The sequence below is a fragment of the Schistocerca cancellata genome, chromosome 3 (assembly GCF_023864275.1).
Source record: "Schistocerca cancellata isolate TAMUIC-IGC-003103 chromosome 3, iqSchCanc2.1, whole genome shotgun sequence".
Classification (NCBI taxonomy): domain Eukaryota; kingdom Metazoa; phylum Arthropoda; class Insecta; order Orthoptera; family Acrididae; genus Schistocerca; species Schistocerca cancellata.
In genome coordinates, this window is record NC_064628.1 from 353824295 (window position 1) to 353896383 (window position 72089).

The window sequence follows — 72089 nt, forward strand, 5'->3', positions numbered from 1 at the left end:
GGCAGACTCCAATATTCCGACCAAATCGGAACGTCGCCTTCAGAGGTGGGCATCGTCTTTGTCTAGACATCACTCGATTGCTCAACATGCCAGTGCCGACATTCTCGCCACGTTACCATTGGGACAGGACACGCATTTCGATTTGGAACCAGATGTCTGTTACCACATGGACGCAGAAGCAGAACAATCCGTTACCACCCTTCCCTCATCTACAAAGGTCATCGCCCGTCACTCCTCAGACTATACAGTTATCGAGAAAATACGTCGTCTAGTGCACCGAGGATGGCCGACGGATTGGAAACAGTTGGATCGACTGGGAAGTCCAAATGTTGTAGCACAGAAGCCGTGAATTCTCCATTCTCAGTGGAATTCTGTTCTTGCAAGGTGAAAATGGTCACATTAATGTGGTGATCTCATTCGCCTTGCAAACCAGATCCTGCCCTTCCTTCCCCAGAGGCACTAAGGAGATATGCTCACAAAGAGACTGATACATTAACATGTGTACTGATGAGAGATCAATGCTGATATTGCACACTTGGTGGCGACATGCAAGACTTTCCAAAAGAAACTGACAACACCCACTCGCAGTTACTGCACTTGGCTGGATGCTTCATCGCCGTAGTCGCAACTCCATTGAAACTTTGATGAGGCTTTCCATACTGTTCTATCCTGTGGAAGCCTGTTCGTCTCCGCTGCAACCCACGTTGATTTCAGCCTGCTTACTATATCCAAGCCTTTGGCTCCCTACACAATTTTTTTCTCCCACATTTCCTTCCTTTAACAAATCCTCAGAGTGCGTCTATCAACCCACTCTTCTTTTAGTCATGTTTTGCCATTAATTTCCTTTTTCCCCAATTCGATTCAGTACTTCGTCATTTTTTATTCAATCTACCCATCTAATCTGCAGCATTTTCGTGTACCCCCACATTTAAGAGGTTTCCTTCTTCTTATCTGAACTACCTAATACTGATGCTACTCATTTCCAACATTTTTACATTTTCATCTGTTCTTTATCAATTTAACTATCTTATCTGTTATACAGGGCTCTCTCTTTTCTGCCTTCATCAGAGCTAGTTCTTTCCAGCTGTATTCGCAACACATGTTTTTTCAAGGTGATTCAAAAACTCCAGCTTGTTTAGATTCCAACATTTCAGCTGCTTTCTATTTACCTTCTTGCATTTCAGCTGGCATTTCATCAATACGAGGTTATGGTTGCTAACAATGTCAGCACGTGGCTAACTGTTGCATCCGTAACTTGATTTCTGAATCTCTGTATTATCAAAATATAGTCAAACTGTTATCGTATTTTACCCCTGGCATCTTACACGTACTAGGGGCGTTCAGTAAGTAATGCAACACTTTTTTTCTGAAAGCAGGTTGGTTTTATTCAGGTTTCGTATACGCTAAATAATTCCGCACTCTTTTGGCTACAAAATCCTATTTTTTAACAGCATCTCCTGTTTCATGCCAACCTTGTATATAACGGGTAAAATTTTCAAAGTGTCAGAGCGAAGATATCTCGCTACATTAGGGCAATGTCGACACGAGGCTGCCACAATAAAAACATTTCACCACCAAGACTGAGTCAGGGCAAAACACAACATCGGCGTTTCTGGTAAGCCAAGCAGCAGACTTCAGCAGGGGTAGTGCGTCAGAGCAGCCAAACAGGGTCATGTCACCTTCATTATGCGATGAAAGAAAGACTAAGGCGAATGCAGCAAACGGTACCAAGAGCTTTTACGAATCAGTTCTATGCTATAACAAACTTGTTAACCAATAATGTCGGAAAGAAAACCGCTGATACTTTCTTAAGGGGGGTAGGACGTCAAATGGGCCGACTTGGAGTAGGACAGGCACCACACGACATTTTAATTTCCACTGTCTATACTTTTACAAATAAATTCACAAAACTTTGTCAACACGACCAGGAAGGATTCAGGATTCAAACTCATAGCTATGTAAGTTCAAAAGTATAATAGAATACATTTTTTTTACGTCTGAAATTTCATCATTTTTTCACTTACTATTGGCTGCATTTGTTGGTATAGGTACACTTTTCTTCACAAGTAAGAGAGATTCTTCGATGAATTTTGCACAGCATGCTTACAGGTGTATGAAACTCTAGAATTTATTTAGTTAATGAGAGCTGTTACATTTTAAACTTCATGTTTAGAAGAGACTCAAATTTTATGGTTAATTATCTCAGTTTTAGCACAGTTTTTAAGTATGGTTTGTATGCTGTGCAAAATTCATCGAAGAATCTCCCTTACTTATGAAGAAAAGTACACCTATAGCAACAAATGCAGCGAATAGTAAGTGAAAAAATGATGACATTTCACATGTAAAAAAAATATTTAGTTATATTTTTGAACTTCCACTGCTATGAGCGTGAATCCTGAACCATTTCTGGTCATGCTGACAAAGTTTTATGAATTTATTTGTAAAAGTATAGACAGTGGAAATTAAAATGTCCTGTGGTGCCTCTCCTGCTCCTAGTCGGCCAGTTTGACGTTCTACCCCCCTTAACAGCAAGCCCTATGCGGTTATGACGAATGACGTTAGTTAAACATTAGCCAGTACTTCGCTCCATAAATACCCCAGCAGTTTAGCTCGTAATGCAGTCGATCAGACGGACTGGTGGAGTATATGACGTCTGCACTCCATTCCCTGATTGCAGTGAAGTGACCTCCGGCACAAGTCTGTCTTATATTTCCTGCACGCTACAGACAAGAACAGGCGCTCGCAGAGTTCAACACCAGTCCGTGTCTGTCACAGATGGGAGGACCTGGAAGTCTTTTCTTCCCATCAGGATCAGAACACCAGCGTTCCTGACATTCTGACGGACTGAATAGGGCCTAGCTGGACGGCGGGCCAATATTGTCGAACCTGACTGCTACATAGCAACTGTCATCGTGGTACGACGGATGGCGAAGAAAGGGAGGTGAGTGGGAGGTGACAGAGCACCTCCCAAGTCGGGGTGTGTAAGTTCAATACACGCGCTGCCGTCGGTCACTGCCGCGGCGTCGCGGTACAGCCGATACTGGGGGCACCGCAAGCGGCGAACTGCCAGTGCAGCAGCCTGCTGTAACGAAGTGTTTGGCGTCAGCTGCTTTCGGCTCGCTGAAGGTCGCTTACGACATGATTCCTCAGTGGGCATTGACAGATGATGCCAGCTACGAGCCAAGCCGCTACCTCTATTTTTATGGAAATAACATTTTCTGAGTCTTCTTTAACTGCGCCTACCTGCGACCACAGATCGCTACCACCCTTCTGAGGAAAATTGGCAAGGAGAGAACTGGGAAAGTGCCTCTTGACACAGAACTAACTCTACTTACGCCCTCCAAATAGTCACCTCTTGCACTCCTTTCAATGCGACGGCCTTAAACCACTTTACTAGGAGGGTCTGTATACGCGTATTGTACCACTCTATTGGTCGACATCGGAGCCAACGCCTTGCTGCATAAATTTCCTCCCCATCACCCATGTACTGCTTCCCATGGCATGCATCCTTCATTGGGTCAAACAGATGCAAGTTGGAAGGTGCGAGATCCGGGCAGTATGGTGGATGAGGAAGAACAATAAGTTTTCTGAGCTCCTCTCTTCTGCGTCAGCACTACCAACAGAGACGTCTAATTGGGCCAGTGAGATGTTTGATTGTGATCCACAGGTCACCTCAAATGAGTGTGTCTGCACTTTCCAATATTGGAGGAGTCACAGCTTCGTGCTTTTGTTCACTGCCAAGTCTCCGTAGATATTCTGCAAGTGCCTATGAATATTTGCGATACTCTGGTTTTTCCCCAAAAGAAACTCGATGGCAGCTCTCTGATTGAAAAGCACATCTGTTACAGGCTCCATTTTGAAAGCTACGTATAGTGCCACCACCTACCGATGAAAGTATAGGAGCTTAAGTGAGAATATTCCAAGGTGTCCCACGACAAATGCTGCATTTTTTTCAAAGTGTGTCAAGTACAGGTAGTGTTGAGGATCAGTGGACAAAGTTCAAAACCGTCGTACATTATGCGTTAGATGAGTATGTGCCAAGCAAGATCGTAAGAGATGGAAAAGAGCCACCGTGGTACAACAACCGAGTTAGAAAACTGCTGCGGAAGCAAAGGGAACTTCACAGCAAACATAAACATAGCCAAAGCCTTGCAGACAAACAAAAATTACGCGAAGCGAAATGTAGTGTGAGGAGGGCTATGCGAGAGGCGTTCAATGAATTCGAAAGTAAAGTTCTATGTACTGACTTGGCAGAAAATCCTAAGAAATTTTGGTCTTATGTCAAAGCGGTAGGTGGAGCAAAACAAAATGTCCAGACACTCTGTGACCAAAATGGTACTGAAACAGAGGATGACAGACTAAAGGCCGAAATACTAAATGTCTTTTTCCAAAGTTGTTTCACAGAGGAAGATTGCACTCTAGTTCCGTCTCTAGATTGTCGCACAAATGACAAAATGGTAGATATCGAAATAGACGACAGAGGAATAGAGAAACAATTAAAATCGCTCAAAAGAGGAAAGGCCTCTGGACCTGATGGGATACCAGTTCAATTTTACACAGAGTACGCGAAGGAACTTGCCCCCCTTCTTGCAGCGGTGTACCGTAGGTCTCTAGAAGAGCGTAGCGTTCCAAAAGATTGGAAAAGGGCACAGGTCATCCGCGTTTTCAAGAAGGGACGTCGAACAGATGTGCAGAACTATAGACCTATATCTCTAACGTCTATCAGTTGTAGAATTTTGGAACACGTATTGTGTTCAAGTATAATGACTTTTCTGGAGACGAGAAATCTACTCTGTAGGAATCAGCATGGGTTTCGAAAAAGACGGTCATGTGAAACCCAGCTCGCGCTATTCGTCCACGAGACTCAGAGGGCCATAGACACGGGTTCACAGGTAGATGCCGTGTTTCTTGACTTCCGCAAGGCGTTCGATACAGTTCCCCACAGTCGTTTAATGAACAAAGTAAGAGCATATGGACTATCAGACCAATTGTGTGATTTGATTGAAGAGTTCCTAGATAACAGGACGCAGCATGTTATTCTCAATGGAGAGAAGTCTTCCGAAGTAAGAGTGATTTCAGGTGTGCCGCAGGGGAGTGTCATAGGACCGTTGCTATTCACATTATACATAAATGACCTGGTGGATGACATCGGAAGTTCACTGAGGCTTTTTGCAGATGATGCTGTGGTGTATCGAGAGGTTGTAACAATGGAAAACTGTACTGAAATGCAGGAGGATCTGCAGCGAATTGACGCATGGTGCAGGGAATGGCAATTGAATCTCAATGTAGACAAGTGTAATGTGCTGCGAATACACAGAAAGAAAGATCCTTTATCATATAGCTACAAAATAGCAGGTCAGCAACTGGAAGCAGTTAATACCATAAATTATCTGGGAGTACGCATTAGGAGTGATTTAAAATGGAATGATCATATAATGTTGATTGTCGGTAAAGCAGATGCCAGACTGAGATTCATTGGAAGAATCCTAAGGAAATGCAATCCGAAAACAAAGGAAGTAGGTTACAGTACGCTTGTTCGCCCACTGCTTGAATACTGCTCAGCAGTGTGGGATCCGTACCAGATAGGGTTGATACAAGACATAGAGAAGATCCAACGGAGAGCAGCGCGCTTCGTTACAGGATCATTTAGTAATCGCGAAAGCGTTACGGAGATGATAGATAAACTCCAGTGGAAGACTCTGCAGGAGAGACGCTCAGTAGCTCGGTACGGGCTTTTGTCAAAGTTTCGAGAACATACCTTCACCGAAGAGTCAAGCAGTATATTGCTCCCTCCTACGTATATCTCGCGAAGAGACCATGAGTATAAAATCAGAGAGATTAGAGCCCACACAGAGGCATACCGACAATCCTTCTTTCCACGAACAATACGAGACTGGAATAGAAGGGAGAACCGATAGAGGTACTGAAGGTACCCTCCGCCACACACCGTCAGGTGGCTTGCGGAGTATGGATGTAGATGTAGATGTAGATGTAGAAACTAAATTGGTTGAGAAAAGAATGTATTGCTTTAGTTATTGAGTGCCCTCGTATATTTTCCTTTCAAAAACGTAAAAATATTGCAGTTTGCATTTAACGGGAGAAGTGGCGGCGCTCAGTCTGTATGACCGAGACGACAGCGAACACGTGGCGGAGCGATATGTCTGGAGAGACTCCAGAGAGCGCGCAGCTGGAGTGCAGAGGCACCCCTGTGGCCAACAGCGGTGCTGGCGCTTATTTCCCTGGAGAGGATCGAGCCAACAGGGGCAGGCAGGCTGACCCGCAGTACATAACCACTGTTCACCTCTGCCGCAGCACAACCGGCCGGTCACTGGAGCTCCAGAAACCTACCTGTTCTTCAACGGCGACAGTTGCACAGAATTACTTGGAGATCAGACCCAACACTGCGCGTAACACGCTGTCGTAGCGGTTGTCAGAGAAAATATTTTACTTTTTAGAAGACATCGGGGCTCAATTTAGGATCAGCTTTAGACGCGAGCACATAAGGCAAGTCGTCGAAGATGAAGGATGCAGCAGTTACGCTAAAACGATGTGGATACCTGATCACGTCGTAGATGCAGAACTGTATTAATTGAACCATATGCGCAATAACGGTTGGCGTATTTCATTGTTGTTGTGGTCTTCAGTCCTGAGACTGGTTTGATGCAGCTCTCCATGCTGCTCTATCCTGTACAAGCTTCTTCATCTCCCAGTACCTACTGCAGCCTACATCCTTCTGAATCTGCTTAGTGTATTCATTTCTTGGTCTCCCTCTATGATTTTTACCCCCCACGCTGCCCTCCAATACTAAATTGATGATCCCTTGATGTCTCAGAATGTATCCTACCAACTGATCACTTCTTCTAATCAAGTTGTGCCACAAATTCCTCTTCTCCCCAATTCTATTCAATACCTCCTCATTAGTTATGTGATCTACCCATCTAATCTTCAGCATTCTTCTGTAGCATCACATTTCGAAAGTTTCTATTCTCTTCTTGTCCAAACTATTTATCGTCCATGTTTCACTTCCATACATGGCTACACTCCATACAAATACTTTCAGAAACGACTTCCTGACATTTAAATCAATACTCGATGTTAACAAATTTCTCTTCTTCAGGAACGCTTTCCTTGCCATTGAAAGTCTACATTTTAAGTCCTCTCTACTTTGACCATCATTAGTTATTTTGCTCCCCAAATAGCAAACCTCCTTTACTACTTTAAGTGTCTCATTTCCTAATCTAGTTCCCTCAGCATCACTCGACTTAATTCGACTACATTCCGTTATCCTCGTTTTGCTTTTGTTGATGCTCATCTTATATCTTCCTTTCAAGACACTGTCCATTCCGTTCAACTGCTCTTCCAAGTCGTTTGCTGTCTCTGACAGAACTACAACGTCATTGGCGAACCTCAAAGTTTTTATTTCTTCTCCATGGATTTTAATACCTACTCCGAATTTTTCTTTTGTTTCCTTTACTGCTTGCTCAATATACAGATTGAATAGCATCGGGGAGAGGCTACAACCCTGTCTCACTCCCTTCCCAACCACTGCTTCCCTTTCATGTCCCTCGACTCTTATAACTGCCATCTGGTTTCTGTACAAATTGTAAATAGCCTTTCGCTCCCTGTATTTTACTCCTGCCACCTTGAGAATTTGGAAGAGAGTATTCCAGTCAACATTGTCAAAAGCTTTCTCTAAGTCTACAAATGCTAGAAACGTAAGTTTGCCTTTCCTTAATCTATTTTCTAAGATAAGTCGTAAGGTCAGTATTGCCTCACGTGTTCCAACATTTCTACAGAATCCAAACTGATCTTCCCCGAGGTCGGCTTCTACTAGTTTTTCCATTCTTCTGTAAAGAATTTGCGTTAGTATTTTGCAGCTGTGACTTTTTAAACTGATAGTTCGGTAATTTTCACATCTATCAACACCTGCTTTCTTTGGGATAGGAATTATTATATTCTTCTTGAAGTCTGAGGGTATTTCACCTGTCTCATACATCTTGCTCACCAGATGGTAGAGTTTTGTCAGGACTGGTTCTCCCAAGGAACGACAGTTAATTGTTAACGTAACGACCGCACATTTACTTTCTTTATTAACTTTACCCCTTTTCAAAATTAATTTCCTCTAGTTTCATTTGCATTTTTCCTTTCATTTAGATGTAACCCTTTCCTCCCTCTTTACCGACAGATTAACTTCGGTGACGATTGCTTTTCCTAAATTTCCATTAGGTACACGCGGTTTAATTTTTGCTGTCATTAAGGTCGGTAAGTGAGGGGGAAGTTACAAGCTGACGTCCCATATGTGGTCGATTGGACACAGATCTGGTGATCTAGCATGCCAAGGCAACATGCTGACATTCTGTAGAGCTTTTTTGGTTAAAACAGCGGTATGTTGGTGAGCGTTACCCATTGGAAAACACCCCTGGAACGCTGTTTATGAATAGCAGCACAACGGGTCGAACCACCAGACTGACGTACAAATTTGCAGTCAGGGTGTGTGGATAACCACGAGAGTACTCTTGCTGTCATATAAAGAGCACCCGGGTGTAGGTCCAGTGTGCCTACTTCGCAGAAGGTTGGTTGCAGGCTATCAACTGGCCTCCTAATCAAAACACGGCCATCACTAGCACCAAGGCAGAATCAGCTCTCATTATAAAACACAATAGACCTCTTCCCTGCCAGCTGATAAGCTCTCGCTTGACAAGACTGAAGTCGCAAATGTCGGTGGTTCGGGGTCAGTGTAATGCACGCTACAGGGCGTCTGGCTCGGAGCTGTCCTTGAAGTAACCGATTTGTAACAGTTCGATGTGTCACTGTGGTGCCAACTGCTGCTCAAATTGCTGCTGCACACGCAGTACGACGTGCCAAAGCCACATGTCGAACACGATGGTCTTGCCTCTCGATAGTGGCACGCAGCCCCGTCATCTTGCGACCACCGCTAGCTTCTAGTAGCCCTACTGCACGACCTCGTTCGAACTCCGTGAAATGTAATAATGGCGTCTTTGATGCCTTAAAGGCATTCTTGAGAACATCAGCTCACCTCCTCCAATCTCAAAGGTAACTAACGCTCACGACCGATCCAGCGTGTGTTTAAAACAAACCTGGTTTGCATCATAATAGCGGCGCTACTAGCGCCAGTCTTATGCGACTGCCACTAAATCTGAACAGACATCATCTTTCAGATGTAGAAAACCGCCTACCAACTTTCCTTTATGCCGCACAACTTCTTAGTATAGAGATTTATTTTCCGTCAGTGTAGTAATTTTCGTGGACGCATGCCTAAGTGGATGAGTGTTACAGTACAAAGCCAAAGGTTGGGGCAGTGTATCCCAAGATTTCAGATAACTCATATTTACCTTCTGTCAATGATTTATATTTTATGTGAAAAGTATTGAGTGCTCCGCGATTCGGAGCACACGGTAAACTTGAAACAAAAAAGTCGTTTTGGGAAAGGGCGCCTTTCACGTATCTCAGAAATGCTCCGCGTTCGCCATAGTTATTCGTTCGATCACAGACATTCAGTTATGCGTCGTTCTTTCTGCTAGAACGAGGTATCGTCGCCAAAGAGAGAAAGTGCATTTCTATCTTACCGCGAGCTAGGGGCTTCGGACTGCTTCCTTGTATGTCGTCCGCGGCATATGATGTAGCAAGCAGCTGCGCACACATTTTGTCTAGTGTGAACACGTAGATTAGATTAGATTAATACTTGTTCCATAGATCATGAATACGACACTTTGTAATGATGTGGAACGTGTCAGGTTAATAAAAGATGTCTGTACAAGATATTACATTACACAAAATATTGCATGACACTAATGTTTAAGTTGTTGTTTTCTTTTTTCTTTTTTTCCCCCTTAATTTATATCTAAAAATTCAGCAAATAAGTAGAAGGAGTTGTCTACTAGTAATTCTTTTAATTTATTTTTAAATGTTAGTTGGCTATCTGTCAGGCTTTTGATGCTGTTTGGTAGGTGACCAAAGACTTTTGTGGCAGCATAATTTACCCCCTTCTGTGCCAAAGTCAGATTTAACCCTGCATAGTGAAGATCATCCTTTCTCCTGGTGTTATAGCTATGCACACTGCTGTTACTTTTGAACTGGGTTGGATTATTAACCACAAATTTCATAAGTGAATATATATACTGTGAGGTTACTGTGAGGATCCCTAGATCCTTAAATAGATGTCTGCAGGATGACCGTGGGTGGGCTCCAGCAATTATTCTGATACCACGTTTTTGAGCAATGAATACTTTTCTACTCAACGATGAATTACCCCAGAATATGATGCCATACGAAAGCAGTGAATGAAAGTAGGCATAGTAAGCTAATTTACTGAGATTCTTATCACAAAAATTTGCAATAATCCTAATAGCATACGTAGCTGAACGCAGACGTTTCATCAGACCATCAATGTGTTGCTTCCAGTTTAACCTCTCATCAATGGCATTCGAGAACCAAACATTGGTATTATGATTAGTTCGCAGTCAGTCGCAAGTATTGCAATCGTTTTCATGTAATTGGGAACTATGATGGAAATCAGGTTATGTAAAGTCTGAAGTATTACTTGAAGAATGTCATCTCATGTTATGTATAAATTATTTCAAAATAATTTTCTTGCGCAAATGCGCACTCTTTTGTTAAAGAAATATTTCAAGTCGTCTATAAAAAATGTAATAAATCGTGCATGAACGGTAAATTCAGATCAACGGTATCACAGGAATCGGGCTGTACCAAAAACGAACCGCAGGAATTGTATTTTCGTTTGTCTCACCTTGAAACGAGAAGATACTCTGAGCAAACTGAATTTTCCCCACTTCCTTGTGTCCAACGAACTGAGCAGACATATTTTGTGTAACTGCCTGTGCATGTTTTTAGATATAAATTTGTTTTATAATTAAGTATGTTAAAAAAACGCTTCCCCCCATGAACCATGGACCTTGCCGTTGGTGGGGAGGCTTGCGTGCCTCAACGATACAGATAGCCGTACCGTATGTGCAACCACAACGGAGGGGTATCTGTTGAGAGGCCAGACAAACGTGTGGTTCCTGAAGAGGGGCAGCAGCCTTTTCAGTAGTTGCAGGGGCAACAGTCTGGATGATTGGCTGATCTGGCCTTGTAACAATAACCAAAACGGCCTTGCTGTTGTGGTACAGCGAACGGCTGAAAGCAAGGGGAAACTACAGCCGTAATTTTTTCCGAGGGCAAGCTGCTTTACTGTATAGTTAAATGATGATGGCGTCCTCTTGGGTAAAATATTCCGGAGGTAAAATAGTCCCCCATTCGGATCTCCGGGCGGGGGCTATTCAAGAGGACGTCGTTATCAGGAGAGAGAAAACTGGCGTTCTACGGATCGGAGCGTGGAATGTCAGATCCCTTAATCGGGCAGGTAGGTTAGAAAATTTAAAAAGGGAAATGGATAGGTTAAAGTTAGATATAGTGGGAATTAGTGAAGTTCGGTGGCAGGAGCAACAAGACTTCTGGTCAGGTGAATACAGGGTTATAAATACAAAATCAAATAGGGGTAATGCAGGAGTAGGTTTAATAATGAATAAAAAAATAGGAGTGCGGGTAAGCTACTACAAACAGTATAGTGAACGTGTTATAGTGGACAAGATAGACACGAAGCCCATGCCTACTACAGTAGTACAAGTTTATATGCCAACTAGCTCTGCAGATGGCGAAGAAATTGAAGAAATGTACGATGAGGTAAAAGGTAGTGAAGGGAGACGAAAATTTAATAGTCATGGGTGACTGGAATTCGACAGTAGGAAAAGGGAGAGAAGGAAACATAGTAGGTGAATATGGATTGGGGCTAAGAAATGAAAGAGGAAGCCGTCTGGTAGAATTTTGCACAGAGCATAACTTAATCATAGCTAACACTTGGTTCAAGAATCATAAAAGAAGGTTGTATACATGGAAGAATCCTGGAGATACTAAAAGGTATCAGATAGATTATATAATGGTAAGACAGAGATTTAGGAACCAGGTTTTAAATTGTAGGACATTTCCAGGGGCAGATGTGGACTCTGACCACAATCTATTGGTTATGAACTGTAGATTAAAACTGAAGAAATTGCAAAAAGGTGGGAATTTAAGGAGATGGGACCTGGATAAACTGACTAAACCAGAGGTTGTACAGAGTTTCAGGGACAGTATAAGGGAACAAGTGACAGGAATGGGGGAAAGAAATACAGTAGAAGACGAATGGGTAGCTCTGAGGGATGAAGTAGTGAAGGCAGTAGAGGATCAAGTAGGTAAAAAGACGAGGGCTAGTAGAAATCCTTGGGTAACAGAAGAAATATTGAACTTAATTGATGAAAGGAGAAAATATAAAAATGCAGTAAATGAAGCAGGTAAAAAGGAATACAAACGTCTCAAAAATGAGATCGACAGGAAGAGCAAAATGGTTAAGCAGGCATGGCTAGAGGACAAATGTAAGGATGTAGAGGCTTATCTCACTAGGGGTAAGATAGATACAGCCTACAGGAAAATTAAAGAGACCTTTGGAGAAAAGAGAGCCACTTGTATGAATATCAAGAGCTCAGATGGAAACCCAGTTCTAAGCAAAGAAGGGAAAGCAGAAAGGTGGAAGAAGTATATAGAGGGTCTATACAAGGGTGATGTACTTGAGGACAATATTATGGAAATGGAAGAGGATGTAGATGAAGATGAAATGGGAGATACGATACTGCGTGAAGAGTTTAACAGAGCACTGAAAGACCTGAGTCGTAACAAGGCCCTGGGAGTAGACAACGTTCCATTAGAACTACTGACTGGCTTGGGTGAGCCAGTCCTGACAAAACTCTACCATCTGGTGAGCAAGATATACGAAACAGGCGAAATACCCTCAGACTTCAAGAAGAATATAATAATTCCAATCCCAAAGAAAGCAGATGTTGACAGGTGTGAAAATTACCGAACTATCAGTTTAATAAGTCACAGCTGCAAAATACTAACGCGAATTCTTTACAGACGAATGGAAAAACTGGTAGAAGCCGACCTCGGGGAAGATCAGTTTGGATTCCGTAGGAATGTTGGAACACGTGAGGCAATACTGACCTTACGACTTATCTTAGAAGAAAGATTAAGGAAAGGGAAACCTACGTTTCTAGCATTTGTAGACTTACAGAAAGCTTTTGACAATGTTGACCGGAATACTCTCTTTTTAATTCTAAAGGTGGCAGGGGTAAAATACAGGGAGCGAAAGGCTATTTACAATTTGTACAGAAACCAGATGGCAGTTATAAGAGTCGAGGGACATGAAAGGGAAGCAGTGGTTGGGAAGGGAGTGAGACAGGGTTGTAGCCTCTCCCCGATGTTAGTCAATGTGCATATTGAGCAAGCAGTAAAGGAAACAAAAGAAAAATTCGGAGTAGGTATTAAAATCCATGGAGAAGAAATAAAAACTTTGAGGTTCGCTGATGACATTGTAATTCTGTCAGAGACAGCAAAGGACTTGGAAGAGCAGTTGAACGGAATGGACAGTGTCTTGAAAAGAGGATATAAGATGAACATCAACAAAAGCAAAACGAGGATAATGGAATGTATTCGAATAAAGTCGGGTGATGCTGAGGGAATTAGATTAGGAAATGAGACACTTAAAGTAGTAAAGGAGGTTTGCTAATTGGGGAACAAAATAACTGATGATGGTCGAAGTAGAGAGGATATAAAATGTAGACTGGCAATGGCAAGGAAAGCGTTTCGGAAGAAGAGAAACTTGTTAACATCGAGTATAGATTTAAGTGTCAGGAAGTCGTTTCTGAAAGTATTTGTATGGGGTGTAGCCATGTATGGAAGTGAAATATGGACAATAAATAGTTTGGACAAGAAGTGAATAGAAGGTTTTGAAATGTGGTGCTACGGAAGAATGCTGAAGATTAGGTGGGTAGATCACGTAACTAATGAGGAGGTATTGAATAGAATTGGGGAGAAGAGAAGTTGGTGGCACAGCTTGACTAGAAGAAGAGATCGGTTGGTACGACATGTCCTGAGGCATCAAGGGATCACAAATTTAGCATTGTAGGGCAACGTGGAGGGTAAAAATCGTAGAGGGAGACCAAGAGATGAATACGCTAAGCAGATTCATAAGGATGTAGGTTGCAGTAGGTACTGGGAGATGAAGGAGCTTGCACAGGATAGATTAGCATGGAGAGCTGCAGCAAACCAGTCTCAGGACTGAAGACCACAGCAACAACAACATATTAAAACGGGCTATATTCTTGTAATCATTTATGACAAATAGTTCTCGCAGTTACTAAATTGTACATGAATTATAGTTTTGTAATATTTGTTTCAGAAAAACTACCTGTAACCGCGATCTCAGATCACGGCTAAGAGACAGAATGTGCCGAATGCACTTTGCGTTCAACGATTAATTTCATTCTGCTGTAAGCAAATCCTGTCCCTAAGATTATTTGACGATCATTTAGCAGTGACTTGTGAAAATTCTGAGCAAGTGCAAATTACGTATGGTCTGGCAATTGACTTCTATCTGTCAATATCCTGCTCTCTCTTGTGTCACATACAGTCCCCACAGAAGTGGTGGTGATGTTAAATTACTACGGCTCATAGATGGTAAAAACTTTCATTCTGAAAGAATTGCATTCTTTTTGGATGCGTACGAGATGCAGTAGGCTGAATGCGCGCCACCATCAGCAATGACCATTGCTCCATTGCTCAATGGGAAGGAAATTAATTCATTTGACGAGTTGATTTTTTAGCAATTTTGCTGTTTTATTCAAATACTGGAGCAAAATGCGTCAAGCAATACCTTTTTCACGTTTTTGTGTGCAGATTTCATGTGCAGAATTCGTGTCTTTGTTCATGTTATACTTGATTCAGAACACGCGGTGATATCTGTAACCTGAAGTAGCTTTTTTCATTACTTCCAGGTTTTCAGAGCACCTGTATTCTTACTTCTCTTGTGAAGCTGAGATGTGGTTCTGAAGGACTATTGTCTATTATTACGCGTTGTTTACCATCTCTACCCAGGAGGAATTGTGTGACTTACCTATTTGTAAATTATTTTGTTTATCCATTGCATTTGGATTTTGTGGATTCATTAACTCTCAACTTCTCGTGGTATTACCAGTTTAAGCCACGCGGATATGCGTCCGCACTAGAATTCTCATGTACTTCCATGACGTGGTGTGCTTTTTGATTTTGGTTGGACTCACATTGAGAGTTACATTGCACATGCGTTCCACCTTAAAATTTTTTAGTGCTACAAGTAGTTTTCAGCAATCAAGTTGAAGCTGATGCAATTGCTCTGAGATTTACAGTCGCTGAGACTACGTGATTGCGGACCACTGCATTCATTACACAGACAACATTTTTATAGGTTATTAGATAAAGCAGACAACGAAGACATTTGTCTTTGCACAAATCGGACATATAGGATGCGTTTGTTAAAAACTTGGAGGTTGAGCTATTTGTGTTTAACAATTTCATACACGTGTTCAGTATTCAGTTGTGTTACTTCAGACTAACTTTCCCAGTTTTATGTTGATCTTGCCATCTCCTATAGTTTGTTAAGAAAGACGTATCCCGTTATCATAGGGCATAAAATGTGCTCACCACTTCGGATGAACACTTGCAATCTGTTGAAATAGGAGGATGGCTTACAAACTAGATGTCCTCGTACAACTGGCAGAGTCAGTCAGTTCTAAGGTCAGAGTGAGGAACGGGTATATCATTTCATTAGGACCGCGCGTACTAGAGTATTTCAGACTTTTTTAGTTTATTACTAACTTGCTCCATTCGAAAATCGGTATTAAACCTTCTGTTTATTACTTTATTCGTGGAATGTGAGTTTTCTTTTTGCCTTTAGAAGTTAGTATCGTTCAGTTTTCAAAATTCGTAGCTTGAAATATAACACTTCGAAAGTTCGACATCGATGATGGACACACAATATCAGATGGACAACGATTGAAATACCCATTGATGTCAAGAGTAACTGATAGAAATCAATGTCAAAACTCTCTCATCTGATTTATGTTCTGTAATGGCTAACCGCTAAGTAATTTTCAGGCACAATTTTTTTTGGGTTAGGTTAACTAGAAATTACGTATGAAGGTTCCTTCTACAGATTTTCTCGAAGAACGTTAGCTCCTCTGACAACGCGGTCGGAAGTGACGCATTCCTCTCCCGTGTCCCAAACGCTTCCCTGTCCTCGCCCATTAACGCCCCACACCCCTCGACGGTCGCGAAAGAAAACATTTGATCAGCGGACCTTGATTATCTTCCTTCATTACCGATTAGCGGAACCCCTTGTTATCTGCTTCGCACACGAAAACTGTTACTGATACTTGACCATGTGCGATTAAAAGACTCCTGGGTGGTTTTCTGCGTCATAATGTAATTGAGGGCCTGAGAACCGTAGGGCCTCAAGCACACAGTCATCTATGTTGAGACTGTAACATGTATGTATGCACTTGACATCTGTTGATCTTATGGTGAACAAGATTTATCTATATCTTTCGCCCAACAGCGTATTTATGAAGATTCACGAAAAGCTGTCTAACATGTTTCTCGGATATTTGTTTCCATATGGGCCCAAAGCACAAAGCATTATTTTGTTGCTCTGGGTGCCAGGATTGACAACGTAATTTAGTGTCTGCATCATGTACGTAATAGTAATACTTCGTAATCGGAGGTACGTCAGCAGTTTTGTCTGAACCTGATTACCACGGAATATGTTTAACTTTGTGGTGCAGTTGGCCACTTCCTTCGACACTCCCCACTGGTGCTGTGCCCGGCGTAGATTTGCAGCTTCACGGCCAATTAAAAACGCGAAAGAAGTGACATTAACGGCTTTCCACTGCAGTGGTAAAGTGAACAACAGGTTTAATGAAAATTATGATAACAAGGACTATGAAGTTTTGGAGTGAGTCATAATAGTGTACGTGGTGCATTTATTATGTGTTCTTTATGTTCTGATTTTAATTTCACACTAATTACAAGGTTTCATCTCTCAAAAGACACTATTGTTACTAGCTTCTCTAAGGAAATTTTGTGAATTAAGAATAATAATAAATATGATTTTAAATATTAACTAATATTTCGCCCGCAGCTCGTGGTCTTGCGGTAGCGTTCTCGCTTCCCGCGCACAGGTTCCCGGCTTCAATTCCCGGTTGGGTCAGGGATTTTATCTGCCTCGAGATGACTGGGTGTTGTTGTGTCGTCTTCATCATCATCATTCATCTCCATTACGGTCGGAGGAAGGCAATGGCAAACCACCTCCGCTAGGACCTTGCCTAGTACAGCGGTGCGGTTCCCCGCATAGTCCCCTGCGCTCCTCGGAGTATGGGACCACATCATCAACTACTATTTCGTAGCAAAATGAATACATTATTTTCTCCTGAAACGTATGGGATGTAGAGACTCGGTTAAAAAATAATTCAGGTCTTTGAGATTGATAGTTTGTTTATAAATTCGATTTTTACAAACATCCATTTCTTCTGCGCTTTGGACCCTTATGTTCTCAGGGCCTTAATTAAAATTATAAACGTTTCGTCCATGTTGAGTCGGTTTTCCTCAAGACGTGAAAGAATCTTGTCGGAGGCGAGTAGTTCTATATATTGCATCTCTTCCACGTAATACGATCGTAGACATTTATGCGCTCTAAAACTCCTATGGCCTGTCGTGAGAAGAGGCAGGACTTACGTGTAAACATATTCGTGGATTTAGAAACTTGCTGATAATTAAAAACTCACTCGAATCTGCGAGAGCCCGCATCTCGTGGTCGTGCGGTAGCGTTCTCGCTTCCCACGCCCGGGTTCCCGGGTTCGATTCCCGGCGGGGTCAGGGATTTTCTCTGCCTCGTGATGGCTGGGTGTTGTGTGCTGTCCTTAGGTTAGTTAGGTTTAAGTAGTTCTAAGTTCTAGGGGACTTATGACCACGGCAGTTGAGTCCCATAGTGCTCAGAGCCATTTGAACCATTTGAATCTGCGAGAAATTTCTGGAGTTGGTGTTTCTCGCAGAGGCGGACATAAGAGTGGTTTCGCCTATGTAGTTCGTCTGTACAGTGACGTCAGTGGCACAGCCCCATGACCTCTTGCAGCCCGCCTAACAGAAACTGCTGGCCGCAGGAGGTCGGCAGCGTATAGCAGCGGCCCTCGCGCTTATCACTGTAACGCAGCTTAGAGTTGTACAGCCTTTCTTATTTTCATTGAGGCACCCGCGGCAGCATCGCAAGAGCTCGGGCTTTCTGAAACTTCATAGGCTAATACGATATAAGGAAAATTCGTTCTGCACGAGAGGACACGTCACGTAAAATCATTCCGCAATGCGTTTCAAATACAAGCATTCATACAAACCGTTAATAATACGGCGCTCGTTTCAGTGCCGTTTTGTTGACAGTGGATAGTTGGCACTGATAAACTTGTAGCGGCTCCATGTGAGCCGCTACATTACTTGACACAATAGTATTATACTTGACACAATAGTGTAATACTTAGAAAACACCTGGGTGACCTTCCGACAGTCAGGAAGAGCAATGTAAGATATATTATTCGAAATTATGTTACATTATCACTCCTAGTATAGTCTGCAAGTGTGAATGTGGTTCGTCTGCTGACGTATGCGTTGGCTGCCTGCTGTGGGTTCTGTGAATGTGAAGCTGCTGTTTAGCCTACCATTGTATTAAGTAGGGTGCGACTGCACTGGACCAGAGAGACATAAGTTCCCCGTGCATTAGCAGGCCCCTTTAGGTTGGAAAACAACCGCTGTGTAGACTCTCTGAGCCCTTCCGGCCACCGTGTGTGGAACCCAGATGAGGGGAGATGGTAAGCCATTCCCTGCTGAGACTCTGGTAAGCACGGACGCTCTGCGTGATGGCTCCTACAGTCATCTTAGTTAGGAGAGGTAACCAGGTTGGATAAAATAGCTATTTCGGTTTTGTATTACGGATGGTGGGCCAGCATTCCATATAATCGTACTATTAAGAAAAGTGAGTGATTAAGAAGTATTTTCATGAATTTTAGGAAATAAATGTTGTTGTCATAGAAAATTTGTAACTTGGTTTCTCACAGCAACGCCATATTTCCGTTACCCTTCCAATTAAGTTAGTCAGACTTTCAACTTAAACTTAATGAATCAGCAGAAATTTACACTAATGGCCATTAAAATTGCTACACCAAGAAGAAATGCAGATGATAAACGGGTATTCATTGGGCAAATATATTGTACTAGAACTGACATGTGATTACATTTTCAAGCCATTTGGGTGCATAGATCGTGAGAAATAAGTACCCTGAACAACCCCCTCTGGCCGTAATAACGCCTTGATACACCTGGGAATTGAGTCAAACAGAGCTTGGACGGCGTGTACAGGTACAGCTGCTCATGCAGCTTCAGCACGATACCACAGTTCATCAAGAGTAGTGACTGTAGCATTGTGACGAGCCAGTTGCTCGGCCACCATTGACAAAACGTTTTCAGTTGGTGAAACATCTGCAGAATGTGCTCGCCAGGGCAGCAGTCGAACATTTTCTGTATCCAGAAAGGCCCCGTACAGGACCTGCAACATGCGGTCGTGCATTATCCTGCTGAAATGTAGGGTTTCGCAGGGATCGAATGATGGGTAGAGCCATGGGTCGTAACACATTTGAAATGTAACGTCCACTATTCAAAGTGCCGTCAATGTGAACAAGAGGTGACCGACACGTATAAGCAATGGCACCCCACACAATCACGCCGGGTGATACGCCAGTATGGCGATGACGAATACACGCTTCCAATGTGCGTTCACCGCGATGTCGCCAAACACGGATGCGACCATCATGATGCTGTAAACAGAACCTGGATTCATCCGAAAAAATGACGTTTTGCCATTCGTGCACCCAGGTTCGTCGTTGAGTACACCATTGCAGGCGCTCCTGTATGTGATGCAGCGTCAGGGGTAACCGCAGCCATGGTCTCCGAGCTGATAGTCCATGCTGCTGCAAACGTCGTCGAACTGTTCGTGCAGATGGTTGTCGTCTTGGAAACGTCCCCATCTGTTGACTCAGGGATCGAGACGTGGCTGCACGATCCGTTACAGCCATACGGATAAGATGTCTGTCATCTCGACTGCTAGTGATACGAGGCCATTGGGATCCAGCTCGGCGTTCCGTATTACCCTCCTGAACCCACCGATTCCATATTCTGCTAACAGTCATTGGATCTCGACCAACGCGAGCAGCAATGTCGCGATACGATAAACTGTAATCGCGATAGGCTACAACCCCACCTTTATCAAAGTCGGAAACGTGATGGTACGCATTTCTCCTCCTTACACGAGGCATCACAGCAACGTTTCACCAGGCAACGCCGGTCAACTGCTGTTTGTTTATGAGGAATCGGTTGGAAACTTTCCTCATGTCAGCACGTTGTAGGTGTCGCCACCGGCGCCAACCTTGTGTGAATGCTCTGAAAAGCTAATTATTTGCATATCACAGCATCTTCGTCCTGTCGGTTAAATTTCGCGTTTGTAGCACGTCATCTTCGTGGTGTAGCAATTTTAATGGCCAGTAGTGTATGTGTAGTGATGTTTGCTCACACAAACTGTCTTAGACATCTTCCACAAAAGACAGGTGCCATTTTCAAATTGAGGATGTCTGCCAAGGCTTTGCAGAGAGCAAGTATCTAGCACACTTGCAGGAACAACACGGATGTGCGTCGCTGAAGACCGTAATGAATGGACAAATTTGGAAGAGATTTTTACTAAGCGGTGGATGAGGAACGGCTAATTGTGCGGTTACGGCTGTAGCTTCAGCTACTACACCTGACGTGCTACCTCGAAGATCCGTCACTTTGTTTCAGTCTTTGTAACGCAACGGATTCAGCCAGAATCAGATTCCTGAAAACGGAACACAGTACCACCAGGAAACACTAAAGGGTCGCTACCAAACTGTTTAGAAGTAATATTAATTTATTAAAATGAGACTGTAGTACTGCTCACTGGAGTATACAAGTGGGCTTCATTCCCTCGACCTGATTGGTCGACTGGCATCACACTGGTATACAACATATTGGATTATAAATCAGTTAGCCTCAGTACATAATGTGCTAGTTAATTCATTATCTCTGCACTCGCTGTAGGCAGCAAGTTTTCAATGAGTTGCATCGTTCAGCGATATTGACCTGTATCTCACAATCCACCTACTATATCACAGCGTTCGGGTCCTTTTTCTTGATAATAAATGGGAAATTGCAAGAAAAGTAATCATCCAAGGAAGCTCCACCGCAGTTCTGCAATACAGCGCCCATTATTACCCACAATGAGTTCGGTAGGGGGCAGGAGCTGGTAGCGGCGTGTTTCTACACGCCCCGAGTCAGACGCAGATTTTCCACTATATCTCGTCGTATGACGATAACTGTTCTGACGAAAGACTGCAGTGTCAGAAACGGCCAGCTAGGGGACATCATGATGGACATACACAGCAGGAGGATGCTTTCCGATCAGTTAGCGGCAGAGGCCCATAAGCCGGCAGCGCCTGCCATTAAATCAATCCACGCACGCACGTAATGGACGCTCCAGCGCACACCATGCAACATACAGTAGTGCATAATCGATTGGGAAGTAGAGGGACCCAATTATCAGTGACAGTCTGCCCGTAACACTCACAACGTCAGTCGCCGCTTCCATTTCATCTCCACTACGGAGACTAGTTCGTAGCACCACCGCGACAGTCTCGCAAAAATATAAAATAAAACTGATGCACGAAGAATGACCTATATCTATAGTAATTACATGTAAAAAAACTCGAGGAATCAGTCAAAATAAAACTGGAAGCGCAACTGTAACGAGCAATAAATTCATGTCGAAAGGAGAAATACACAACAGGAAGCTTGCTACTCCACAAGAGGAGTTACTTAGAAGAAAGAGGAAACTTTCTTCTGCAGCACAGTGAAGGCAACTTGCAACAAACGTCGAAGTGCCATGATCCGTGCTCGGGTATGTAAATGATTAAGCTAATTTTTCAGTGCAAATGCATAAATTAAGCAGGAGTACACCATTTATGTTCTGTGTACAAGAAAAGACTACGCTGCGAGTTTATCATTCAAAAGTCACATCTGAATGTTTGCTTGTGAGAAGATCGTTATGTGCCTCGCCTAAGATGGAGGAACGTCTACCGGATTTTTGGACAGCGGCAGACTGCAGTTTATCGTTTCACGACATTGCTGCTACAGCTGGTCGGGATCCCAGGATTGCCACTTAAATATGAAGTCGGTGCGTTCAGGAGAGCCATACCGCTCCATGCAACTATCGCCCGAGAGAACATACGTATCTACATCAACATCCGTACTCTGCGATCCTCTGTAAAGTGCGTGGCAGAGGGTACATCCCAGTGTACTCCCTCCCTCCCCCCCCCCCCCCCCATGCTCCAGGATTCGAGTACTGCTTCTGTTACCGTTGTATCCTGTAGTGGTGCGTAGTTTCCAAAGTATAAAGCAGAGAACGAAAGACAACAGTTAAGACAAAATTCGTTTACTTAACTACAATGGATTGGGTTGAGACGAGTGCAGTCAAGACCATTGAACAATCTAGAATAATCCGTGCCCGTTGCCAAGTCCACGTTAACACTAGTATCACTAGAGAGGCTGAGTATCCGCAGAACACACAACGGCAATGATAGCTTGCACCGGTCTTTTATTCTCCTCGATAGTGGGACTCACAGCGCGGGGCGAGGGGAGAGTGTCCGTGGAGAGGCCGTCGGTTGGTAGCTGCGGATGCTGTGTGGCTGCCTCTAGTGGGGTACTCTGCAGTTCAGTTGCCAACCTCTGAACAAGGAATTGATGAAGCTGGCGTAGTGTCTGTGGCGAATGACACCAAAGTCACCAGTGGACCAGTGAATCAGATTCAAGTCAGGGTGAGAACACCAACCATAGTGCTTTTCCCTCTCCCCCCTGAGTCCCCCGCTTCTTGTAGCAAGCTGCCCAATACCCCCAGGGCGCCAACAGACGCGGTGAAAACTGAAGTCACCACCCAAACTGCTTCTCTCTCTGTGGCCCCACATAGAGCTTAGCAGGAGGCCTCAAACCCCTGTTGCTGGACGAAGTTCTCGTCCACAGTGCTTCCCCAACAGTGTGCCATAAAAGCTCCAGTTAGAATCCTACTGGTACCTCCGTAAGGTGCCTTCTACAGCTACGTCAAAAACCTCCAGCGCTTCGTGAAACGGCTCAACTGAAGTTAACGGAGGCAACCAGCAAACAGTTAACTGGAAAAACATTTGTTACAGTAACACAGAGATGAATGTGAAATTAAGGAGGCCATAGTCTAAAGAAATGTTTCAGATGTCAGTGCATCTTTTAATCTGGCTAACATATCTCAACGGAAGAATGATCTGCTACACTACAATGGAACAAACAAACAGAACAATATTACAAACCGAAAACGTACCTACAGACCAGCGCGAGCTGTGTAAACTCGTGCATAGTGCACAAGGCGAGCAGAAAGCCTTGGGATAGATAAAATATACAGAGACATAGTGAGGGCATACAGACAGATGTACTAAAAATTGTAGACGTTTGCAGTGCATTGTTACATGTACACTATGCCTATGTAAATAGAATTCTACAACTGAATGCTAGAGAAGTACCTTGGTGAATGAGCCAACCACTGAGATGCAAGGAGTGGACAAAAATTTGGAAATACCAAAAGCATACGGCATTATCATGCCTAATCTGTTGCAGGAAAACAGTTAGCCTTCAAAACAGCATCCCATCATCTGTGAATGGATAAATACAAGTCCTGTATAGGTTTGGATGGAATCTTATACTACTCTTCCTACAAAACGGTGGCACGTTCTGGTAACATTAATATTGGGTAAAGGTCGTTCTGAGCCATTTTGTTTGTGTAGGTCGTTTACATTTAGGGGCAAGCATACACTCAGGGGCAAATTATCCCATCCCATACAACTATTGTCCTTCTCATTAATTTATGGTTCCCTTGAGGTTGATTTATCACTTCCGGGGGGTAATCTGTCCTTCTGAGAAACCCCCCAAATCACCCCTCCTCTTCCCCCTCCACCTCCCCTGCCCATCCCCCTCCTCCACCCCCATTCCTCTTGGAAAAGGGCACTTTTCTGTCATCCCCTCCCCAGTTCAGTTCGGAGTCATTCTTCCCCATTCTGGGAAATCCCTCAGACCTCCCATCCTCTCCCCTCCCCCACTTCCGTCCTCCGTACACCAATCCAGAAAGTGTCAGGAAAAAGAACCAGTCTATGCTGGAGAGGAAGGATCTCATGATGAGAAATTCAAATCAGTGTCAATGAGATGTTGTGATATCAAAAATGGTGGAAAATAATTCATTTGCACCATACTATCAAATTAATTGTTTAACGATTTACGTGAGTAAATCAGATCGCTTAAAACACTCACCAAAACTTTATGATGATTATTCTTCGTAATAAAACATTTTCAACATTTGAGAATCACATGCAAACATTTTGCAAATAAAGTATCTGTATTTTCGCCCCAAGCAGATCGTAGCGCTAAATATCTCCGAGATCTTCTACGCACCAACGTTTGAGGAGAACAAGCACCAACCTCCTCCACCACAACGTTTCCACCTGATACTAAACATATCTGGCGAAAAAAAAAAATATACAACCTTCCAGTCTCACACCATCGTGATTGCAAAGCGCGCGCTGTCTGTCAAGTGTCGGGGAGCAGCGGACGTATCTGAGTATCCGTTACGTTCTGCACAACGCTAATAGAATATTAAACTCATTTTTGACTCGAGAGGGAGTGCACAGAGCGTTTTCTACCTCTGTTACAGGAGGCCTCCTCATTTTCGAAAGTAACTAAATGTCTGGTCACCTATAAAGTCTTTTAAGATACCAGCACAGAATGGTTGTAAATATCAGGTTAATACTACGTATCACTTTATAAATCCTGAAATATAGCTGATTTTATTGTAATGGTCATCCATCCCTGTGTAGGTGGGATATTTAAATATCGTTGAAAGATCTCACTGCAACGGAAAAACGCCTGATTACGGCTACAATCACGGTTTATATCCATGGTACTCTTGCCCTCACTTCCATCAGCCCGGCGGGACATCATTGATATAAAACTGACTGACTAATTAATTAAATTGATTGTGAGAATCCCTTTGTACGGTCAGTAATTTTTTTTTCCTGCAGTCGGATTACGCTCGCGAGTTAATCTTTATAGAAGCTTCTGTGAAATCCCTGCGGGCTTCCCACAGGCTAGGTGGTCACTCTCCGATACTAAAATGGGTGGTAACCGTCGTCCAATAGCTTCAGATGTGTTTTTGTGATCTTCGATCCAGAGACTGGTTTGATGCAGCTCTCCATTCTACTCTATCCTGTGCAAGCTCTCTCATCTCCCAGTACCCACTGCAACCCACATTCCTCTGAATCCGCTTAGCGCATTTATCTCTTGGTCCCCCTCTACGATTTCTACCCTCCACGCTGCCCTCCAATACTAAATTGGTGATCCCTTGATGCCTCAGAATATGTCCTACCAAGCGATCCCTTCTTCTAGTCTAGTTGTGCCACAAATTTCTCCCCAATTCTATTCAATACCTCCTCATTAGTTATGCGATCTACCCATCTAATCTTCAGCATTCTTCTGCAGCACCACATGTCGAAAGATTCTATTCTCTTCTAGTCTGAACTATTTATCTTCCATGTTTCACTTCCATACATGGCTACACTCCATACAAATACTTTCAGGAACGACTTCCTGATACTTAAATCTACACTCGATGTTAACAAATTTCTCTTTTTTAGAAACTCTTTCCTTGCCATTGCCAATCTACATTTTATATGCTCTCTACTTCGACCATCATCAGTTATTTTGCTGCCCAGATAGCAAAACTCATCTACTATTTTAAGTGTCTCATTTCCTAATCTTATTCCCTCAGCATCACCCGATTTAATTCGACTACATTCCATTATTCTCGTTTTGCTTTTGTTGGTGTTGATCTTATATCCTCCTTTCAAGACACTGTCCATTGCGTTCAATTGCTCTTCCAGGTCCTTTTACGTCACTGACGGAATTACAATGTAATCAGCAAACCTCAAAATTTTTATTTCTTTTCCATGGATTTTAATTCCTACTCCGAATTTTTCTTTTGTTTCCTTTACTGCTTGCTCAATATTCAGACTGAATAACATCGGGGATAGGCTACAACCCTGTCTCACTGCCTTCTCAAGTACTGCTTCCCTTTCATGCCCCTCGACTCTTATAACTGCCATCTGGTTTCTGTACAAATTCTAAATACCCTTTCGCCCCTTGTATTTGACTCCTGCCACCTTCAGAATTTGAAAGAGAGTATTCCAGTCAACAATGTCAAAATCTTTCTCTAAGTCTACAAATGCTAGAAACGTAGGTTTGCCTTTCTTTAATCTTTCTTTTAAGATAAGTCGTAAGGTCAGTATTGCCTCACGTGTCCCAACATTTTTACGGAATCCAAACTGATCTTCCCCGAGGTCGGCTTCTACCAGTTTTTCCATTCGTCTGTAAAGAATTCGTATTAGTATTTTACAGCCGTGACTTATTAAACTGATAGTTCGGTAATTTTGACATCTGTCAACACCTGCTTTCTTTGGGATTGGAATTATTATATTCTTCTTGAAGTCTGAGGGTATTTCACGTATCTCATACACCTTGCCCACCAGATGGTAGAGTTTTGTCAGGGCTGGCTCTTCCAAGGCTATGAGTAGTTCTAATGGAATGTTGTCTACACCCAGGGCCTTGTTTCGACTTAGGTCTTCCAGTGCTCTGTCAAAATCTTCACCCACTATTATAGCTCCCATTTCATCTCCATCTAGGTCCTCTTCCATTTCCATAATAGGTCTATTGTCCTCAAGTACATTTTTACGGAATCCAAACTGATCTTCCCCGAGATCGGCTTCTACCAGTTTTTCCATTCGTCTGTAAAGACCCTCTATATATTCCTTCCACCTTTCTGTTTTCCCTTCTTTACTTAGAACTAGTTTTCCATCTGACCTCTGGATATTCATACAAGTGGTTCTCTTTTCGCCAAAGGTCTCTTTAATTTTCCTGTAGGCAATATCTATCTTACCCCTCTACATCTTTACATTTGTCCTCTAGCCATCCCTGCTTACCCATTTTGCACTTGCTGTCTATCTCATTTTTGAGATGTTTGTATTCCTTTTTGCCTGCTTCATTCTGCATTTTTATATTTTCTTCTTTCATCAATTAAATTCAATATTTCTTCTGTTACCCGAGGATTTCTACTAGCCCTTGTCGTTTTACATATTTGATCCGATGCTGCTTTCACTACTTCATCCCTCAGAGCTACCCATTCGTCTTCTACTGTATTTCTTTCCCCAATTCTTGTCAGTTATTCCCTAATGGTCTCTCTGAGACTCTCTACAGCCTCTGGTTCTTTCAGTTTATCCAGGTTCCATCTCCTTAAATTCCCGCCTTTTTTGCAGTTTCTTCAGTTTTAATCTACAGTTCATAACCGATAGATTGTGGTCAGAGGCCATATCTACCCTGCAAATGTCTTACAATTTAAAACCTTGTTCCGAAATCTCTGTCTTGCCATTATATAATCAATCTGAAACCTTCCGGTGTCTCCAGGTCTCATCCAGGCATACAACCTTCTTTCATGATTCTTAAACCAAGTGTTAGCTATGATTAAGTCATGCTCTGTGCAAAATTCTACCAGTCAGAATCCTCTTTCATTCCTTTCCTCCAGTCCATATTCACCTACTACTTTTCCTTCTCTTCCTTCTCCTACTATCGAATTCAAGCCCCCATGACTATTAAATATTCGTTTCTCTTAACCGTCTGAATCCGCCCCTATAGCTGAGCGGTCAGTTCGGCGCTAGCGGCCGTGCTAATTGGAGGTCCGATACTTCCGCCTGTGCTGCGTGTGCGAGTTTTGTTTACTTGTGGACTTAAGTCTGCGCGCAGGCTAGTAACAACGATCATGGCGAACAAGTACAGGAAAACTACATTATGATTCAATTTCTTCAAAGACTACGAACGACCGAGGGCTTTAGCAGTGGAGCGATTCATTCGAGAGGAAGTCAAAATATTGTCGGAATTCACCTGTCCGTCATTAGTCCCACGGTGTATGTTAAGATGATAAATGACGCGGCGTGTGAGAGAATTCTACAGGCGACAAAAGCAGGTCTCCGATTTTGCCATGGTGACGGGAATGTCGGCACGGTTACTGTAGAACATGCTGGTCTGGGTCTACGAACAATACGTGTTTTTGAGCTGCCCTTTGAGCTCCCGGCTGACGAAGTTATACAGGCTTTTAAGCCATACGGCACGGTACATGGTCACACGGCAGAACGCTGGACACAATTCGCCACGTACCCCGCTCTTAACGGAGTGTGACAGATTACTATTGATCTTCAGAAGCATGTACCGTCCTATCTGACAATTGGTGGTTGTCGGGCGGTGGTGATTTACGATGGTCAACCACGTACATGTTCTGGCTGTGGCCAGGAGGGACACCTCAAGTCGAACTGTATGCAACGGCGGATTACGCAACTGCCTTCAGAACGGCGGGAGCCGTCGCCGGCGATGACAGTACTACCGAGCACCTATGCCAAAGCCCTCAATGCGTCCGCTGATGACTGAAAGGACACGGCCCCGGTGGAAGATCAAGATGGCACTCTCCGAAACCTTGTAGCAGACGTCGGGATGACAGAGGATGCTGCTCCATCTAGCATACAATCTTCGGCGACAACATCAGATGAGACCGAACTCCCTCCAAGCACACCGATGGTACACGAAGCTGTTCCAGCCACTAGGGATGCTGATCCGTCTGGAACGCACTCTGTGACGACAACATCAGTTTCGACAGAACTCCCGCCAAGTACAACGATGGGACTCGAAACACTTCCAGTTCCTACGGATGCTTTTCTGTCGGGCAGCCGTGATTCCCTACAATCTGAGGACACGGAAGGAAGATCACGCAAACAACGTTTCCCGAAAAGGAGGAAACGGCGGCGTCGCACGACATCTTCTCGGGATGACTCCCCTTGCCCCGACGACGATGTGCCTGTGGGCCAAGACGACACAAAAGCCTCTAGGAAACAGGATGAGACAATGGAAACTGTTCGATCAGACCGGCAGCGGTCTGTCAAATGGTTCAATGGCTCTGAGCACTATGGGACTTAACATCTCAGGTCATCAGTCCCCTAGAACATAGAACTACTTAAACCTAACTAACCTAAGGACATCACACACATCCATGCCCGAGGCAGGATTCGAACCTGCGACCGTAGCGGTCGCGCGGTTCCAGACTGAAGCGCCAAGAACCGCTCGGCCACCAGCGGACGGCAGCGGTCTGTCACATTGACGGTACCGGGACGTGGTGATGCTGAAGAGGAATCACAGCCAGTTGGCTCTCCAGACGCAGATATTGTGGCTATGGACACGAATATATCACTGCCTGAAAAGATGTGGTATAACGATATTGAGGAGCGCCGGACGTCATACAGAGGCAGCCGGCAATCACGAAGACGGCCTAATAATCGCTGAAGGTGAAGGGAGAGGGGCGGGAGAACGTCTTCTAACTCAGCCCCCAGCGCCGATGCAGGGAGATGTTGCGCCTCGACAGAGTGGGATTCAACGCCATGCGAACCGTATTGCGACATTAAATATAAATGACGTGCGTTCACCGGCCAAAATACACCTACTGAAGGAAACGATTTGGGCATCTGATGTGGATATTGCTTTGCTGCAGGAAGTCCACATAGCTGCACTCCCATACATCGCAGGCTACCAATCCTATTCATCACATGGAGATCACAATGGGAGTGGGGTGGCAGTTTACGTGCGAGATGGCTTCCCAGTGGAAAACGTGTGTTATCTTCCGTCGGCCAGGGGAATGGCTTTCACGACGTTTGGGACACGCTTCATCAATCTTTATGCACCGTCGAGAAATAATCGGCGGCGGGAAAGGGCGCGATTTTATGCAGAAGACATCGCCCCACTATTCCATGGACGTTATGAATGTGTAATAATTGGTGGAGATTTCAACTGTGTTCTCAGCCAGAAACACCAATGGCCGCAAGCAAACATCAGCCAGGAGTTGCGAATCGTTGTCAACGACCTTGTACTTAGTGACACGTGGGAATTACGACATGGAGATGCACCGGGATTAAATCGCATTTATATCTCACGGGCTCATTCAAAAGTTGTCCAGGACGCGGAACGCTGGCCATTGGCATTTTCCGATCACAGCGCTTACATCTGTACGGTGCTTCTTCCCCGTAGAGAGGTGTGGAACTGTAAGGCCCCGTGGAAACTAAACATTCAACATCTACATGATCCTGAATACCGTCAACGGATCCTTGAGACATGGACGATGTGCGAGTGAAGGGTTGGAAGGTATGCGACGATGCTTGATTGGTGGCTGACTTGTGCTACACCGGCGCTTCGCCGTACGTTCATCTCATATAGCAGGGAGATGGCAGAATGGCGCCGCCGTACGACCGACTTTTATTTTGCAGCACTGCGCGACCTGGATGATGGTCCGCCGGGACAGGACATCTGGATCGAACGCAAAAGGATAAAAGCTAAACTAGTGGCTTTAGCTAGCAAACATCTTCAGGGAACCATGGCGCGCGCCATATGTCACGATACGATAAGGCACGAGATTCCTTCCATGCACCACGTCGTGAATGAACGAAAGCACCGACGACGCGTTTTGGTACGGGAATTAATTACCCGCAAAGACCGAAGAGTGACGCGTCAAGCGGACATTGTCCCTGCATTCGTCGACCATTTCCAACACATCTACCGGGAAGAAGCAACCCCTGTCGATGACCTCGACCGTACAGGTATAGCCACGTACGTCTCCCGTACACTGACGGTGGAAGCCGCGGCAACCTTACTGAAAACCATTAGCTGTGAGGACGTACATGATGCGATCGCACAAGGTGCGCTGAATCGGTTCCCAGGCATTGATGGGCTTCCTGCTGAATTTTATCGAGAATTTCGCGCAACGAAATGGCACCGCGATGGACGGAAATGTACAACGAGATGTTAAATTCCGATGCGCATATTCCACCGGCTTTTATGGAAGGCCTCTTGGTGCCAGTACACAAACCGAAGCCAGGAATTACGGTCACACATTATCGCCCCATCACCCTGCTTAATGCCGACTATAAGATCTTTGCACTGTTGCTAGCGTCCCGATGTCGTATGTTAATTAGTAGCGTTCTCTCACCAGAACAGACGACACCGGGTGGATCGGTGAATGCGCAAACAGCTACTGGCGAATGCCGTGATGTGATAGCGCTGGCGGAGGAGTGCCGGCTTAAAGCGGCGATGGTGGCGGTTGATTTTGACAGTGATTTTGATAAGGTGCGCCACAACTATCTGTACGCTGTACTGGAACAAACGGGATTTCCCGACCGTTTTACTGGTCTCATTAGAAGGATTTATGGGGGCGCACATCCTTGGTACAGGTTAATGGGCGTATAGCAGGGCCCATTCAAATTCGACGATCCATTCGCCAGGGCTGCCCTCTTTCGATGCTGCTGTTCGCGATAGCGTTGGAACCATTAATTGGGAGGCTAAAATATTCTCTTTCTGGGATGGAACTACGGGGCTACACCTTCAAATGCCGTGCCTATGCGGACGACCTCCTGCTGCTCGTTCGTTCTGAGGAAGAGGTGAAGACGGTCCTTGAACTGTTGTTGGACCACAGTGTGACGGCGGGTAGTGCAGTGAACATGAACAAATCGGCGGCAATGCCGGTTGGAAGGGGCCTTACGCCGGAAGAAATCAGTCCGTTTCCTTATGTGCAACGATTCCGCTATCTCGGCATAGACTTTACCTCATCTGCAAAACATACTGCGGCAGTTAACTACCGACGTATTTTACAGACAACACGTACCATGGTCCGACAACATCTCCTACGGCGCCTTGATCCTTTTCAGCGAGTCGAGTATCTGAACACTTATGTGGTTTCTCGAATGGTGCATATTTCGCAGATCCTGCCCCTACCACTCACGCTCTGACGTCGACTTCAATCAGCACTAGGCTATTTTGTGATGGCTGGATCGCCCCTCAAGGAGCGATACGCAACGCTCACGCTCCCTACGGACAAGGGGGGACTCGGACTTGAGAATGTTCACTGCCGAGCGACGGCGCTCCTTCTAGCCACGACGTACAAGCAAGGGCGTAGCGAGCGTGATTCCCTTACATCCCGCCTACTGGATCTCCTGGTTCCAGCATCCCTCACACCTCCGGTAGCGGTGGGCAACATTGACCACATTTTGCGCATGTATCAACATTTATCGTGGAACCTAGTTATATCGGAGACGAGCTTCCGCGCACGAGGCCGCCATGTGCGAAGGATTTTTATGTTTGGCTGCTACGACGGATAAGTCGTAATGTCATTGAACTCAAACACCCCAGGTTGCATTGGTCGAAGATTTGGAGACATGTGCACCAAAAATTCCTTCCTACCTTCGTTCGGGCACTGTGGTTCTCTGTCGCCTGTGGCAAGTTCAACACCAACCAACGGCTCCATGCAATTGGACTAGTGGACACTCCACTATGCCCGAAATGTCGCCAAGTGGTTGACGACCATCACAGCTTAACTTGTATCGCGGTGGAGGACGTCTGGCTCCTAAGAAGACAGATGGTAGCTTGCTACCTCCGTGTGACCCCGCAACATATTACACCTGCTTCCTTCTTACATCCGGAGAGTGACTACTTTCCGGCGACTAAATCACAGTCGATCATCCGGGTCAAAGGTTGGACGATCACGTACCTCTGTGGGGATGCTGCCAAGTCGCGACTTGACTTTTGGTATTTCTTGCAGAAAGCCCACAATGAGGTTCTAGATGGTAACACTATCGAAAAACCTTTGCCAACTATCTTCAGGCAGTCTTCCTCGACCCCCCACGCAGTTGGGATGTGCCGGGTGCAGTCGGTGTGCACATTTGACAGCTGATAATGAACCTCACGCTTCTCTCACCACTCAATATGTAATGCACATACTATACCATGAAATGATTTACATGTTCCTTTAAACAGAGTGATCTTTATTGAAAATAAATAAATACATTGAAAAACAACATCCCTGTTCCTTTAAATTTGTGATTTGTTTTACAATGATTTTTTTTTTTTTTTTTTTTTTTGCGGAGGATGCATTTCATTTAGTGTTTGTGAACTGCCTAATTTTGTATCCAAATAGAATACTAATAAAAAAAAAAAGTAGTCAGCTTGGCGGCTGGTAACGTGAACGTGCCCGGTTTCGATTCCCGGCTGGGACGGAGATTTTTGTCCGCTCAGGGCTGGGCGTTGTGTTGTCCTCATTATCATTTTATTATCATCAGTGGAAGGCAACGGGAAACCATCACTGGAATCACTTCCCTAGACGCTCATGCGGTGGACCTCTCTGACGACCCTCCCCCATGACAAGACCTGCCGTAAGGCAGAACATAAAGTTAACTGTCTGAATAATTTCTAATATCTCATCATATATCTTCTCAATCTCCTCCTCATCTGCAGAGCTTGTTGGCATATAATCTTGTACTACTGGCCGGCCGAAGTGGCCGTGCGGTTAAAGGCGCTGCAGTCTGGAACCGCAAGACCGCTACGGTCGCAGGTTCGAATCCTGCCTCGGGCATGGATGTTTGTGATGTCCTTAGGTTAGTTAGGTTTAACTAATTCTAAGTTCTAGGGGACTAATGACCTCAGCAGTTGAGTCCCATAGTGCTCAGAGCCATTTGAACCATTTTTTTGTACTACTGTGGTTGGTGTGAGCTTTGTGTCTATGTTGGCTACAATAATAGATTCACTATGCTATTCATAGAAGCTTATCCGAGTTCCTATTTTTTATTCATTATTAAACATACTCCTGCATTATCCCTATTTGATTTTGTATTTATAAGCTTGTATTCACCTGACCAAAAGTCGTGTTCCTCCTGCCACTGAACTTTATTAATTCCCATTATATCTAAGTTCAACCTACCCATTTCCCTTTTTAAATTTTCTGAACTACCTGCTCGATTAAGGGGTCAGACATTCTACTCTCCGACCTGTAGAACTACAATTTTGTTCCTCCTGATAACGATGTCCTCCAGGGTAGTCCCCGCCCGGATATCTGAATGCGAAACTATATTTAGTCCGTAATATTTTACCCGAGAGGATGTCATCGTCATTTAACCATACAGTAGGGCTGCATGCCCAAGGGAAAAATTACAGCTGTACTTTCACCTTGCTTTCAGCTGTTTGCAGTACCAGCACAGTAAGGCCATATTGGTGGATGTTACAATCATACAGACTGTTGCCCCTGCAACTACTGAAAAGGCTGCTGCCTCTCTTCAGGAACCACACGTGTGTCTGACCTCTCAACAGATACCCTTTCGTTGTGATTGCACCTACGGTACGGCTATCTGTATCTCTGAGGCACGTAAGCCTCCCCACCAACGGCAATGTTCATGGTTCATGGGTGATGACACTATTTATGTTTTGAGTCAACGAGCATTTCGCTCTCATTTAAGTATATGGCCGAAAGAGACAGACTTCCAGGTATTGTAAAACGAATCCTGTCGTCCAAGACAGTGTCCCAGAAAGAGCGCGGATTCGGCACGAGATGAGGAAATTCACAGGCGTCTATTGTGCTGAATGAGGCCAGGCTGATCAGGCCTAAGCGCTGTAGTGTGCGAGTGAGACAGACGAGAACTTACGTCATAGGGAAACCCAATAGGAGCTGTTTGTGCCCAGGGAGTAGCAATCTTAAATATGGGGGACCTAAGATCGCCCATAAAGGGAAACATTTACGAAAACTATTTAATTCTGTAGTAATTCAAGCAATCTACCATCTTTCTTAATTTTTCATGATAATCCCAATAAAACTTGAATATTGACCGTATCTAAAATAGTTTAGGGTTTAATGTTAAACCGAAATTAAGAAGTTTTGTGACAAAGACCTAAATGAAAAAATCTAAACGCTTTGGTCGATCTTAACGATCGACATTTCATATAAAAGCATATCATTAAAATGACAAATGTCGCCGGCCGAAGTGGCCGAGCGGTTCTAGGCGCTACGGTTGGAACCGAGCGACCGCTACGGTCGCAGGTTCGAATCCTGCCTCGGGCATGGATGTGTGTGATGACCTTAGGTTAGTTAGGTTTAAGTAGTTCTAAGTTCTATGGGACTGATGACCTCAGAAGTTAAGTCTCATAGTGCTCAGAGCCATTTGAACCATTTGACAAATGTAGTAGCCGCGCGGGATTAGCCGAGCGATCTAAGGCGTTGCAGTCATGGTCTGTGCGGCTGGTCCCGGCGGTGGTTCGAGTCCTCCCTCGGGCATGGGTGCGTGTGTTTGTCGTTAGGATAATTTAGGTTAAGTAGTGTGTAAGCTTAAGGACTGATGACCTTAGCAGTTAAGTCCCATAAGATTTCACACACATTTGAAAATTTTTGACAAATGTCGTAAACATAAACTCTGTATCTTCAAAAAATTATCAATATACCGCAATAAACTCTGTAACTTCATTTGTTTAAAAGATATAGACAATTTAAATTATCAGTATTTTCAGTTAAGCATCAGATCATCATTTCCTCCATACAAAACACATTGAACGATGACAGCATGACACCTTATTGAATTATTAGGTAATAGAATATTTGTTGTAAAGCTTAATGCATAATAGTTACTTTTGTTCTTTACTTATTTTTCAGGATGTACATTGGTGCAAGGCTACTGGCCGTGACATTCAAAGTTAAGAAGGAAATTGTTTTGGTTTTATGTAAAAGAATTTAAGAATGGATATTATTGTTACTTTATTTAGAACGTGAAAGTGGTCAATCTTTGATTATTTAAATATGTTAAAATGTAAAATAATGTAGAATAAGCTGTAGCCAATGAGGATGGGAACTGCACTAGTCAGTTGAGCGACGATGTTCGGCACGCGGGAAACGCGGTCGGGGACGGCCAGAGGGACAGTGCTGGTGGAGACGCGAAAGCGGACGGTCGATCTTTAGGTAGCTAGGAAGTGAAATGACTTAGAAAATTTCGCGTTGTGTGGTATCGCGGGACTCTCTGAGCAACGAGTAGCTGCGTGCATGGTCTGAATTCTAACTTTTCGCGTAGATAACGAGGTGGAGTATTGGACTTGTACTTCGCTATGAGACTGTGAATGATCGAACTGTGTCAAATGGATAGTCGCTCGAGTGTAACAGTAACTCTAAATACGACCACTTTCGCTATTAGTCTGGTTTCTGGATAAGCATTATTCTAACCACATCGCAACGGTGTGGCCTACATCATTTATGGGTCGTTAATTTATCTCACGATATTATTATTACTTCGTATGTTTCATACAATCTCGAAAACTTGCCATCTACCAGACAATTTAACCAAAGGGTTACAAGTGTCTAATTTAGGGCGTGTAATGCGACATGTGCGGTCGAGCACCTAGACGAGTTTGAGCCAAGAAATTTCGACGAAGAAGAACTGCATGTGAGCCCGAACATCTTTGGGATGTTAGCTCACAATGTACAATGATGCTGTGCATGGTACCCCCTCCCACCATTAAAAAATGTTCCCTACATACATATATACATACATGCATATATAATACATTCCAATTTCGAAATGTAATTGGCATATGAATAAAAATGTACCCAGTAATCCTAAGGTGCATTGCAATCAGATGCGTGTTACGTAATCTTCAAACTATTGTCAGGGCTATTTAAGCGCAGTGATGCTGTGTAAGCTGCTCCCTTCCATAATTAACAAATGAGAACTACAGTCATCCGCACCATATAAATCCCATATTGATTTTTGAAAAGTACTTTCGTGTCGCTACCATTTAGACAGGCTCAGTCTCGCTTGTTATAAATCAGACCTAAAAAACCAGGTTATTTCTAGCGGAGGCATTTTCCTATCACGTTCCTACAGACGTATGAAGAGTCTGCAACACAGTCACTGCCGGTAAGGTAGATATCCGATGAGGTGGTGACTAGATGTTTGAAATTCTAAGAAAATAACCTATAGAAAAAAAGAATGGTAAGAACTGGCAGATATTGTGATATTCCAGACATCTGATCTATCAGAACAGCAATTTTTAATATCGTCCACTTCCAACTTATATCATTTGATCACATTTCTTTTGATGCTTTCTTGCATTTCTGACCTCTTATTCTTGCAGGCATCACAGCTTGTTCCCCATGTGGGAGACATGGTTTTACAGCCCTGACAGATGAACTAGAGATATTTACCAAATAGATAGCTGCTAAAGCCACCACACGCATTTGAAAGTGTTTGTCAGTTGGACTCTTGCTTCTACCAAGAAGCTGAAGGCTGCTAGACACTTTAGAGCAGAACAAGCAGACATGATGAATAACGAACATATACAGGGTGTCCCATTTATCTTGACCACCCTAAATAACTGTTTGTTGAGATGCAAATTACAAAATATTTCAAGCAAATGTTCTTCATCCGTCAGGTGGACATCAATCAGCATGACTGCATTCGTTGTAGCTTCGTTTTTTACAATGATATGAACAGCGGTATGACATTTTTAAATGGCACCCTGTATTTTTATTCGGTAATTAATTCCTCTCCTAAAGACCTATTCAAAAATGTATCACAGTGTACCATTCACTGAAACACAACGTTATTAATTACATAACACAACAATGACTTTGAGCCCGGGATCACAAACTCGTCCACTTGCTGGACTTGTCAGAAAACAAATGAAAACCAAGTAAAAACATAACAAAAAATTGACTTAGACTGTCCTGTAACATTGCCCAGGAGTAGAACATTCAAAGGGCTCAGAGTGGTGACCATGGGCACGGATACACTGGTGCACTCGTTGAATGAAAGAATTATTTACTGTTTCCAGTGTTGCCCGCTGAAGAGAATTACAAGCAAGCACGATACGTTCCTTCATGTCCCCTGGAGTTGTTGGAATATCGCGATAGACAGCGTCTTTAATGCATCCCCAAAGAAAAAAGTCCAGATGATTGAAATCAGGAGACCTAGCAGCCCAAGTAACTGTTCCTCCTCGACCAATCCATCTGGCACGATAATAGTTCAAATGGCTCTGAGCACTATGCGACTTAACTTCTGAGGTCATCAGTCCCCTAGAACTTAGAACTACTTAAACCTAACTAACCTAAAGACATCACACACATCCATGCCCGAGGCAGGATTCGAACCTGCGACCGTAGCAGTCACGCGGTTCCGGACTGAAGCGCCTAGAACCGCTCGGCCACACCGGCCGGCTCTGGCAGGATACCTTCGGTTCAGAACACGACGTGCACGCAGGGCATTATGTGCTGGACATCCACCGTGTTGATACCACATATGCATTCTGGTTCTTAGCGGCACTTTATCCAGAAGAGAAGAAAGAATTCGTCTGAGGAAGTTGGCATACGCTGTGCCGTTTAGACTACCATTGATGAAATAAGGGCCAATAATTGCAGTACCAAGCATCGCACACCAGACGTTAACTCTCCAAGGACGCTGCTGTTCCGCCTGTCTAAGCCATCGGGGGTTGTCGCTGGACCAATAATGCATGTTCCTTGTATTTACCTGTCCTTTGTTTGAGAAGTAACATTCATCGTTAAATAGAACATTGTAGAAGAAGTTCGGGTTGGCGAGGATTTGCTGCTGTGCCCACTGACAGAACCGTGCACGAGTCTGGAAATCATTCCCATGCAATTCTTGATGTAGGTGTACGCGGTAAGGATGGAACCGGTAACGTGTAAGAATACGATGTACACTCGTTTTAGGAATGCCAATCTCGCGTTCAAGCTGTCGTGTACTCACATGTGGATTCATAGCAGCCGGCCGCGGTGGTCTAGCGGTTCTAGGCGCTCAGTCCGGAACCGCACGACTGCTGCGGTCGCAGGTTCGAATCCTGCCTCGGGCATGGATGTGTGTGATGTCCTTAGGTTAGTTAGGTTTCAGTAGCTCTAAGTTCTAGGGGACTGATGACCACATATGTTAAGTCCCATAGTGCTCAGAGCCATTTGAACCATTTTTGATTCATAGCAACGGAAGCGAGTACAGTAACTTCGGCAGCTTCGCTTGTGCGAGTGCTACGACGATTGCGTTGTCTTGGGGTGAAACTTGCCGTTTCCTGAAGCGTCGCAATAAGACGAGAAAACATCCGTCCGGAAGGAAGGTTCTTGACAGGATATCGCTCTCTGTACAGTTCCGCTGCCTGCGCAGCATTTCGCCTACCTTCAATAACAACAACAACAAAAGAAACGTTATGCCGATGCAGTTTGTAGGATGGACAGCCTTTACTGTATGCCTACTCTACACAACAGTATTTAAAAGGACTAAACTACTGTACTAAATGTATCCGTTCATAAGAAAACAGTATTGCAGTTATTGTTCAGCTAACTTACATTCGCCATAGATGAGTATCATTTCTACCTTCTCTTCGATGGTGTACATTTTACGCAACACAACTCTTCAACTGACGATGATTGACGGAATGACGGGTGTGCATTCTACTTATGTTTGGATTTGTCCTCTGTCAACTTCAGCTCATGGATGTGTTCCATTACCCCGAGTACCTGCACTAAGCGCTGGGAGCGTCAACGTCAATGTAGTGTTACGTAATAATAACATAATAACGTTGCGTTTCAGGGAATGGTTTGCTGTGATATATTTTTGAATGGGTGCTTAGGAATGCTGGGCAGTTGGCTGTTAACAGCGCGTAGCGTTGCGCAGTTGGAGGTGAGCCGCCAGCAGTAGTGGATGTGGGGAGAGAGATGGCGGAGTTTTGAGAGCGGATGATCTGGACCCGTGTCCATCAGAGACAGTAAATTTGTAAGACTGGCTGTCATGAACTGATATATATATTCTGACTTTTGAACACTATTAAGGTAAATACATTGTTTGTTCTCTATCAAAATCTCTCATTTGCTAACTATGCCTATCAGTAGTTAGTGCCTTCAGTAGTTAGAATCCTTTATTTAGCTCGCAGTATTGGCGCTAGCTTTATTGCAGTAATTCGAGTAATGAAAATTTTTGTGACGTAAGTGATTCATGAAAGGTATAGGTTATTGTTAGTCAGGGCCATTCTTTTGTAGGGGTTTTTGAAAGTCAGATTGCGTTGCGCTAAAAATATTGTGTGTCAGTTTAGTGTTGATCAGAATAAGTAAAGAGAGAAATGTCTGAGTACGTTCAGTTTTGCTGAGCTGTTTGAAAATCAAATAACGTTTATCAGCACAGTAATTCATTAATTTTTCTAAGGGGACGTATCATAGCCGCTTCAGTTCGGAACCGCGCTGTTGCTACGGTCGCAGGTTCGAATCCTGCCTCGGGCATGGATGTGTGTAATGTCCTTAGGTTAGTTAGGTTTAAATAGTTCTAAGTTCTAGGGGACTGATGACCTCAGATGTTAAGTCCCATAGTGCTCAGAGCCATTTGAACCATTTGAACATAACAGATACTAAGCTGATACGAACATGTTTCTTTTTACCTGATGAGAAAATACTTACAGGAAATATAGCCTATGCCATACTGTTGTGAGGGATTTTACAAAAAGTCACTCTACTTTAGCCACGTGAAAGCACGTGTGTTTCCCGATTTCTTCTGTCTTCGAAAATAATTCATATAAAACGGGTGGATCTAATTGTACATTTTGCGTGAGAGATTCGCGGTGTGTCGACAATAAAATCCCCGTTTTAGAATGAGTGAAGTGGAATTTTTAACCTGGGGAGTCTGTGACGTTGCAGTTACGACAATACTCGTATGTCCAAGTCGTGCATGCTTGTCTCGCAGTATGCCACGGCCAGTGGAAACAATGGTCACGAGGTTTCGGCTGACCAGAAGCCGCGGCTTAGCCTCGTGTGACTGGGGGGTACGAAGAAAGATTCAGGCTAGTCGGCTCTTGCCCATAGCCATGGGGCAGATGTTTGTGTTGCGCATATTCTCCGATTTTTACGTAGAAATTTGGTAAGTTCAGCATGGCGAGTGTTTGCGCTGGACGATTATTCCCCCATGTAAATTGATCAGTTGATGGCTGGGCGGTCACAGCTGTTGTCTCTCTTGCTTCCAAGGGTATGGTACGGCTGAAGATGTGCCCGCAACTGCCGGTGTGGTGGACGCAGCTGCAGGGTCTGGTCCTCTCCCGGCCAGTGAAGATCTCGGCTGACGGCGCGCACTTTGCGATCATGAGTGTGTGCGATCGGAAGTTTTTTTTCAACAAATATGTTTTCAGTAAGGTAGAAACATTGTGGTGCAGGATGGTGCTTGTGTTCTCACAAGTCGGTGCATACAAGACCTTTGATATATATTAGTGGTACGATATATTCGTGGCGGAAATTTTATTACTTGATCTGCAAAATGTTTGCGTGTGATTCTCAAATGTTGAATATGTTTTATTACGAAGGAGAATCATCATAAGGTGGTAGTGAGCATTTTAAGCCATCTATTTGACTCCTGTAAATCGTTAAACAATTAATTTGATAGTGTAGTGCAAATGTGCTATTTGCCGCCATTTCTGATATCGAAATAGCGCCAGCTCTCCCTCTGTCCCCAGCATTAGCCAATAGCAGCACAATATTCTGATGAGGGAAGAGAACCTTCTGCATGTTTGGACACACTGGTTCATGCAAGTGTTCATACAAAGAGGATGTAACCACTTGGGGGAGAGAGACAGGAAGCGGGTCTTGAATTTCACTGTCAAAGCAATGCCACCATCAGATGCTTTCTTTGGGAGATGTTGGAACAAATGGAGGTCCTTCAGGCAGGTAGGCTCGTCACCTTGGTTGATTGATTGACTTTGGGGAGAGCACCAAGCAGCGAGATCATCGGTCTCATCGAATTAGGGAAGGACGAGGAAGGAAGTAGGACACGTTCTTTCGAGGGAACCATCCTGGCATTTGCCTGAAGCGATTTAGGGAAATCACGGAAAACCTAAATCAGGATGGCCGGATGCGGGTTTGAACGTCGTCCTCTGAAATACGACTTCAGTGCGTCACTTTGGTCTATGGGTTTGAGGTGCAGGTGTTACAACCGTAAGTAGTCACTTGAAGGAGTGGACGTGGTTTCATCGGTATCCAATACCAAGGGACGCCAACTTCCGGTCAACGGTCGGTGGTACTTAGTATCATGATGTGTAACTAGGACATTGTATGCTTTTCGACCTCAATGGTGGCACCCGGACGACTGACACACGTGAAAGCGACCGAAACATTGCCTAATATACCGCAGTTCATTCCTTTCCTCGACGCTTACAGTTATTCAAAATGGTTCAAATGGCTCTGAGCACTATGGGACTCAACTGCTGAGGTCATTAGTCCCCTAGAACTTAGAACTAGTTAAACCTAACTACCCTAAGGACATCACAAACATCCATGCCCGAGGCAGGACTCGAACCTGCGACCGTAGCGGTCTTGCGGTTCCAGATTGCAGCGCCTTTAACCGCTCGGCCACTTCGGCCGGCCGCTTACAGTTATTACTTCATGAGAAGTGCGGGTGGGGGTGCAGATGTGAGCTCTACCCAAGTGGGGGAGCTCTGTGTCCAGCAAGCCGATTAAATAAAGAATATGCAAACTGAATAGAATAACGTGTTATTGACATTGATTTGAATTTCGTGTTGTGAGATCCTTGCTCTCCAGCATAGACTGAGCCTTTTTCCTGCCAATTTCTACATGGTGGACGGTACGGTGGGGGGGGGGGGGGGAGGAGGGAGGCTGGGGGATTTCCCAGGAGGATGAACAGTGGCTCAGAACTGAACTAGGGAGGGGAGAATACAATTATAAATGTCTGCATCTTCGATTAGCTTCCTTTTGAGATCAAGTGAATGTGGACTGGACTCGAACCGGGCACCAGTTCACAATACTGGATACGCCGTCCAACAGGATTCTGACAAATAACGCCGTCACATACTCATAAAGCATGCAAATAAAATAAAATAGTTTAACAAACAAACAATAACAATTCAGAAAGAGGGCAGCTCTTCTAAGTACCCCTAAATACAGATTGCATAATCCAATCCCAGAAACATATTTCAAATAATCTTTCAAGATACTAATCTAAACCCCACAAATGCGAAGAAGGAGAAATCTAGCAACAGTACTTGCATCTGACAGTAATACGTGTTAACTTGTCAACATTAAACCACCAATAACAAGTCCTGGTAAATATAGTACAACTGTAATACAGGCAGGCTCAAAGTTGCAAGAAACAGTGCTAATCACGGAAGTCTAATCAAACAGAATCAAGCAAATGTACAGCATCAACTAAGATGACTTGGAAAAAAATAACATAATAAAAATCTTAAAACGAGACGCACTCACTGAGCTAGATCAGAGCAGCTGTACCACTCAAACATATTCTGCCAGTCCACTGCGGTACCCAAACCAATAAATGAGCGGTTTAAATGTTAGACAAAAAGGATTTAATTTCTACCCGCCACAAAAAGAACAAATTAACGGGCGGAAGCCATTTAACATGAAACAATGAATAATCCATTCTTTTCAATTCTGTCGGATTCAAGTAATCCAGCCGACTGTAGCTCAGTGGGGAGTAAGGTCCGGTAAATAGCAGACCGAACTATATGATAAAGTTAGCTTTGCGGCACAAGTGCACGGTAACTGGCAATATTCTGAAACGTCAGACACGAGCGAAGTTATTGCTTGGTAACAGTCAAAGAGCATGACCATGCACAGCATCGATAACAGCCGATGCCGGTCAATCTCCTCCCTCCCCCTTTTAAACTAAATCACCCTGGGGTTTGGTGTTTTCAAAATTTAAAGTATCACGACCAGTATTAACATGAATTAGGTGTACTCGATGCGGCTTACACTTGGACTGGTTCTCAACCAGAAGGGTAATTGGAGTGGACACTTTTACGATATTACAAGGTACCACAAAACGAAGTAATAATTTATTGGACATTTACTTATCAGCTTTCCATTTGTCACAAAAATTCTTAATAAAAACTACATATCTATATCCAGTTTCGCGGTGCACCTAGCCCGACTGTATCACGCCGCCTATCTCCAATGCGCACAGTCAATATTAATCTTTGCTCTTCTCGAATTACCCTAAATAACTTCAGGGGTCATCTGCTCCAGGATAAGGTCGTCCACTCACCAAAGAATCGACAAAGGTGAAATGGCAGAATAAGCAAACATTAAAGCATCGAGGTCATCTTATGGACTTGCGAGTGGTGGTGCTAAACGTTAGATTCAATCAAGGAATAGAGCTGCCCCATTTTGTCTGGTCTCGAGAGTGCAATATTATTAGAGCAGACTTCAATTACGATTCATCCTCCCAGCAGTAGAAGACTGAGTGGAATAAGAGATGATTGTCATATTACGAGCTAAACCAATATGAAAGCAAAATCTCTTCAATTCCCTCGAAACAAAAGCAGTTACATTGCCACTGACTGTAAATTTAGATGGCCCAAATATGGAAAAGATTTTAGTAAGATTCTTAATCGTTAGTCCAGCTACTGTCGTTAGTCAACCAGGGATCATCCATGAGAAACGCGAAAAGGCATAAATGACGATGAGTACATATTTATCACCCTTCTGTGTATGGGGCAGCAGCCTTACACAATCAATGAACACCTTGCCTGTAGGCATCTCAGCCTGTGTATAATGAAGGAAATGCCTTGCGTGTTGGAATTCGGCTTGACAAAACTAGAAGCTTCACCCTGGGCAAAGCTAGAAGCTTCACCATGATTTACCAACATCCTCACGTCTTTGTTTGGGGCTGTCCAAGAGAGACATTCCGCAAGCTACTGAATTGTCATGTATTTCCCGGTGCCCGTCGAGCATAGACTAGTGGAAATATTTGGAAACAGCTAGCAATGAGTCCTGCGGAAAACAGTTTTTCAACCTGTTATCTCCAGGAGCAAGATAACGCAGAAATCCATGTTGTAGTTGGTAAGCAGGCACTTTCTTCCCAGTATCAAGTCTCTGTTTCAGCTGCTGAAGGCTAGGGTATTGCCCTAGTCTTTCCTTTCCTTTAGATCTCCAGATGAGGAGGGTATCTCAGCTAGTACAGCGGAAACCCAAGCCCTGTCCTCGGTGTCTTCGGAGTTATCAGGATCGCTTGCATCCTGTGAAACTCAACTAGCTTTTTATTCACATGAACTGTTGAGTGCTATTGACAAGGGATTTCAGATCGATTCCGGATTTCCGGAAGGCTTTTGACATTGTACCACACAAGCGGCTCGTAGTGACACTGCGTGCTTATGGAGTATCGTCTCAGTTATGTGACCGGATTCGTGATTTGTGCCAGAGAGGTCACAGTTGGTGGTAACTGACGGAAAGTCGTCGAGTAAAACAGAAGTGATTTCTGGCGTTCCCCAAGGTAGTGTTATGGGCCCTCTGCTGTTCCTTATATATGTAAACGATTTGGGAGACAATCTGAGCAGCCGTCTTATGTTGTTTGCAGATGACGCTGTCGTTTATCGACTAATAAAGTCATCAGAAGATCAAAACAAACTGCAAAACGATTTGGAAAAAGTATCTGAATGGCGTGAAAAGTGGCAGTTGACCCTAAATAACCAAAAGTGTGAGGTCATCCACATGAGTGCTAAAAGGAACTCGTTAAACTTCGGTTACATCATAAATCAGTCTAATTTAAAATCCGTGAATTCAACTAAATACCTAGGTATTACAATTACTAACAACTTTAATTGGAAGGAACACATAGAAAATGTTGTGGGGAAGGCTAACCAAAGACTGCGTTTTATTGGCAGGACACTTAGAAAATGTAACAGACCTACTAAGGAGACTGCCTACACTACGCTTGTCCGTTCTCTTCTATAATACTGCTGCGCGGTGTGAGATCCTTACCAGATAGGACTGACGGAGTACATCGAAAAAGTTCAAAGAAATGCAGCACGTTTTGTATTATCGCGAAATATGGGAGAGAGTGTCACAGAAATGATACAGGATTTGTTCTGTAAATCATTAAAAGAAAAGCGTTTATCGTTGCGACGGAATATTCTCACCAAATTCCAATCACCAACTTTCTCCTCCGAATGCGAAAATATTTTGTTGACATCGACCTACATAGGGCGGAACAATCACCACGATAAAATAAGAGAAATCAGAGCTCGTACGGAAAGACATAGGTCTGCATTCTTTCCGCGCGCTATACGAGATTGGAATAATAGAGAATTGTGAACGTGGTTCGATGAACCCTCTGCCAGGCACTTAAATGTGATTTGCAGAGTATCCATGTAGATGTAGATGTAGACATCCTCTTGAAACATGCTGCTTAGAACATCGGCTGCCGATCGTTGGAGCCTCTTTTATGTTTGACGGAGAAACGGAATGTTGAAATACGGACGGCCAAGTGATCAATGCGATCCGTTTTACGTGATCGAACAAAGACCCAGCTTAAAGCCTGATTATCCGTTTCAAGAGAAAACTCTCGATATTCACGATGGAACATTAATATTTCTACAGCAAAAAGGGCCGCCAATGCCTCTAATGCACAAACCGAATATTTTACGTCGGCAGGAGACAAAGACCTGGAAGCATACGGTACAGGACGTCTGTTATCGTCTTGTTAATGGAGCAAAACTGCCATGATGCATGAATTAGATGCACTTGCCAGGAGAATGAATGCCCGCTTAAAATCTGAAGTAGCCAAAGCAGGGGCGTTACTTAAGGCGAATCTCAGAGCGTCATAAGCCAGCTGCTGCCTTTCAGTCCAGGGAAACAGCTGATGTTTCTTACGTAACTGATTCGAGGGGGCGGCAAGCTGTGCAAATTTGGGCACGAAATTCATGAAAAAATTCACCATCCCTACGAAGCAGGCTATTGTCGTCTTATCCATTGGTGTCCTGAAGTTCCAGGTTGCCGTAGTTCGCTCCTTGTCTGTTGTAACCCCAACGGCCGACACTAAATGCCTGAGGAAGGAGATTTTCTCATAGGCCACATTAACCTTAGGTGCCTTTCCTGTGAGACCAACGCTCTGCAAACACAGAAATACCTGGTGGACATGTTCGACATGATCAAAAAATGTGCAACTACATATGACAATGACATCCAGACGATTATAAAAAAAAATTAAATTTCAGCACCCTGAAAACAGAACCGAAGAGCCTTGAAAGTACAACCGCTCCTGTAGATAAACCAAGGAGCACCTGATTAAACTCATAAGTTCTAATGAGTACAAAAAGCGGCTACATTTTTCAAATTCTCAGCCAAGGGCATTTGGTGGTAAGCTTGACTGAGATCTAGAACGGAAAAGCACCGCGCCCCAGCGAATCAAGTAAAGCAGTTGTGGAGGTCGGGCAGAGGAACCGATTCCAAAACGACGCCATCAAGCTTTTCCACTCCCCAATGACGACAACTGAGCCTGACTTGTAGAAAGATCTGAGAAATCACGAAAACAAGTCTTTAGTGCACGTAGCAGGATTTCAACATGCACTTTAACGTAAAAATTTTGCCTATTCATGATCACCTTTCGCTCGTGCTGTCGTCAACGTGAACAATTTAGAACAATTTATATTCAAACTTTCACTTTATCATTTTATTTATCCATTCTTTATTTTTTGGGATACTTTACACCATGAATAACCTTATTGGCCATGACAAACTATCAATATTACAAAAGGCATGCATCCACCCAACTAATGGTAATAACTGACCATTCACTGTGCAGCAACTCTCATGAGTTGCAATGAAGAAAACGTGAAAATGTCACAATTTCCTAAATATCAGTAATGATCGAGAATAGATGCGCTGTTCCCCGATTCCAATAAGGCACAAATAAATTTTCGTTTGAGTAGCTCAAACGCAAAGGGAAGTCTACGTCTTGTCACTGCCATAACCTCATTACAGCCACTCGGTAGGGCTCCAGCTCCATGATGCGCTATTTTTTCCAGGCGTCCGTCACTCGCCACTTCCTTTCGTTCCGAACGCGAGTCATGTGCAAAATACCAAGAGGTACTGCAATGGTAACAAGCTCGTCTGGTCAACGTAAGACTCATTAGGTTTATGTGCACCACGTATCTTCCATTTAATCATGCCAAAGGAATCCCTGTGATTACGTCCTTCATCGGTAAACATGATGCTTTCTTTGCTAGCGATTATCTGATCCATGTCAACAAAGGTTATAGGTTCCTCAAAAAACAAGATTCGTAAACAGTCATCTGTTCGCATACCCTCCAAGATGTTCACAACCTCAGCGCCCATGATCCAAACGTTCAGAGCCACACTTGCCATTGGGATTTGTTGTATATACACTGCTAACCTCATTATACCACTGTGCACGATACAAATGTTGATTAAGTCAGTCATTTCTAACACTAGTTGATAATCCCTCCCAAAAATGGTTCAAATGGCTCTAAGCACTATGGGACTTAACATCTGAGGTCATCCGTACCCTAGACTTAGAACTACTTAAGCCTAACTAACCTAAAGACATCACACACATCCATGCCCGAGGCAGGATTCGAACCTGCGACCGCAGCAGGAACACGGTTCCGGACTGAAGGGCCTAGAACCGCGCGGCCACAGCAGCCGGCAATCCCTCCCATAAAATCCTTTCTCATAAATCTAACGAGCCACAATCACGGAGGATGGCATTGATCATTCGGCTCAAACAACCACAAAACAAGCGATATAAAATTTGAAAAATTACTGAGTGTTCGGCCTTAAGAGTATTAGACTGGTTTTCCATAAGGTAAAAAACAACAATCTGACAAGTTCTTGAATACTCTTGTTTGAGGGACTGTCATTGCTGGGAAACATCGTCAAAACTGTGTTGGTGAGACCTCCTCCTAATCTACAAATGAAGTGGCGCCCCACTATAACGCATTTAACTTTATTTGTAACTCTGTTCTGCTATTCGTTAAACAAAGCTGCCTGTTCCTGATTAGCATTAACTACGTTTAAGTCTTGAATACGGTTATACCACTGGCCACGGCACAGACTAATAAATTTAAAAAAAAACGAACATTCTTCCATACACTCGAGAGAGATGCGGCACAAACACGAGGTCGGCACTTACCTCACCACTTATTGCCCACGATGACTTGCAGCCGATACGCCACCGCCTCGCACAGCCGCGAACTCATCTCAGCACTGCTTCACTTCCAGACTGGCCACATGGCCAGAGCACTTACTGCAGCTACTCTTTCTTTAAATACTTTATGCTAAGAACAGCCCTTGATTAGGTAACTCACCTGAGTACACCTAAAACATAAGAAAAACACAAAAAGACCTAGACTCCACCTGCTCCCAATTTTTTTTAACTGTCATGAATCATGCTTACAAGAAATTTTTAACTTTTCCAGCTCCCGGAAAACCGCTCCCTACTGCTACTGAAATATCCAGTGAGCAAAGTGCTTGGGGAGTGGCAGGGCAAGGCTATCAAATAAGCATCATTCACACAAAAACGATTTTATTAAAATAAACCAGCACTACCCTTACAAATAACAAAATACAGTATAGACCAAAGGATTACAATACAATTATAAATGCCACCAGATGCCCAATTAATTTACGGTTACAACCAGCCAAATGTGAGTTGGACTGATACTTGGCACCAGTTCACAAAACTGGATGCGCCAGTCTACAGAATCTGGCCAAATGGTGCAGCCACTGGTTCTTCTGAACCACATATATGAAATACTTTTAACAACCAATTCAGAAAGTGGGCAGCTCTTCCAAGTTTCTCAAATTACACACTGCATGACCACTCCCAGAAATATATTTCAAATAAACTTTCACTATACTAATAACTAATTTAAATTCCACGAATGAGAATACGAACAAATCAGATAAAAGAACTTGTATCTGACAGCAGTAGCTATTAATTTTCCTGTAATAAACCAGCAACAACAAGTCCTGGTAAACCTAGTGCAACCGTAATACAAGTAGGTTCAAACCTGCAAGAAACAGTGGTGATCATCGAAATCTAACCGAACAGAAGTAAGGAAAGATACAGCCTCAATTAAGACGGGTTACAAATGAATCACGTAATAAAAATTAATGATGATGAAGAAGTCCCATACTCCTTGACAGAGCGTAGGGACGAAGTGGGAGACCTGCTCCGCCGTACTAGGCAGGTTCCTAGCGGAGGTGGTCTGCCATTGCCTTCCTCCGACCGTAATGGGGGATGTATGATGCTGATGAAGATGACACAACACCCAGTCATCTCGAAGCAGGTGAAAATCCCTGACCTCGCCGGGAATCGAACCCGGGACCACGTGCTCGGGAAGCGAGAACGCTACCGCGAGACCAAATCTTAAAACGAGACGCATTCACTGAGCAAGATCAGAGTGGCTGTACCACTCAAGTTTAATATCCCCGTCGATCCTGGTACCAAACTAATAACGGAGCAATTTGAATATTTAAACGTTAAGACAAAAAGCATTTAATTATGACCAACAACAACAAGAACAAATTAACGGACGAAAGCTATTAAAAATAAATTAAAAAAAGAAAAGAAGAAATAAAAGAAAAAAAAAAAACAGAGTAACCCACGCTTTTCAAATCTCTCGGAATCAAGTAAGGTAAATATCTCTAGACAGATTGAACTGTATGTTAAAGTCAGTTCTACTTCATTAGTGCAGAATAAAAGGCAATGTTCTGAAACGTGCTCACCGAGTTTAGTTCTTTTGGTCTGAACAGGAGGTGTCCCAAGAGGGAACGGGTACTAAACTTCCTTCCACTACGGCCCCGCTATCCGGCGATTCCTTCGCCGATGTCCTGCTGCCCACTTTTCACTTTCTGTCCTCACGCTCGTGTATTTGGTCACGCACTGCTCTGAAGGCGTCCGCCCAGCTTTTACGTTACTAATCGAGACGGCCACTGGAAACTTCCTTCTTCATCACCAGACCGGGACTGCAAAACGCGAGTTCGGTACGCTTATAGAAGGCTCAGAACTCGCGGCGCATTCCCGTTGTGGCGCTACGCGGGACGCCGTTGCTTGGTAACGGTCGAAGAGTGTACCCCAGCGTGATGCAATAAGAGCCGATGCGGCTCCTCAGTATTACCAACACTGAGGCGGGACAATGGTGAAATGATACAGGGACGGAGACATAAGGCGAAATTTCTGCTGTGTATGTTCCTCCTTGACGACGACCCACACAGTGGCTAACCTGATCACACGGAGGTACTGCTTGAAACAATAGACACAAGAGAAAATCGCCTTGGCCATTGAGAGGCTAAAGAGAAAGAGGGCACCCGACACTGGTGGAATTCGTTCAGAAGTCGGTCGGTCGCACTACAAATCACACAATACCTGTCGAAATTTCTTAACGACGCCCTCCGGCTGGTAGAACTGCAGCTTGGAAGGTAGCGAATACGGTTATCACTAGGCAATCCGTGGATAATATTCCATCAGAACTCAAATCTTACCGACAGATGTGCCGTTTAAATTCAGAACGTAAGATACAGGACCGACTCCTTCGTGATCGCCTTCAGACGCACGGAGCTCTAAGAGCTTCAGCCTGCCCAATTCGGATTTACGTGCGGAAAACAGATAGGTGACGCGGCTAATGACGCTATCCGAATAGTGAACAGAACAGAAAGGAAAGATGCGGTAGCAGTACTAATAGCTATGGCACTACCATTCGACTATTTATGGTGGTTCTCGATGTTTTCACGTCTTCGAGACCTGCAGCTCCTGGCGGCTGTATACAATAGTCTTCTCGACTACTGCAGAAACAGAGTCGCAAAGTGGCGAACGGGAGACCGCAAGGTGATCAAAAAGAGCACTTATGGATGCCTGCAGGGGTCGATTTGCGGACCTGTTTTCTGGAATGATACTAATGAATACCTCGCAATATTAACGGAAAGGGACGATCGCACGACGGAAGGAGTAGTCGCATATGCTTACGATCTTTTTCTTCCAATAGCGACCAATTCAAGAGAGCATCTTTGAGCCAAAACGTCAGGGGTAGTACACACCATGAGTAATTGGTGTACTTGAAATAAACTCATCACCGCGGCAAATAAAACCCTCTACATTATGTAGAAAGGAAACTTACAAAATAATCCTACAGTTAAACTAAATTAAAAGTTACAAGAGACTTAAGCCTATACCCGGACCATAAATTAAGCTTTAATCAAGTTATCAATCCATCACTACAAAAATAAACATATCACTGCGTTCTCTTCACGTCAACAATGTCTTGCTACCAGCGTGTGGGCACATCGAATCTGCACCGCGACTAATATCATGGTGGTAAGGCGCGAACAGACGAATGCGTTCCTACGGCCGTCGGGGGCTTTTGGCACCTCGTTAGTAGAGCCACTATGCGCGCTGCTCGGGATATACCCGATAGAGATAACTGTTAAGTATCATGCGGTGAAATATTGGTTGAAACGGTGGTCGCAGGGAACATGACACACACGACGACGTAACGCAATCACTTAGGGGCCAGACCGGACCGATATCAGAGACTGTCCAGAAATATTATCGAGAGCGCTGCATAAAGTGTACTGCCAGCAAAGAGAGAACAGGCAGCAACGGGCACACGCAGCGAATGACTCCACAGATATAGTCTGGGAGACGAGTCTTTGGTATTGACAGCTCGGTAGCGTCTTTCCGTTGCCCAGCGACCGCAGGCAGGCAGCCAATGACGGCCTGACTTTGAGCGGGTAGCAAGGGCCACGTTGCCGCTCTGAAACCCGGTCGCGCGCGCTTATGAAACTTACCAGTGTCTCGCGTGCCGGCGGTGCGGTCGTTCGTCGTTTGTCTGAAGTTGAATTCGCAGTTTATTTCGTTTTTGTTGTTTTTAGTGTTTCTTTGTTTATGTTTCGTTGTAAACAATGTCTAGTGCGGAGGGTAGTACCAGCCCAACACAAGAAGTGAAACGGAGGAAGAAAAGTGTGCTACACACCCAGGCCTGTGAATTCGTGTGCTCTGTGAGGGATTACTTTGAGAAAGAAAAGGACAAAGGTGGGCCCTTAATTCCTGTTGTTCAGGTTGTGAAGAGAACTGCAGCAGCATTGAAAATAAGTAAGAACACTGTTGTAAAGATAGGGAAAGAACAGTATAGTGTAGATTGCGACGAGAGTGGCACAACAAAGCTGCACACACCAGGAAAGAAGCGACCGAGAAAAAAGCAGGTGACAGCTTTGGACGATTTTCAGAAAGACGCTATTCGTCGTCATATATACAGCTATTATAAGAGAAGGGAACGTCCCACTCTATCTAAATTACTGGTGTCGCTTCAGAAAGACGATCTTTTTAAAGGGAGCAAATTTTCATTGCGTACAGTGTTGAAAGACATAGGCTTCAGCTATTCACTGTTTAACGGACGCAAAATATTAATGGAAAGGAAAGATGTAGTTGCATGGCGGTGCAGATTTCTGCGCAGGATCATGGGTGTGGAATTCGAAAGTATAGTGTGGTTAGATGAAACTTGGGTCAATGCCGGCCATTCTTTACGTAGAGGCTGGAATGATGGAACGCCCGAGGGGACAATGGCAGTGCCTGTTGGCAAAGGAGGGCGTATTATTGTCTTACATGCAGGAACATCGAAAGGTTTTGTGCCAAACTGCTTGAAAATGTTTCGGTCAAAAAAGACGGGAGATTACCATGAAGAAATGAACAGTGTAGTATTTCAAGAATGGTTCGAGACATCGCTTATGACGAAGCCGACAAGTCCATCAGTGATTGTTATGGACAATGCGCCTTATCATTCCGTTGTTCACGATAAGGCACCAACCTTGGCAACAAAAAAAGATGATATCATTCAGTGGTTGAAACGGCGAAAAGTAGATTTCAGAGAAGATTTAAGGAAGGCGGAACTGCTCGAAATTGTGGCACAAAAGAAACCCCAATTTCCAACATATGAAATTGACGAGATTGCTGAAAGGCACGGGCATGAAATCGTTCGGCTTCCTCCATACCACCGTCACTTCAATGCAATTGAAGGAGTGTGGGCGCAGATAAAAAATTACATTGCTGCAAACAATAAAAAATTCACGATCTCTGAAGTGGAAACTCTCCTTCCAGCAGCTATCAATAAAGTGACAAGCGAGACGTGGGCTAAAATTGTAAACAGCACTGCAAGTGCCATCAGAGAGGCGGCCAAAACCGAAGGGGTTGTGGAAGAATGCATCGAAAATTTAATTATACATCTGGGAGAGAGCAGTGATAGTTCGAGTAGTGCTGAGGAAGACAATGTCAAATCAGATTCTGACAGTGATGTGAGTGGTGTTTTTCCATTACAGTAACTACAACGTATTCAGGAATGTAAGGAGGGAGTTTGCTATGGAAACCAAAACTGCTAATGTTCAACAACTTGCGAAAATAGTTTTCATTTCAGTTGTGAAGTTTAACAAATAACTTTATTATGTTTCAGCATCTTAGATACTTGTACTAAATAGCTCTTATCAGTTTTCGAGTTAATATATTTCAAGCATCAACTTTAAATAAATTCACGCGTACCAATACGACTTGTATTTTGTCTCGCTTTTATTTCTGCTGCTAGAGAATGAGTGTAGCAGACAGGGCGCCGCGTGCTGTGAGCCACGTTCGGCAACAGCGCCGTCTGCCCGCCGGAACTGTCAGTACCAATCACTCGTCTCACGGACTATAGTACTAGCGAGACAGATGGCAGCAGTGGCGGTGGCACATCAGACGGCAGCGGCTCATGTGAAGACGGACAAAGGTAGAATAAAGAATAAATATGTAAATTTCTTTTATTTCCGTCTATGATCACAAAATTGTAAGGTGGCTGGACCACTGGTTTCGGTTAACGATGTTCATCGTCATATCTGTAGCAAAATATTGTAAAAACACAAATACAACAAGTGGACTGTGTATATCCTAAAACTATAACATAAGCAAGGGGTTCCCAACAAAATTTTCTCGAGGACCCCCTCATCGAGCATGACTGGTAGCTTGTCATATCACAGTATCAGGTACCTAAAAAAGCTTAATTAAGAGTCTTTTTATACGTTTTCTATTTTTGGTACTTAGAAAAAGCATTGTCATATTCATTATTGAAAAAATATTGAGCTTAAAACTTTTTCAATTTAGCCATCATTCTTATTAACTATTTGCCTGTATCTAATTCTAGTTTTGCACTGGAGTTTGCTAGTGTCAGTTGGCTTTAGGAAGTCGCTAGACGCAGAAGTTAGCGTTCGCTAAAGCTCTGCTCATGCAGGAAGCAGCCAAAACATAAAATGTGTTATCATACGAAATATATTTAATACATTTTTTATTCCAATAGCATCTTGCGGACCCCTCTGGCATAGCTCGCTGACCCCTGGGGGTCTGCGGACCACCTGTTGGGAACCACTGACAAAGCCATTGTGAAAAGTATTACCAACACAAATGTGAAAAACATGAGCTTTAAATATGACGAGAGGCACCTGTTTTAAGACATTTCGTGATATACTGAAGCTTCCTCAAAAGATAAACCCAAAATCAGCTTTGTATCGCCACACATATTCGAAAAAGGTATATACTAGGCCACAATATCGATGGAGACATCTTGTTCACAGCGCTACTGTTCATAACAAACTGCTGTGCAGCAGCCACATGTTTGTGCTGTAAGCTCGTTATATGTCGCTAACGTAAGGACATCACACACATCCATGCCCGAGGCAGGATTCGAACCTGCGACCGTTCCAAACAATTGTTCCAAACTGAAGCGCCTAGAACCGCACGGCCACACCGGCCGGCGTAAGCCTTCACATATTCATCTCTTGTTTACTTGGCGCTTCTCTGTTTATATATTTCGTTAACTATATAATCATATTACTTAATTTGTACTGTGTTTTATTATCCTTTTCTTGAAACGGCCTGTCGCAGGGTATGAGGGGCCCTCTTGCAGACAATTTCCTCTGACTACTTCTCGCCTATACGGCACTGAGGCCGCCACGCCATCAGAGGCCGCTGATTTCTTACCACAGCCTGTTGTTTCATGCATTCAGCTTCTTTCCCTGTTTATTTTATCATTTTTATACTATTGTGTTAGCTCCGTAATTTTTTTTATTTTTTTATTGTAATTTTAATACCAGTATAACAGGTAGGCTGGCAGCAGCACAATACGCCGCTCTTCAGCCAAAGATAGTACAATGATAAAACAGAGAAGACACATGGGTGGAACAAAACGGTGGGGAAAAAACAGTAGACACATGAACATAAAAAACATGAAGCCGTTCACACTCGATGACAATCCACACTACAAACTGTTGACATGAAGCACAAACACTGAAGATGTCGATGGCACTGGTGAACGACGGAGTGTGACGGTGAACACTGAACACTAAACACGACGGCACACACGAGACACTGATGGCGATGATCTGTGGCGCGCGAATGTCCACTTAGCGTGTGCAAGTCCGGGGACCTGCCAAGAGGGGAAGAAGGGTGAGGTGGGGGAGAGGGGAGAACAAGGATGCCAATGGCTGAGGAGATGGGGGGAGGAGGAGAAGGAAAGGGGAGGGGAAGCCCAGGGGAGAAGTGGGGAGAAATGGAGGAGGGAGGGAAGAGGGAGAGAAGGGTGGGAGGGTGCCCAAAGGAGAAAAACACAGGAAGAGGGAGGGAGAATCAAAGTTGGTAGGAGGGGAGGAGGGCATCATCAGGAGGGAGAGGGAGCTGGCAGAAGCCACCTTGGGAGAGGGTAAGGAGGGTGGAGGGATGGAGACCGGGTGGGACGTGGGAATACAGGCGCGGCAGCAGGCGGGGGCGGGAGAGGATGGGCGAGACAAGCAGGTGAGGAGGATTGAGTTTGCGGGAGGTGTACAGGATCCGTATCCTTTCAAGGAAAAGGAGGAGGTGGGGAACGGAATGAGATCATACAGGATCCGTGTGGGGGAGGGGAGACGGATGCGATAGGCGAGGTGGAGAGCATGGCGTTCAAGGATTTGATGGGATTTATCAAAGGTTGGGGGGGGGGGGGGGGGCGGAGATTCAGGCCAGATGGGCATAACAAAGGATAGGGCGGATGAGGGATTTATAGGTGTGGAGTATGGTGGAGGAGTCCAGACCCCAAGTATGGCCGGAAAGGAGCTTGAGGAGACGGAGTGGGGAGTGTGCCTTGGCTTGGATTGTCTGGAGATGGGGGGTCCAGGACAGTCGGTGGTCGAGGGTGACGCTAAGGTACTTAATTGTGGGGGCGAGGGCGATAGGACGGCCATAGATGATGAGAGAGAAATCAAGGAGGCGCAAGGAAGGGGTGGTTTTGCCTACAATGATCGCCTGGGTTTTGGAGGGATTGACCTTGAGCAACCACTGGTTGCACCAAGTGGTGAACCGGTCAAGATGGGATTGGAGAAGGTGTCGGGAGCGCTGCAGGGTGGGGGCAAGGGCAAGGAAGGCGGTGTCATCGACAAACTGGAGAATGTGGATGGGGGGGGGTGACGGCGGCGGCATGTCCGCCGTTTATAAAAGGTACAGAAGGGGAGAGAGGACGGAGCCTTGGGGCACACCGGCGGAGGGAAAAACGGTGTAGGAATCCGTGTTATGGATGGTGACATAGGAAGGACGGTGGTGACATGGGAAGGGCGAAGGTTTGGAGCTTGAACAGGAGACCGGAATGCCATACTCGGTCATAAGCAGGGAGAGGAATATTGCGGAGCGGCGGGAATTAAGCTGTTCGGAAAGGAGATGAGTGAGGTGAAGGAGAAGGTCGTCGGAAGAGAAGGATGGCCGAAAGCCACACTGGGTAACGGGAAGGAGGTGGTGCTGGCAGAGATGCTGGTGGATGCAGTGGGTGAGGATAGATTCCAGAATCTTGCTGAAGACTGAGGTAAGGCTGATGGGACGGTAGGAGGAGACGGCGGACGGCGGTTTACCAGGTTTAAGGAACCACAGGATATGGGAGGTTTTCCACAGGCCGGGGTAGTAACTGATGGACAGGACTACATTGTAGAGCCTGGCCAGGGTGGAGAGGAAAGAGACAGGAGCTTCACGAAGGTGATGGTAGGTGACACAATCGTGACCAGGAGTGGTGTTGCATTTCGTGCAGAGTGTAGCAATGAGATCCTGTGTACTGATAGGCTCATTGAGTTCCGTGTGTGCATTGTTGTCCAACTACTGGAAACCAGGCGCGAGGGGAGGGACAGAGGTGTCAGTTCGATCGTGGACATCCGGGAAGAGGGAGTAATCGAACTGGGGATCATCGGGGATGGAAAAGACATCGGAGAGGTAAGAGGCAAAGTGATTGGCCTTACTAAGGGTGTCAGGGAAGGGGAGATCATCATGGAGAAGAGGATAGTAGGGGGAGGGTTTAGTTCTGGTAAGGCAACGGAAGGCTGACCAGAACTTGGACGAGTTTATAGGTAGGGTAGCATTTAAATGGGTGCATGTCTGTCGTCAGTCCCGACGTTTCTTAGCCACGAGCAAATTTCGAATGTGTCACTGGAGTTGCCGGTGGCATCAGAGTGTGTCCGGGTCACGCGTGTGGAGGAAGGCACGGTAGACATGGTGGGATTCATGGAGGAGGAGGACGGCCTGTGGGGTTAAGGTAGGACGGTGGGGGTGGATGGCGACAGTAGGGACGTGGGCCTCCACGGCCTCAGACAAGGTCTGCTGGAGAAAGGAGGTGGCATGGGTAACATCGTCAGGGTGGTGGTAGGCGAAGGGGTGGCTATCGACCTGGGTGGAGAGGGTATCCCAGTAGGCATTCCAGTCTGCACGGGAATAGTCATGGACGTACTTTGGGGGAGGGTCATTACGAGGGTCGGGGTGGGGGCGACGACCGTCTGAAACAGTGATGAGGACAGGGAGATGGTCGCTACCAATAGGCTCCAGGACATCCACCGTTATGCGGCCAAGGATGTTAGGGGAGGAAAGGATAACATCGGGAGTGGAGTTGGATTCGGGACGGGTGTTCTGGGGGATGGGGACGAGGTTGCCTTGAAGGGAGGAGATGAACCGATACCACCGCCGTAACTGGGCGGCGGAACGACTATGGATGTTGAGTTCGGCGGCGATCACATAGGAGGAGAAGGTACGGTCAATGTGGGAGAGGAAGTCGAAGGGAAGAGGGGCGTTATGGCGGACATAGATGGTGGCGCAGGTGATGGTTAGGCCGGGGAAGAAGAGACTAAGGATCAGGTGCTCGGTGGGGTCGGGAAGGAGAGGTTGGAGCCTAACTGGGATCTGGCGGTGGTGACCAATGGCAACTCGGCCACGCGCAATCGGGAGGGGATTATCGGAGCGGTGAAGGAGGTAGGGCGACGTGTGGATGGTGTGGTGAGGTTGGAGGAAGGTTTCATTGAGGAGGAAGGCATCCACGCAGTGGGTGGCAAGGGTGTGCAGGAAGAGGTTCTTGTTGGCAGGAAGGGAGCAGATGTTGTTGAAAAGGATACAGTGCTGTCGCGCCATGACAGGGATTTAGACAAGGGTGTCAAGACGGGAGAAGGTGAAATGGGCCTGGTTGTTGGAGTTGGTGGCATACATTTTTAAGTGAAAATGGAACGGGCGGCAAGGGAAACCTGTTGGAGGGTGTGAGGGCGCTGGAAAGGGTGGACGTTTTGTAGGACAATGGTGAGGAACCTGATGATGTCCTCAACGATGGGGGGGAGGTGGCGAAGAGAATTGCCAGGAGGGGTGGGGGCGTCCAGAGGACGGACAGGGACGGTGAGTTCAGGAGTGGTCGGAGGGGGTCGGGCTTTACACTGTTGGGAGTAGATGGGATGGGGGAGATTGCAGGTATTACAGGAGGAAGGGGATTGAAGGTTAGGACACTGCTGGAGAAAGTGTGCTTGTCTACAATGTGGGCACGTGGAGGCCTCGCGACACTCGGCTTTTGGGTGTGCGTTATAGCGCAGACACCTCTGGCAGCCCAGGGATTGAGGAGGGGAACAGGAGGGGTCGACCTTGTAGCGCTGGTTGAAGAGGAGGGCACCCTCCTTAAGGAGATAGTCAATGGAGGGGGCATCCTCAGAGAAGACCCGCATAAGGCGGGTGGGGCCGGCCGAGTTGAAAATGCGGCGGACCGCCCGCACCTCCAGCGTGGGATGCGCATTGAGCTCCGCCAACACCACCTCCTCCGTGATCGTCGGACTGAGCTGAGTGATCACGGCAGTGAGGGTCGGCGGGCGACGCGGGGGTTGGGGTTGGCGGGTAGGAGATGGAGAAGGAGCAGGGGTGAGGGAGGCGTTGGGGCCAAAATGGGTGATGGGGAGGTGGGAGAGGATGTCAGTGTGGAGGGTGGGGCTGGGGGAGGAGATGAGAACGGAATCCTGTCTGGGAGTGAGGAAGTGTGGGAAGTGGGGGAAGTGTTGCCGGAGGAGGAGGGAGAGATTCCGGGCCTCGAGAAGGGAAGGATCGGGATGGGAGAGGAGGTATTTGTATAAAGAGGGGGGAGGAGGAGGAGGAGGAGGCGGAGGGAGCAGGGCCAGGTGGAAAGACATCCATGGCATCCTGGGGGTGGGGGGAAGGAGGATGGGGCGGGGTCTTTTTGGGAGCGGAGTAGGTAGTGGTGCCACTAGGGCGTTTAACGGCGGCAGAAGGGTGGGTGGTGACATGAGGGACTGGAGCTATAGGGAGGTGGCGGGAAGGGGCAGGTTCCGGCGTGGACGCAGCAGTTGGCGCCAGAGATGGTGACGGTGAAGGCGACGGCGATGGCGACGGTGGTGGCGGTGATGGCAAAGGCGATGGGGAGAGTTGGGCATGGGCAGTGGCCTGACGGGCCACCACCCTAGCTGGAGCTGCAGTGACAGGCTGGGGGAATGGGGGGAAAGGATCAGAGGGAGAGGAGCGGGAGGAAGAAGCTGGAGAGGGGGCGACAAAGAGCGAGGGCGAAGGGAGAGTGAGAAGAGGAGGGATGGAAAGAGGGGGGGTGTGACTGGGCACACCATGTAATGGTGGTGGTGGCGGCGGAGGGCGACGTGTACACAATGACAGTGGTGGTAGTAGTGGCAGTGGTGGTGGGGACTGACATGACGACAGGGATAAACAAAAAAGCTCAGGATGAAAAGGAGAGGAAAAAAAACTGGGGACAGACGAAGACGGACGAAGATGAAGACGGACGAAGACGAAGACGAAGACGGATGAAGACGAAGACGGACGAAGACCAGAGTCCCACGCTGCTGGCGCTGGCGCTGGCGACGGCTGGCAGGAATGCCGCAGCTGCTGCTGCTGCCGCGGACGGGGCCGGGGCCGCTGCTGCCGCCGCCGCTGGACTGCTGGACTGCTGCTGCTGCTGGAGGGCTGGCTGGCTGGACCGCTGCTGCCGGCTGGACCGCTGCTGCTGGCTGGACCGCTGCTGCTGGCCGGGAGCGCTGCTGCCGCTGCTGCTCGGCTGGCTGGCTGGCTGTTACCTGAAACCCTAGCGCTTCGATTAGTGCTGGAATGGCACAATCGAAGGGCGGTATCGTTTCGGAGTACCGCCGGAGATGCTCCGTAAGCTTGTTCTTATCCATATCACCACATTTCAGTTTAAATCACCACAAGAGCGTATCAGAATTGTTCTCTCTTTACCATTTTATTTTTAACAATCTAAATTTAACTTCAGTCGTGTTTTTAATTTACATCACTTTAACACCGTAATAACTGCTCCACCTGGTAAGCGCACTATAGACTTTTACCTATTGGATTCGTAGTTTCATTACATATCCTACAGTTCTATAATTGACGAAAATGTGTAGGCTGACACTAGCGACATCTAACCAGATTACGACCCAAACATTTTGTGGCTGCTGCAAAGCAGTTTGTTACGATTAGTAGTGTTGCTAACAAGACGACTACGCAGATACTGTGGTCTAGTATATACCATATTATAAATATATGCGACTATGCTAAGTTGATTTTTTTGTGTATCTACTGAGAAGACCACTAAAGCTTCATTATATTAGGAAATATTTTAAAACAGATATGCCTCGTCATGTTTAAAGAGCATGTTTTTCAAATGTATTGCAGCAATATTTTTCATTACGGCCTATTTTATTATTTTAAGATGAAGACAATTCACTAGTTGTATTTGTGTATTTTTTTCATGTCTTGCTGCAGATCTGAGGACGGTCATCGCTGACCGAAATCGATAGTCTAAGTGCTTAACAATTTTGTTACCATAGAGTGAAATAAAAAAGAAATTTATTCTACAGTTTCTGGATCGCTGTTCTATTCACAACCATGTCACAGCTTGTGACATTAATAGTAGACTGTAAGAGAAATGTGGAGAAAGATGCCAGCACACGCTGTCATATAAAGTAACCCTAACCTACATGTAGAATCACCCCCTCTGAGGACGTGAGGCACAAAGTTTTGCTGAGGTCTTCGCCCTCAGATAGCAAGTAGTAGTAGTTGTTGTAGTAGTAGATGGGGCGGTAGCTTTGTAAGGGGTCCGTAGGCCCTTACTATAAGTTGTACTCGGCACAGGTCGATAGGGCAAATAATCGATTGTGTCGTGTTGCGAGAGCGAGTGTGAGTGGAGTCAGTCCCATGTTGCGGGCCGAGCTGTGTGGAGGCCAGTTGTTGTAATGCAAGGCTTTACCGACAAAGGGAGTGGCCATCGCTGCGGTTTAATCCCTTTGTGCTAGAATAATACTGGGAAAGTGAAGAAGTATAATTACGAGAGTGATCAGTGATATTTCTGTGCCGATATTTTGGTTTCGCGTCTACCGCGCCGGCGTCATTTTGGATTGCAGTGTTGGATTGCAGTGTTGGATTGCAGTGATTGGATTAGCGTGTGACGATAATGAATCACGAAGAGGGCTGTGCTGAGATTAGCCGTAATTAGATATGTATGACGAAGGCAGTGGCTGTCTCCTTCTTTTTGTGTTTTTGAGACGAATATAGGTCCTTGATTAGTGAAACTGTGTTGGTGTTCTTCTTGTTACCAGACATTTCATTATTGCAGCATTTGAGAAGGACAAACTGGAAAGTAACAACTCCGTAGCAGTCAATTCCGATTGCCAGCCCCATTAGGTACCCGGTCGCATTAATTAATAATTGTTGGGCAGCTATTCGGTCAGACCAGGTCGGCTAAAAATTAAATCCTCCAGGTGTTACAGCTTCCAGGACCGAGAGGCTCAATAACTTTCTGCGGTACTCCGTCCTGGAGAGCGTCGGTGGTGGCATTCTACAAATCTAAACTCTCTCTTATCTTCTCATTTTCCTATCGTCTCAATAGGTACATTACAAATTATAAGGAGCTCAATTTCCCAATTAGTTGGAAGTTTACAACTATATAAAGCTGTAACAGGGTTAAACTTTCTTAATATAAGAAGACATCAAATAACCTCCATATTCTGCTTTCGCACAACTCAATATTGCGAAAACGCGAGCTGTCTTACTAAGTAGGTGGCTGGTTATTCTTAAATGACAGGAAATAAAATTTATCCGTCATTAGGGTTTCTTCCCGTTCATTTCACGTATGGAGAACGGGAGGAACGATGTTTCAAATGCCACCGTGGTCATTCTAGCCAGTTTAATCTAGTTCACGCGATCTCTACGGGAACGAAACGTAGAGGCTTGTAGTATATTCGTAGCTTCATCATTTAATGCTGGTTCTTCAAAATTTGTAAGTACTCTTTCGCGAGATAGTTTGTGTCTATCTTCAAGTGCCTGCCAGTTCAGTTCCCTCAGCATCTTCCTGAGGCGCTCCCATGTATCAAACGCATCTGCAACCATTCATGCTACCCCTCTCTGTGTATGTTCAATATATCCTGTTAGTGTTATTTGATACGGGTCCTACAAACTTGAGCAACGCGAGGCATGGTCAGAAGGTAAGTGTAATAGATTTTTATATTGTTTTCGAAAGAGTATAACATTACAGGATATTGATGATACACTTGTTGACTATTGTTCCGCACAATCTCCATCACGTTCAATGCGTGTGGTGAGTCGTGACACAAGCTTCTTTATGAGCTCCTCGAAGAACTCTCCCGTCCACTCTTTCCTCCACTTCAGAACCTCTTTCTGTACCTGCTCGTCGGTTGAAAATATAATTCCACTCGTGTGTGCCTTCAGCGAGGTGAAACGATGCTAATCTGAAGGCGCCAAGCAAGGGAATATGGGAGTCGTTCAAAAAATCGCAACAAAAAGAGTCCAAGAGCGCCTTGGTGGTTAAGGCTGTGAGAGGACGGGCGTTGTCGTGCAAGCAGCACACTTCTCTCTTCAGCATTGTCCTCCTTTTGTTTTCACAGCTCCTTCTGAATCTTTTTAGGGTCTCACAATGTAGTTGTGCATTGATGGTCTCCTCCTGCGGCAGAAATTCGACCAAAATTATGCCTTTCCTGTCCCAAAACACCGAAGTCTTGATATTTTTGCCTGAAATAGTCGCTATGCTTTTTTCGACAGTTGGGGAATTCGTGTGACGTCTCTATGACTACTGTCTTTGCGTCTCAGGCGAGTAATGAACTACGCACGTTTCATCTCCAGTCTAAATATTCTACGACGGGTCGCGCAAGTATCTTATGACCAACCTACTTTGTAAACATTGCATTTTCTTACTATTATACCAATCATCAAAAGTCTGGCTCCTTCAGTACCGACTGAGCCCATGTGATCATTTTATTTCACATCCCTACAAATTATTACAACCGGGTGTTTCTATGAGTTGACAGATTTCAGTTATGACTCTTTGATAATGCAGTCGTAGAAAGCTATGTTTTTTTTAATTTTTGTGAAGTGCACAATTTTAAATGTCTGAACATTTAAAACAAGTTGCAAGTCTTTGCACCTCTTTGAAATCCTGTCAAGATACGGCTGAATATTTAATCAGCTTTATGGTTAATGGTTATGGTTATGGTTATGGTTAATCGCATCACCTGGAGAAGGCTCAAGGTTACTATTAATATTGGCTGCTAGGTCATTAATTATGCCGAGCGGGGTAGCCATGCTGTCTAGGGCGTCTTGCCACGGTTCGCGCGGCTCCCCCCGTCGGAAGTTCGAGTCCTCCCTGGGGCATGGGTGTGTGTGTTGCCGTTAGTGTAAGTTACATTAAGTAGTGTGTAAGCCTAGGAACCGATAACCTTAGCAGTTTGGTCCCATAGGAACTTACCTCAAATTTTCAAAAATTTTTCATTCATTACAACATGGATAGCAGGAGTCTCAACACACTTCCCTGGGGCACATCCGAAGTTATTTTTACATTTGTCGACGACTTTCTGCCTAAGATAACTTGCTGCCTCTTCCCTACCGAAAAATCATCAATGCAGTCGCAAATTTCGCTTGATACCCAAAACAGTAGTATTTACGATAAGCACAGGTGTTAAAACGATTTTTGGAAATCACGAAATAATACATCTACTTGACTGCCTTCATCCATTGTTTTCAGAATGCTATGTGAGAAAAGTTGGAATTGATTTTCACATGATCGATGTTCTTGGAATCAATGCTGGGTGGCATGTTACAAATCATACTATTCTATATAGCTCTTTGCGCTTGCACTCAGAATAAGTTATAAGATTCTACAACAAATGGATGTTAAGAACATTGGGCGGTAGTTTTTGGATCACTTCTGGTGTCCTTGTAGACTAATGAGAGCAGCTTTCTTCCAACTACTGGACACTGTTATTTGTTCGAAGGATCGGCCATGATCAAGATTAAAAGAGGATCTAACTCAGAAGCAAATTCGGTATAGAATCTGAGAGGGACTCCATCATGCCCTGGAGCTTCGTTCAGTTTTAGCGATTTCAGCTATTTCTCAAGACTTTCTAAAGGAACATCTGAAAACGAAATTCAGCAATTCTGGTTCTATTTTATTACCCATTATTTTAGTTCCTGTATTATCCTTGAATACCCGTACATTAACTTTGGTACCACTTGCAGCCTTTACATAGGCAGCATCTCCCTTTGTTTTAGTTGCCATTTGAACTTTGGTAGTCATTATTGCTACAGCTGCCTCACGGTCATTCAAACCAGTTCTAATGACGACATCCTCAAAAAGGTTTGGTCTGGGTGATAGTTAATCAGTTATTCTCATTACCCCAGTTACGCAGCTGATTGAGAGAGGCTATGAATCACTACAATTCGAGTGGTTTACGTAATTTGGGACTGAACTGCGATAAAGTGTTAAACTACAAGCATGGCTCATTACCTACAAATGTAGGGAACGAGTGTACCATGTTGAAAATAGCTTACGAAATAAACTTGTAACTATGTCACCTGCGCATATATACAAGAAACTAAGGAAGATAATCTTCCAGGTATGTAATGATTTCAGCTACAAACATCCAGCAGCGCTCCTTGAAACTACGGGAAATCTAAATCTGTGCTTATGGAGAGATATTTGATACGAATTATTTCCTATTTTGATCCAGTGTGTAGTCCACCGGACCATCTTGATCGGTAACATGATTAAGCACTAATCAACCTCATGTGGAATTTTTTGTATAGAATACTTTAGTATTCCAACGTATTGTTCTTGTTATGGTCTTCTGTACGACTGGTTTCATGCAGTAGAAGCCTCTTCATCTCCGCATAACTATTGCGACGTACATCCATTTGAATCTGCTTATTGCATTCATCCCTTGATATGCCCCTATAATTTTTTCTCTCCACACTTCATTTCACTACTAAATTAACGACTTCTTCATGCCTCAGAACGTGCCCTAGCAACCGACCCCTACTTTTAGTAAAGTTGTCCACAATTTTTTTCCCCATTTCGTTACTGTACTTCCACCGATCTAATCTTCAGGACTCTTCTTCAGCAACACATTTCAAAAGTACGAAGTTCCAACATATTGTTGGAAGGTAGGACCAGCAACCTGGGTTATTAAAATCTTCACTTTCCTTCAGTATACATCACAGTTGTGATAACAGTCACTTCTTTGTGGTAACTAGTTTCGGACAATCACGTTCATTTTCAGACTGTGGCCTAAAAAAGGTTTGTGATTTTAACAAAGGTAAAATTACAATATACCTCCATGATTACTCATACCAGTTAAACTTTACATAAAGGATTACAATTTTTTTTTACATTTGCGCAATAGATGTTGTCATATACCTTAGATGTAAGTGTAATCATACAGTTCCCATCGGTATACATATGAGTAACCGATTATGCATTGTTCCTCACCATTAACCATTCCACATGAACAACACGATGAACTACGTATAAGCATACAGTATGAATTCTTTTTAATCGGACGCACCAAACTGAAGCGCTGCGCTACCCTAGTAGCCTTCTAACCTCCGAGGAGGTCGCTAGCAGTCATATGTGACAGCCACACATGCAGAAGACACATCACATGAACTTTCTGTCCGTGGTAACAAACCACTCTTAGCAGCATAAACTTTCATCACAAATGCTACAGTTAATTAAAATCGTAATAAATGTTTTTTGATGTACACAAAATTACGCGGCATTATAGGATAATTACAGCCACTAGATATATGCATAAACATGAACCACAAGTCTTCAAACTAATTAATATGTGAAAATCATGTATCACGCGCACTACGTTACACAAGTCTGTACATTTCAACAAATTATGCTTGATGATAATCTCAGTAAAATTTACAAAGAAAAAATTTTTTAATTGCAACTTGTTATGTCCGTCATGACCGATAGGTATTTATTTAGTTTCGGGCATGCCATGGTGTGGCGATGATTTAGTTTTATCATCACAACTGTGTATGTAAAAGAAATTTAAATGACTTTAATTATCTGCAACATTTATAATGAAGGTTTATGGTGTCAAGAGTGGTTTGTTACCATTGACAGAAACCACCTGTTAGGTTTCAGTTGCATGTGAGGCTGTCGAATACTGCTACTAGCGACCCCTATGGAAGTTACGAGACAACTAGGGCAGCGCAGCTCTGCAGTTTGCTGTGTCCGATTAGAAAGGATTCATGTTGTATGCTCATACATGGTTTATCATGTTGTATATATGTAATGGTTAATGCACATTTAGTTACATGTATATAGAGATAACTGTATGGTTACACTTAGGTGCAAGGTGTGTAACAACATCTATTGAACATATGTAAAAAAATTTTGTAATGCTTTATGTAATGTTCAAATTGTATGTACAATCATGGAAGTACACTGCAATTTTACCTTTGTTAACATCACAAAATCTTTTGTAGGCCACAGTCTGAAAATGAAAATGACTGTCCAAAACTAATGACCACAAAGAAATGACTGTTATCGTAAATGTGACGTATATTGAAAGAGAAAACATTTCAAAAGCTTCTGTTCTCTTCTTGCCTGAACTCTTTATCATCCACGTTTTACTTATATACAAGGCTACACGCTACACAAATACTTTCAGAAAAAGACGCCCTAACACTTAAATAAAGATGTTAACCAATTTTTCTTTTCCAGGAATATTTTTCTTGCTATAGCTAGTCTGCATTTAATATACTCTGTTAGCCACCCTTTGTCACCCATGGACATTGAACTGAGTGAACATCTTTGTTCTAGACCTCGCCAGTAGTATGTCAGGAACAGCTTGGTGGAGGCGTCCAGCAGCCTCTCATGTGAAACAATGGACGTCTGGCATTGCTGACAGCGCAAAGAGCTGGGCTGAGCATGGCGTCTCTCAAATGCCACTGTCCGGCTGCAGCTGTGGTGACAGTGTGGCAGCTCCGCTGGCTGTATCGCAGAAGTGGCAGCGACTGCTTTTGTAACTCAGGGTGTAGTGGGACGAAATTGAAGCGTCACCCATCCACCAGTGTCAGCCCAGTTTGCAGGTGAATATAAGTTTAATTTAGTTTTTGTTTATGTATTTTTGTAATATTTTGTAATGGTTGAGAATTGCCTAAAGTTTTGTATTTTTTTTATGTTTCATGTACGGAGAGGGCGGCGCAACCAACGGAGACAGCATCTTCGCTGCCGCGACCAGAGAGAAAATTGCTGGCCACTATACGTCGCGGGTCGACAGCCAAAGAACAACAAAAGATCCTGGAACCGAGTTGTTGCGTCGTGCTTCTAAAAATTGATAAATGAAAATATGTAATGTTTGGTACAACAATGATATCATAGGAAGCTTAATCTTATTGAAAATGTTAGTTTTGTCTCGTCAAGGCTCAGGTTCATATCTGTATATAGGAAGATAATAAACTAGTGGATGCTACTAAAGTTGAAATACGTGTTCTGAGGATTTATTTATGAAGAATTATGTGAATGAATTAATAATATATTTGACACGATTATTGAATTTTGACAGCGTTCATCGCGACTGTGAATCTCAAAAAGTTTATTCAATGTGTGATTCTAATATCGATAAATCAAAACAACGTGTATCAATATAATTCCTGAGGAGAAACAAACGACATCTAAAATTGAAAAAGTTTACGAAAACCAATTGGCCCGAGTGACGTAATTCTGTGCAAACGACTCAAATGATGTTTTAAAGTTTCGTTCAAGAACCATTTTGAGACAATTTAAAAAGAATATAAATAATTTTGAAGTGGGTTGTAACTGACGTAGGTGACGAAGTCTACACATGGTCATATGTCAAACGAAAATCATTTATAAAAAACTTACGTCGTTACACTACACCGTGGCGACCTTATAAACAGGACTTGTGTGCAACTAAGGCCCACAGGTACGAAATAAATCATCAAGAGTCCTTCGGAAGTCAACGCGAGTTTTCGTGGAGCCTTCACCAGCCAGCGGCGACTTCGCGGGTGTGGGCATCTGACGGAGCGCAGCCAAGCAGTACGGTCACGCAGTTATTCCACGAGAAAGCTCATCTGTTGGGCAGCAGCTGAACGCTGCAAACCCCGACAACCTTTTTTCTCCCTAAACTAGCAGGCCCAGTACGTCAGCTGGGGGGCGTTCCTCCGGCTGGTATTAGAGGTGTTGCTGAGGGCTTCGCCTGTCTACGGTGGTGCCGGGCGTGGTTGCAGCCAGTGACGTCTCCGGTGTTCGACTCAGCGTCCTGCCGGTTGTGGAAGCGGGGTCGCAGCATCTCAGCGGCTGCATCGACGGCTGTTACATCTGCAGCCCATAGCAGCACACTGATTATCGGGAACTACAAATTACAATATTAGTGTCCGGTGAGTTTGTTTCAAGTTGGAAGTGGAGTGTTGTACACAGGGAGTGTGCTTTTACAGGATTGTTGATTACAAGTCTGCGTGTGTAACTAGTTAATATCTTACAATAATGTCGGGAAGTGAAATGTCAGACGAAGAGCAATCTATGTCCGATAGGAGCATGAGATCCCTTTTTAGGGCGATTGCTAAATTAAAACAATCTAACGAAGAATCCATTGCTAGATTAAAAGAAGAACTAAAACAGGAATTAAAACAGTCTAACGAAGAATCTACTGCTAGATTAAAACAGTCTAATGAAGAATCTACTGCTAGATTAAAAAAGGAATTAAAACAGTCTAACGAAGAATCTACTGCTAGATTAAAAGAGGAACTTAAAGGGGAGCTAACAAAATCGACAGACAGGTTACAGGAACATCTAAATGAAACCAGTCGAGAATTAAGTGATAAAATAGAGGCTTCTAAAGTTGAAATGCAGGAAAAACTATTGGGACTTAGTAATAAGATTGCTGGTAATTGTAAAAGGTTAGAAGAACATATCCAGGAATCACGTGAGGAAAAAGCTCGCATGCGAAATGATATTACTGACTTAACCGAGAGACTAGATAATGTCAATATCTTAGTTGTAAATGAAATACAGAAAAATAACGATAAGTTACGAGATGAATTTTCTATGCAAACAGAAACTGTTCGTAGAGAATTATTAGAATCTATTAAAGAGGTCTCTACCAAACCTGTAGAGATTTCTTCAACAGATAATGTAGAATTAGAGACATTAACTCATAAAGTAGAAAAAGATCATACTGAAATAGAAAACATGAAATATTTAATTACCGAAATATGCGGTAACCTTGAGACTTCCAAAGATGATAACATTGACGAAGGTACAGAGCGTTCACATCGTGAACACGGTGAAGAATCTATATTGGATAATCGCGTATCCAGTACAGAAATACGAATACAGGAAATTACTAAACGGTTATCGGAATTAGATAATAATGAAAACATTTCAAGTAGTAGAAGCAGTAACGTAATCAGAGACAACAGTCGCATCGAGTTTGCTAGCTCGGACGACAACAATACGAATAAAGAAATCACGGCAAGCCAATCCGATGCAACTCCGTTTCTGCAATCTAAACAAAATCCAACTAAGTCTCTCGCAGAATGTTGGGATGATATAACGACAAATTCAAATGTAGCAAGTCGATTTCCTGTATTCAAACCAGGAGGCGAACTTCACCCTATAATCTTTATAAAAGCTTTTGAAACTTCATTATCTCCTAAATGGAGTAATGAAAAACGGATTCAATTTGTAATAGGACATTTAGAAGCAGAAGCTGCGGAATGGGCAGTACTGCATAGAACTGAATTTAGGGACTGGGATGATTTCGTTAAGCAGTTTAAACAAAATTATTGGTCAAGAGGAAAACAACAACACTTAACTTTAGAGTTGCTAGACCCTCCTCCATATTCTAAACGGTGGGGAGGTTATCGGAATTATTTCGAATGGCATTTAAACCGAGCTAAATTAATTGAAGAACCAAGTATTGAAAGTCACCTAATACGAGTCCTAATTAGTAGGTTACCGTATTATGTAAAAGAAAGAATGATAGAAAGAGAATGGTCACAACCTTGCGAATTATTAGGATATTTAGAACAGTTAGATATACTTAACAGAGAAAGGGAAGACGAAAAATTTAGATTTGATAGAAATGACCATCCTCGAAATAATAATAATTCAGAACCACGAAAATTTAACAACAACAATCATAGCCGGTTTTGTTATATAAAACGTCAATCTAAAGATAAAGAGAGCCAACAAAATCGTGGTAATAACTCTAAAATGCGGAAATTACACAATAACGATAATGAGATAAATCATCATCAAGTAATTAATGAAGGTCAAGTTGTAGGTGACGTTATCATAGAAAGTTCGGAAAACTAGTAAAGTCCTTTAGTACGGGTCAACTAAAGGGAACTGTTAGTCAAGATTATACAAGACCCAATTGCAATTTATCATTAAGCTGCCAAAAGGAAGGTGATTGGCAACAAGATTTACTTCAGGAAGACAATCAGATAAGAGAGAATATAACTTATAAACCCGTTATTAAAGGTTATATTAAAGATACCGAAGTAAATATTATAATTGATTCGGGTAGCGAAGTAAGTATTTTATCTAAAGAATTATTTCAGCTTAAAAGAAAATATTGGAATTTCCCAACCTTACCTGTAACTGGGGTGAAAATTATAGGAGTTACTGGTAAAAGAAGTCAAAATATTACTGAGGAAGTTTATTTAACTTTT